The following is a 72089-nucleotide window of genomic DNA, read 5'->3' as shown; positions in this document are numbered from 1 at the left end:
CCCGCCATGAATGTAAGTCTGCTTCACGCACCTCTGATGGTGCACCCCGTGATTACGCTCGTTCTTCGAGTGGGATCAATACCTCTTACACTGATTGTCCCTCTACGAGTACTGATCGGGCTCCTTGTGATGCTCGTCCCGCGGTTTCTGCGCATCCAGTTTTCCGTCGGAAGTTGCAGCAGTCTCCCAATGCTCCGCAGGGTATTTCTTTGGACTGTTTAGAAGACTTTACTCAACAGGAAATTAGTGATATTTTGCAGCGATTTCGGCAGCGAGCTGGTGAGTCCTTGCTCACATGGATGGTGCGCCTTTATGAACTGGGCGCTGCTGGTATTATGTTGGATACTGGCGATTGTTTAAAGTTCTGTTCCTTGAGTTTGGATTCTACTGTGCAGGATCATTTTCGTAACTATAATGGTGGTGGTCAGATTTCTTTACTCCAATTGGCGACTGAGGGTTGTAATCAAAAATATCCTACTGAATCTGACTGGCCTGTGAATGACAAGCCGTGGTATACTTTGCGTGATGCTGCTCAACGTCTCAAAGAGGAGGTGATGAAAACGGCAATTTTTCTGGGTACTGCTGACAGATTGCTTGATGGTTTGTTGACATCTTCTGTGCGGAACCGTATCATTCGATCTTCCCCTGTTGCCTATAAGCAGGTCATGATGACTTTATTGATTAATCAGACTGGTAACGTGTTATCTACGGTTTTGGAATCGGTGCGCCAACTCGGTGAGTTGGGTGAGTGGTTTAAACCTGAACGTCAGTCCCGGCCTGACACTCGTACTCCTGGTGAAAATAAACTTACTAGACGTGATATTTTTTCTGGTCTTCTGGCTGATGGTGTGCGGAGGGAGGACATTGATGGTGAGACTACCGCTCATTTGTGGGAGTTGTTCGCAAACGTGGCTTGGATCGAAAGGAGGGTGCCCGGCGTGTTCGGACCACTGAGTGTGATCGTGCTGGTTCTGACGGTAGCGGTGATGACGACCGCCGTGGGCGCTCTGTTCGTCGTGATGATCGACGTTCTGTACGTGATGTGTCCCCCCGTCGAGAGAGAGACAGGGAGAGAGAGGGGGAAAGAGAAAGGGGGAGAACTGACTATGTTTACAGCAGACGTAGAGATGATAGGGATCAATCCCCTGAGTTGAGGAGGAGAGAGGATCGTCACAGTTTGGTCGATCGTAACTCGCAGTACAATGCAGAGGATACGAATCCGTTCCGTACTGGGAATGGATATGAACAGGAGGTACCGATACCTAAGAAGCGTGAGAGTCTTTATCCTGATTTATCCTGGTACACAGAATGCAGTAAGAATGATTAGGAAATAGGTCAAGCTCCGGTACACAGATGGGCTCACAGAGATAATAGACCCTATGTAGATATTAACATTTATTGGAGACATCGTAATATCCAAAGGGCCCGAGCATTGGTAGATACAGGAGCGGAGGCCACTCTTATTCATGGAAAATCGAAGAAGTTTACAGGTCAGCCTTTTACTATTACCGGATTAGGTGGAAAAGAAACCCCTGCAGTTCAAACTTTGCTTGAAATGAGAATAGGTAGAATTCCTAGAAAAGAGTATTCTGTACTAGTAGTGCCACTCCTAGAATTCATAATTGGGATTGATATTTTGAAAGGAATGACTTTGCATCTAGATGACAGATGTTACCAATTTGGAACAACGCATTATATATCGTCCAGACCTATACGGGTTGGTCGTTTAAGAATGCCCCCCATACAAGTTCCCCAGGCGACAAAAGTGGTTTGTCAGAAGCAGTATCGTATTCCAGGTGGTCATGAGGAGATTAGTACCACTATTCAGGAGTTGGTGGATGCAGGAGTCATAACCCCAGTTACTTCTGCTTGGAATAATCCTGTTTGGCCGGTGCGTAAGAGTGATAACTCTTGGCGCATGACCGTTGATTATCGAGAATTGAACAGACACACACCCTCTTTGACTGTTGCAGTACCGGATGTTATTACACTAATTGAGAGAATCCAAAAGCATCCAGGTACGTGGTATGCGTCCATTGATATTGCTAATGCTTTCTTTTCAATTTCGATTGCCCCAGAGTGTCAGGAACAATTCAGTTTTACGTGGAACGGGCGTCAGATGACGTTTAGAAGTCTTCCCCAGGGCTATGTGCATAGTCCTACGATATGTCACCGGCTGGTGGCAGAGCATTTGGCTGAGGTACCGGTTCATCCCCAAATTCAGATATGTCATTATATTGATGATGTTTTGATCCAAGGCGAAACACAAGAGGAAGTTCAGACCCAATTAGACAGAGTCATTGAGTGCCTGCGTGAGAAAGGTTGGGAAATCAACCCAGATAAATTGCAAGGTCCGTCCCAGGCTGTAAAATTTTTGGGTATTAATTGGCATGAAGGGCACCGTGAAGTGATCCCTCAGGTTAAACAGAAGATTCTTGATTTTGCAGTTCCTAGAAATAGGAAAGAAGCCCAGAGCTTCATTGGTCTGTTTGGCTTTTGGCGCCAGCATATTCCTCATTTGAGTCAAATATTGGCCCCCTTGTACCGGGTCACGCGTAAAAAGAATGCATTTGAATGGGATAAACCACAGCAAGATGCGTTTAGTCTGGCAAAAGAGGCAATTCAACATGCTCTGGATTTATGGCCTGTACGTGATGGTGACGTGGATTTGAATGTGTCTGTACAGGGCCTTTATGCAAATTGGAGTTTGTGGCAGAAACAAGGCAGGAGTAAAGTACCGTTAGGTTTTTGGACCAAAAAGTTACCTGATGCTGGTGAGCGTTACACACCCTTTGAGAAACAGTTACTTGCTTGTTATTGGGCTCTGGTGGATACCGAGCAATTGACTTTGGAACATGATATAGTTCTGCGTCCGGAAATTCCTATCATGCAGTGGGTTCTGAGTTCGCCGAAAACTCACCGAATTGGACACGCTCAAGAGGCGAGTGTGATTAAATGGAAATGGTACATACAAGACAGGGCACGTGTGGGCCCGAAAGGAGTTGCTTCTTTACATGAGCAGGTGGCGCGAGCGCCATCGACTGAGACTGAGAGTGAATGTTCCGTACCTTTAGCACAGGAGTCTCCTGTCAAGTGGGGTAAGCCTTTTGATGATTTGTCCGCAGCGGAAAGAAACCATGTTTGGTTCACTGATGGTTCAGCGAGGTTTATAGGGATGACACGGCACTGGAAGGCGGTGTCCTATAATCCGATTACACAGAAATTGTTGAGCACAACTGGTGAGGGTAAAAGCAGCCAATTTGCCGAGCTTTACGCTGTTTACCAAGTTTTGAAACAAGAGTTACCTGGTACATGTCATATTTTCACCGATTCTTGGTCTACTGCCAATGGACTGGCTGTTTGGTTGCCAACTTGGCATTCCCATAATTGGAAGTTACACTCCAAAGAATTATGGGGAAAAGAGTTATGGCAAGAGATTTGGGAGATGCTCCCACAGAGTACTGTTACAATCTTCCATGTGGATGCTCACACCCCGATAGATTCTCTTGACAAATTTTTTCATAACATTGCAGATGAGAAGTCTAAAATTGCTGAGGCAGTGGTGGACAGGCAAGATTCTGATATTGCGGGATTGGCGAAATGGGCACACCAGAAGGCAGGACATTTTGGAGAGAAGGCCACTAGCAGGTGGGCTGCTGATCGAGGAATTTATATTCCCCTAGATCTAATTAAAAATGTTATTTTACACTGCCCCGTTTGTCAGCATATCAGACAGCGTAAGGTGCCCCAAATTGTTAAAGGTCATTTACATCGCTGAAAACTGCCCGCTCAAATTTGGCAGATTGATTACATTGGTCCACTTCCCATGAGTAGGAATTGTCAATATGTTTGCACTATTGTTGATACATACAGTGGCCTGCTGGTAGCCCTTCCCTGTAAGCAAGCTACCCAATTGAATACCATTAAAACATTAGAATTGATTACGATGTACTATGGTGTGCCATTCCAAATTCAATCTGATAATGCATCCCATTTTCGTGGAAGATTGGTACAGGAATTCTGTGCGGAAAATAATATTGAATGGATATTCCATATACCCTACTACCCACAGGCCTCGGGCCTGGTGGAGAGATTGAATGGCCTGCTAAAGGACCAGCTGCGTAAGTTAACAGATGACAAGTATAAAAATTGGCGAGACTTTTTGCCCCAAGCACTATTGATTTTGAATAATCGTCCTTTTTTAAATGCTGAATCTCCACTTATGCGTTTGTTTCCCCCGAATGTTGAGGCTATGCCTAATGAAATCAGAGAAACTGTGATGTATTGGGAAATTACTCCCGGAGCTTTGGCTCCATGTAGAGCGACCCCAGGGTCGGCAGGTTTAGACTTGCATGCTATGGATGACATTGTTATAAAAAGTAGAGATCGAGTCATCATAGAGACAGGTGTTGGTATTCAGATACCACCTGGAAATTTCGGATTGATCGCCCCTAGATCGGGGCTGGCTGTAAAAGGCATTCAGGTGCTTGGAGGAATTATCGACAGTGATTATCAGGGAGAGATTAAGGTGCTCCTGCTGAATAGCAGTGAGGTTGACTTACTGATACATCGCACTGACCGAGTGGCTCAATTACTCATAATGCCTGTTTTCAGTGGTGCATTAATGAAAGGCACTGCTCCAACGTTGCTAACTGTACGAGGCCAGAAAGGTTTTGGCTCCACGGATAATCCTGGGGCCAGAGTTTGGGTGCAGTCGCCTAAGAATCCCCCTGAACAAGCAGAGGTCATTGCCACCGGTCAGGACAATACCATTTTGGTTATGAGACCAGGGAAAGATAGCTGGGAAGCGGTCCCGGCTGATAAATGTTATTTACGAGAATGATTAATGCCTGTATTTGGTTCTCTTTCAGATCATTCTTTGGATTGTTGCTGCAGGATGTGTCGGAGCCGGACTGTTTTCGGACTGGTACGACGAGAAAGGAGGGATCCTATCAACCCGGGATGAACTGGGAACCCGAGTGTTGCGTTCCTTCGCTGCGTGGGATTCATCATCGAACTTTTGGACAGCTCTAGCCAAGAGGGTGACTGACGCCCCTCACTTCTGTTTGACACCGATGAGATCTGTACATGACATTCTGGCGACCTGTCTGGTTGCTGTCCCCGCCTCATTGGAAACTTTAATTCATATTTTTAATGTTTCGAAGGCCCGTCCCAATATTCTCCTGGGTGATTTTGCTACCCATGTATATTGCCCCCTATGTATTGAACTGCCGAACGAGCAAACCCCCATCCAGTCCCAAATACTTACTTATAATATCACACAAGGTGATTTGTGCTTCTTTCTTACGTGTAATCCTAGTGCAATCTCTGAATGTCTGCGCCTAAAACTAAAAGGCGCCACTTCATTTACCGCTCATGAACGGACTTTGTGCTTTCAAAGGACACCGACCACATGTGTTTCAGTTCAGAACAATATGACTTGTAATAGTTTGGTAGTTACCCCCAGTCACTATCGCACGATGTTACTACCTGCCGGATGGCTTTTCTCATGTGGTAATACTTCCTGGCCATATGTCCCTGCAAACATCTCCGGAGGCCCTTGTGCCATTACGAGACTTAGTTTGCTGATGTTCGCATCACATCCGAATGCCAACTCTCGTGTGCTTCGAGATACTGTAATGTTACAGGAGGATTGTGACCCATCTTTGCATTTATATTCCAAGTCTGAATACCTTAGCTTAGCTGTTTCAATTATTGGTGTTCCTGCTTTGGCAGTTTATAATGCCAAATCTATTGGGAAAATGGCTTGCTGGATGGTGAAATCTATTAATCATACTTCTACAATCTTGTCTGACATGCTATTAGACGCCCAGGGTGAACGTAGGGCCATTTTGCAAAATAGAGCAGCCATTGATTATCTTTTGCTTAAACATGGACATGATTGCTCCGACTTTGAAGGTCTCTGTTGTTTTAACTTGTCTGACCATACACAATCCATTCGTGCACACATCGACAAGTTGCGTGATTTAACAGAAGAAGTTAGAAAACACATTGACCAGGGCTGGTTTGACTGGCTCTTTAATTGGTTACCCGATATACACATGCTACGCCAAACATTAGGTGGTATTTTGATTGCTGTTGCTGTTTTGATTTCTATCTGTTGCTTTATTCAGTGTATTCCTTCACTACTTCAATTCTGCACACTTGGTACTAGACATAGATCAGTTAGCTTTGTTTCATATTATTCTTCCACAGATGTTAGCTCCATTTAATGAATGTATAATAGACTGAAGTCAAGGGTGAAATGTACTGCTCGATTTTCCCGGCCTTTCTTGTGTTAAAGAGGGACCAATATGACTTCAGTCTCTTTCCATTCAAGTTTAAGGGTTAGAGTAGTGTATAGAGCCTATTTATTAGGCACTTCAACATGATCCTGTGTTCTTCCCCATAGATCAGGGCTTGCACACATAGCCTAGGGGATAGATTCGTTAGTATTAGGGGTAACCTGTCCTGTAGTGAGGGTATTTCATGGAGCCGTGCTTCAGGCCGGCCCTTATCGAAGGATTGTATTTTTCTTCATGCCGAAGACACTACATCAGGCCGGCCGGCTGGGAACGTGTCCTTGGCACGGGGAGGTACAAGAATTTGGTGGGCGGCAGGTTACGGGCTGGAATTTTCCATGAGGAAATGCACATCTATATTAGTAAAAGTTTGAGGCAGATACTGGCACTTGCTTTTAGTCCATAGGCGGCACCTGGCCGTTAGCAGTAAAGCTACTACTTATTCCAGGGAAGACAGATGACAAACTTGAAGGTGGAGAAAAACCGAGAAATAGATATTCCAAAGAGAAGAGAGTAGCCGATGAGGAAGAGGTCCCAGTGACTCGGAGAGGGAGACGGGAGTAAACCCGTGATTGCGGAGGTGTGACTTCCAGGCGAAGCCGAGGCGCAGACGAGAAGGGAACCTAGATGACCATTGAGTGCAGGCTACATACGACCAAGGTGATGTCAACCCCTTACTATTAGAGTGTACAACTTAATCTTTCACTTTTCTTTGCAGGTTATGTGATATGTATTATGTTCCGTGAGTGTGCATGTAATAACTAAATAAAGTATTCAGTTTGTAGTAAAGCAATATGTGCTACGTGTTCTTGTGTAAGAGGGTAACCTATTCTTCTAGTCAGCTGTGACCTGACATGAACAGATGTTAATCCTGATCAGGTAGGTGGTAACTGAATAAGGGAGAAAGGAGCCCCTCGAACTGGGGAACAGGTTGTGCTCAACTAGCCGTCTTTGTGTGATCTGATACATAGTAACACTGATTCCCTTGTTGTTAATTCCCTTGTTGTATGTCGTGGTAATGATAGGATGAACTCGTGCTAAGGCTGCCGTCTGGGCAGGAAGTCCTGGGTCCGTTTGGGACCGCGAGGCTGTGGCTGCCGTCTGGGCAGGAAGTCCTGGGTCCGTTTGGGACCGCGAGGCTGTGGCTGCCGTCTGGGCAGGAAGTCCTGGGTCCGTTTGGGACCGCGAGGCTGTGACTGCCGTCTGGGCAGGAAGTCCTGGGTCCGTTTGGGACCGCGAGGCTGTGGCTGCCGTCTGGGCAGGAAGTCCTGGGTCCGTTCGGGACCGCGAGGCTGTGGCTGCCGTCTGGGCAGGAAGTCCTGGGTCCGTTTGGGACCGCGAGGCTGTAAGGTCTTGGTATATATGTATGTAATAGGAATTCTCTGTCCTTAGGTGGTATATATATGTGGTTATTTAGGCGTAAATAGGCCCTAGGGAGGGGGTAACGTTCTGGTTTGGGTTAGAGAGGCTCTGTTGAGCGGGTTCCGAAAACCCAAGCAGAACAGGCGCGTTTTAAGAGGTAGTTTTAATGCCCTGCCCTATTATATACTAGGGGCTTACAGAGGAGGTCATGCTGATCACAGGGGGACCCCAACGCATAGTGTTCCCTAGTGTATGTGGGTGTTTTCACTGTATTCTGAGTGTCTTTTAACATAGCACTGGCTCTAGGACTGGTTAGTCAGACTCAGTTACCACCAGTATCTGTCTGAAAAAGTTGAGGGTACAGGATGATTTTGCAACAAGGCTTCTTTCTGCTCTTCTGTTTGTTCTTTCTGCACGTTATCCTTCTTCCTGCACTTTTCTTCGTCTTTGAGGACTTCTGTTGCTTCTTTCTGCATTTCTTTTTTTTTTTCTGTGTGTTTTTTCTTCTTTCTTCACATGTCCTATCTCTGTAGGCATAGTTACAAATTAGCATTTAAAAAACCTTTGAAATTCACTGAAAAAACCATAGGTTTCAGGCACGTTATAGTTAGGAATTAGCATTTAAAAAACCTTATAAATTTACTGAAAAAACCATAGGTTTCAGGGGCGTTATAGTTAGCTGGACTTTTCACTCGTACAAAACCATTGAAATTCCCCCGTTATAGTTAGTTCAGCTAACTATAACTCGCACGCCCACAATGCACTGCTGATGACGTCACATATTACATCACTCATGACATGGTCAGTGACATCACTCATGACATCACTGATGACATCTCAAATGACATCACTGATGACATCATCCTTGCTGATAGAGTGGCAGACCTCCTCTGCCCCTAATATACCCTTTGATACACACATTCAAAAATAGAAACTAAAATTTTCAAAACAATGGACATACCAATATCAGTTACAACAACCTATACAGTAATTCTAAGATCCACATACACATCCACTCAATCACCAACAGTCCTATACAGTCACTCATACATGTACTCACTCATCATATGTACTCATACACCTATACATCCTGTTACACAATGCCACTCATCCATAGAGTTACTCACACACATAGTCACTCATGCTAATAAAGAATCAAACATCCATTTACTTGCATATACAGTTATACACACACCACCACACTTACTTCTACAGAAACTTACACATACTTAGTCTTTTAAAAAATCACTTATAGAAACACATACTTATTCATACAGGAACTCTTTCAATCTCTCATTCTCACATATACTCACTTATATACACCAATAGTCACATATACTAGTTTAAAACATATGTAGTTACTCATAAAGATACTATTGAGACAGTCATTCACTCACTAACACACCCATGCACACACTCATCCGCCCATACAGTCCTGCACACATGCTGTCTTCAACACAAACAGTGAGTCACACATTCATGCACCTATGCACTACGTAATACCCCCCACCGAACCATACAGACACTCAGACACTCATACTGATACTCAAAAAACCAACTAATAACCTATATAGACACTCATGTAGCTACTCACCAACCCATGCAGCCACTTATACACAAAGTGAGAGACTGATACAGATATTTACATATTTAAACATTACTCACTAAGCAATGTATTCACTAAGATACACTTAATCAGTCAGTTATACAATCACTTTTTCAAAAACAAATCATCCATTTAGACACTTATATACCCATTTATTCTTCCATCGATCTTGAGATATACATATATAAAACATATGTAATTTTCAGAAAAACACACATTCACTGGATGATGTCATCAGTGATGTCATCAGTGATGTCATTTGAGATGTCATCAGTAATGTCATGAGTGATGTCACTGACCATGTCATGAGTGATGTAATATGTGACGTCATCAGCAGTGCATTGTGGGCGCGCGAGTTATAGTTAGCTGAACTAACTATAACGGGGGAATTTCAATGGTTTTGTACGAGTGAAAAGTCCAGCTAACTATAACGCCCCTGAAACCTATGGTTTTTTCAGTGAATTTATGAGGTTTTTTAAATGCTAATTCCTAACTATAACGTGCCTGAAACCTATGGTTTTTTCAGTGAATATATATATATATATATATATATATATATCACTCAGGTCAGGCATGTGCCTTTTGCATATTTGGTGTCAATCTGTTCAGTAGTTCCTGAGAAAATTGCAGTTAAAGGTACATGAATTTCTATATGCGCGCACCGTGCGGGCACCGTGCGCGCACCGTGCGCGTACCAAATGTCCGCGAGCGTAGTTATAATTGGTGGTTAGATGTCAGTCAACATTCCAATCGGTCAAAATCAGGAAGTGTCGGACGCCATTTTGTGTGTGACAGTGAAAAAGAAAGGTGGAGAACGTGAAAAGGGGGCAGGGTAGAGAGGTCCTGACCCCCTAGCCTTTGTCAGGGGGTCCCTGAAGGACCCCGAAGGGTGAAAAAAACATTTTATTTTTTTTCAAAAAATCGCGGGGTGCGCGCACGGTGTGCGCATGGTGAAAAACCCTTAAAAAAACAAAAACATTTAAACTGTTTAAAAGTTTATAGAAGATATTAACTATGCTGTTCAACTTTATCCAAATTCAAAATAAAAGAGCTGAGCCATTCCATATTAAAGGATACAGTCAATCTATAACTATATACATAGGTAGTTTATTGTAAAATAAATATATAAAAAATATAAAAATACATAAATAAATTAGCATTTAAAAAACCTTACAAATTCACTAAAAAAAACATAGGTTTCACACACGTTATAGTTAGGAATTAGCATTTAAAAAACCTTGCAAATTCACTGAAAAAACCATAGGTTTCACACATGTTATAGTTAGCTGGACATTTCACTCGTACAAAACCATTGAAATTCCCCCGTTATAGTTAGTTCAGCTAACTATAACTCGCGCGACCTCAATCCACTGCTGATGACGTCACATATTACATCACCCAGAATGATAACCCAATTCAGCAGAGGGGCGTGGGCACTACGGAGTATAATGAAGAGACATTGGAATCTCCTAGTAGCAGACCCCATAATAGGCAAACAAGTGGGAGCCGGGCCACAACTCACATATAAAAGAGCAAGATCACTGCAGGATCGCTTAGTACATAGCTATCCCTTGGAAGAGACAGGTACACAATGGCTAAGAGCTTCTAATGGGTTCACCACATGCGGAAAATGCAAAGCATGTCACAATGGAAAGAACTGCAAAGACTATATTGCAGGCCCTAATGAAGTCAAAATCATTAAACAAACCATCAACTGTAACATCGAATTTGCTGTCTACGTATTGGAGTGCCCCTGTGGCCTCCGTTACGTAGGCAGCACTAAGGTTTGCCTCAAATGGAGAATATTACAGCATTTACGTGCCATCACTAACCGTGATCATAATTATCCTATGGCACAACATTATGCAGAATGCCACCAAAGCAACAATAGCAGCCTGAGATTTTTTGGGATTGATGAAATTCCAAAGCATATACTTGGGGGTGATCATGAAAGACGCCTTAGAGTTTTGGAGTCCAGATATATCATCGAGTTGGACTGCAGGGTCCCCAAAGGGTTAAACGGTGGGAAGGAGTTAGCCACACACATAGGCCAATAGTATCCTTAAAAAAAGCTGACCCTCGTAAACTATCTATTCAGATTTTACTATAGTTCATGTAAGGAGTAGTTGGATAGTAAGGGTAATCACAATTTTTAATAGGGAAACTGAAGGATAGGGAACGATGCCATGCAACATGATTCCCAATTAGGAATCCGAAGTAGGCATTAGCCACAATTGTGGAGCCGTACGTTACAACTCAATTGAGTTGCTTTGCAGGATGTCCCCCGTCCATCTTTCCGATTTATCACATGAACACAGGTGTCTGGACACACACTCACGCACTCACGGAATTAGTCCCATTCACATACAGCACACTTGGCACCATTATTCCATACTTCCATTACCAGTAGAAGATCGTGAGATACATATCCGAAAATAATATGGGTAATGACATACTAATAAAGAATATAAGACCCTCTCTCCTGCCGTAGGAAATACAGTTGGTGGGAGCAGGTGGACACTGAAACAATGCTCCGACCATTGTTACAAATATGCCGAGATTATGAATTTCGGTGTGCACGTTGTGCATTAACAATGTGTGATATATGTGGCATTGTATTGGCAACATAGGCATTGGAATACACATGATGCGCATGCTATGCATGGAATAGCATGAATAAAGCATTGGTTGATTGAAATACAAAAAATACGGGGGAGATGACGTGAGCGCAATATTCGTGGATAGTAACTCTTCTATGACCATTGGCGGTTGGGCTGGAGACAATGGGACATTACAAATAACAAACTCACCGAAACTTAGTTGATCAATCAATTATTGAAGCATAAAGTAATGGTTGTCAAAATGAATTTATTATGGTTCATGTTATGCACACATATATGTATAAAATTATTTGAAATGCATTGTGATGTACCTCGGTGACCGTCGTAGCATTTTTTCTATGTCCATCAGCCACTGGGTCTATTTCTAAGGGTAATGGAAGTAGAGGAAGTGACTTGACAAAGGCAAACGCCGAAACGCATCGTCCTTAAAGTTTTGCTGCACAATAAACCTGTTGTGCCGCTTCCTGGTGTGCCGCCTCTTGATTTTTACCATCTGGGTATGGATTAAGAAAAGTGACCGTAAAGGAAGTGGTTGCTGCTACCACTGGCTGGCACCGACGTCGTTGGAGGAGAGACCGCTCAAGTAGCAATTTGGCGAAGATACACATATATATATTCACTGAAAAAAACATAGGTTTCAGGCCTGATATAGTTAGGAATTAGCATTTAAAAAACCTTAGAAATTCACTGAAAAAACAATGGGTTTTAGGGGTGTTATAGTTAGCTGGAGATTTCACTCGAACAAAACCATTGAAATTCCTCTGATAAAGTTAGTTGTGCTAACTACATCTCGCGCGCCTGCAATCCACTGCTGATGATGTCACATATTACCTCATTCATGACATGGTCAGTGACATCACTGATAACATCTCAAATGACATCACTGATGACATCACTGATGACTTCATCCAGAGAATGTGGTTTGGTTAGTTATTTAAATATATATGATTTATATAGCAATTTGCATTGAAGAATGAGTGGATATAGAAATATAAATCTGGATGGAGGATTTAGTAGCAGTGCGATTGACTGTTTACTTGACTAATTTATAGTGTCTCACTAAATATATTGGATAGTGACTAAACTGTGTGAATATCTGTATCACTTAGTCAGTTGTTGTGTAAACTGCTGCACTAGTTGGTTACTAGTTACGTGAAAGCCTATATTATTTATTGATTAGTTAACTGATTATTTGTATGGGAGAGTGAATGAGTGTGTGGTTCGGTGGGGGGTGTGTGACTGCCCAAAGATGTGTGAATAGTTGATTCAGTAGGTATATGAAGTTAAAACTACATGTTATAACAGTTGTTTCGGTGAGTGAATATCTTTATGGGTGTGTCGATGAGCAAATATATGTCTCAATGGTACATGTCCAACAAACTGGAAAAATAAAATCCAGTGTATGTGTCAGTTGTTGTATATAAATAAGTATACATAAGACACAGTGATTGTATGAGTGACTGTATGGATAACTGTATAGTTGTAATAGTGATTTTAAAACACACTAAGTATGAACTATTATCTATATGAATAGATGAAGTGGTGTTTTTATAAGTGTATAGCTAAGTAAAAGTAAGTATGATCCATTGTTTGCATAAGTGATTAGGATGACTTCATAAGTGATTAGGATGTTTGCTGGTGTGTAATGCCGATATAGGTGTATAAGTATATTTGATAGTGTTCTATTGATCATTGACAGCATGTATGAGTGAATCTATAGGTAAGTGATTAGATGTGTGTATAGATCTAGGAATCACTGAGTGGGTGTTTAGAAACTTGTATTGGTGTGCCAATGGTTTTTAATCTGGCACTATCTATTTTACAGTGAGTGATGAAAGGTGTATGATGAGGTGTATCTGATTGTCACGTGGATGATGTCATCAGTGATGTCATCAGTGATGTCATTTGAGATTTCATCAGTGATGGAGATATGTACTATAGGTGTGTTACGTGCACAGCTTATATGTTTGTGATCATATTTTATCAGGTTTTTGTAGAGGTAAGTCCGTGCTCCTAGGGTGTCACTTCTCTGAACAAGGAGTGCGGGGATTTAGTATGATTGGTTGCAAGCCCTTAAACATTAGGGCGTGTCCCCTGGGCACTGGTATATCGATGTTGGATTGTTGTTATTCAATTGGATTCAATAAAGTTTCTTCAAAAGTTTTTTGTGGTTTATATTTCTTTAATCACGAAATTCATATATCATTTCGATGATGCATCGTATAATACGAGTTTACAATTCCCAATGCATTTCGGCGTGATGCCTTCTTCCAGGGAATATCTAAAAGTAAATGAATGAGGCGTTTGTAATACTGTATCACCTTTTATCACTAAAGAAAAGTATTGCAGGCGTTCATTAGCGTTAATGGTGGTTAGTCTTTCTGTGCGTCTCAGTGGTGATTCATGTGGGGCGGTATTTAGTGGCTGTTAGTGTCGTAGTCTTAAAACTAGGTCCAAGATAATGTGACTATGGAGTTCAACAAAGGTGCTGCAAAAGAGAAATTTTGTGCGTGGATTTAAAAAGCTATGGGTGAGTGTTTAAAGAAACGAAGTGCAATCATTTATGCTAATGCGGGCGTGCGTCATAGTGGTGGTACAATCGAAAGTGTCTCCCATTATTTCGCATGTGACATAAAGTAACGCTTGCTCTCTAAAGTTACTTACTTTCGAGTTAGGAAGGTTTCTAGCGCATGCTGTGAACAGCCGTGCCGGGTGCCTCCCTCAGTGTGTGAACGCTGAGTCGAGTGTGGGTTAATGAGAGGTTGTGTGATAAAGATAGAGATCAACCCCATTTGACAGTCTGCAATGTAAAACATTCATCTGTGTAAGATAATTAATACACTTGTTAACTGTTCATGCAATCAGAGATAACATGTAAATTCCATCCGGTCATTCATCCCATTTGGTTTTATGGAATTAAGTGTGCGAATCCAGTGATTTTCACGTTGTAATAAAGTTTTGTGATTGTCTCTGCCTTCCGTTTTAGCAATGATTTCCAGGATGTTGAATTTGAGTTGGCTTATATGATGTCCAGCTTCTAGGAAATGGCTTGCCACTGTGGATTTGAGGTTCTGAGTCCTGATGTTGCTTTTGTGTTCATTTATACGTGTTTTAATTTTTCTTTCTGTTTGTACCACGTATATTTTTCAACATGGGCATTTTAGTTGATATATAGTATTGGCTGTGTCGCATGTGGCTGTTACTTTAAGTTTGATGGTGTAACCTTTCATCGGATGTGTGATGTATGAACCAGGAATGATATTGTTGCAATTGTTGCAATTCCAACATGCTAAAGTTCCTTTATGTTGGATTTGTTCGGTCTGATCTGTGGGGGTTTTTTATAATCTCTCCCAAATTTTTGGCTCTGGTGTATGCGAAAGTTGGTTCCTGTTCAAAGATTTTATTAAAATCTGGTTCCACTTTCAATATGGGCCAATGTCTTTTAATAATTTTTTTGAAGCATTTGCTCATGGTAGAAAACTTGGAGACTATAGTAGTACGGTTATCTGAGGGTTTCCTTGAGGTTGACAAGGCAGTGGACCTGCTGATGGTGTTGCCTCTGTTTTCTGCTTCTTGTAGAATGTTTTCTGGATATCCTCTTGTGCGAAAGCGTTTCAGCATTTCGTTAATGCGTGTTGTCCTGATGTTGGGGTCTGATACTATTCTTGTTATTCTGAGTATTTGCGTGAAAGGCATATTGTTTTTTAAGGAGCTGAGGTGAAAGCTGTCGTAGGACAGCATGTTGTTTTTGTCCGTAGGTTTTCTGAACCACTCTGCAAACATGCGTCCTGCTGCGTTACTGCTTGGGGGATGAAGTCCACTTTAGTCCTGAGGCTCGTTTACAGAGTGGTGTAAAAAGGGGCATGGCCGTGTACCACCTCTCAGCAATCCCACTGTGTGGGGCTTACTGGAAGTCCCTGGTGGCCTAGTTTGCCCCCAGGGACCCTCAGTAGTGACGAGAACTTTGTACCCCAACACAGAGCGTGCCAGGAGGAGCGTTTGCAGAGTTGTGCAGGGCAGGGGTGGGGCCCCCGGAAGTTGCTGGTTTCTTTTTTTTATGCTTTATTTATTTTATAGGTGGGGCCACTTGGCCCCCCTTCCCAGGGCCACTTTTGGCCCCGGGGACCCCATCCCCCGGGGTATACCCAACCTTTTTTTTATTTTGGAGGGGGCCCGGGTGACCCCCCTCCTGATGCCAATCTGGGGCCTGGAGACCCCATCCCCTGGGGCCCGGTCTTCTTTTTTAATTTTTTGTTATTAAATTAAAAAAGGGAGGGGGCTGCGTGGCCCTCCTGCCGGGCCATTTTTGGCTCTGGGGGACTCCAGTCCCCATGGCTTGGACATTCCTTTTTTCTTTCTTTAAAAGGGAGAGGGGCTGCACGCCCCCCCGGGCCATTTTCGGCCCCAGGGATCCCATACCCAGCGGCTAGGCCATTGCTTTTTTAAAAAATAAATTGAGGGAGCAAAGTGGCTCCCTCTTCGACCACTTCTGTTCCCCCTGGGCATGGCCTCATGTTGGGAACCGGGGGGAGACCCAGTGCCCCGCGGTCCCAGCCGGCTCCGTGCCTTTTGCGGGAGCCGGCATTGCTTTTGGACAACGGGAGCTGCTGACATGCAGCTACCTTTGTCTAAAAGCAATCTTCCAGGAAGCAAAGCAATGTCTGCCATCGCAACCAGCGATGTCCCGGGCGTGGGCACCCCAGGACATTGCAGGAGCCAGCCATGGTGGGTGGTGGTCCCCAGGGCCATCTAGGGCTCCAGGAGGGGGGCCACGTAGCCCCCTCCCAACTGTTTAATGCCCCGGGGAGGTGGTGATCCCCAGGGCTGGTGGTCCACAACTAACCCCCGCATTTTAATCAAGAGTGCCCTGGGGAGATGGTGGTTTTCGGGGCAGTGTAGCTCCAGGGAGGTGGCATTCCCAGGGCTGCAGGGGGGCCACGTGGCCCCCACATTTAAATCATATGGCCCCAGGGAGGTGGTGGTCCCTGGGACTTGGGGGGGGCCCGCAAGGCTCTCTGACCTAAATAAGTTATAACCCAGGGAAGGTGGTGGTCCACAGGCTTTTGGGGGCCCGTGAGGCCCCCTGCCCTAAAATAACTTAATGCCCCAGGGAGGTGGCGGTCCCTGGGGAAGCGTAGGGGATGCAGGAGCCTCCATGCATTTTCTTTTAAAAGCCCCGGGTAGGTGGCGGTCCCCGGGGCTGTGGGGGCTTCTGCAGGCCCCTGCTACATAATTAGGTATTGCCCCGGGACATGGCCCACCCAGAGGCTTATAGAAAACGAATCACGGGAGCCTGTGCTTCATTTTTTTGGGCAGGATTCACGAACCCAACGTGAATTCTGCTGATTTATTATTTTTTTAATGCTTTTTTGGGCCCTGGGCGTCCTTGTGGGACCCATTGACCAGGCCTAGGGGGTCAGGGTGTTTCTACCCTGCCTCCTTTTCTGGATTTTTATCTTTTTTTTACTGTTTTCTCGTGACTTGGTTTTACCGAGTCACAAGATGGCTGCCAACACTTTTTGGTTTGGAGTGTTGGCAGCCTATCAGAAAGAAGCTCATTCTCTTTTAGCGTCGTTTGATGAATCTTCACAACATATTCCAAACTAATGGTTCCCTCTGGTCAGCTCCTGTCTTGAAAGTTTCGAGGTGATTCGTCAAGCGGGAGCCAAGATAAAAGGGTGCCCCAAAACACGTTTTCCCCATGTTAATTTCCATAGGAACTTAAGACATGGCTTCGGCCCAAACTGCTGAACAGAATTACACCGAATTTGCCATAAAGGTAGCATTTGGTTCAGGAAGTGACCTTTTCTTCAAATGGTATGATTCCGTTCAGTAGTTCCTGTGACATTCAAAAAATAAAAATATCGATATCTGAAGGCCAAGGAGGATTCGCAACCCCTACCGAGCTCTATTCTGATTGGCTACCAACACTCCAAACCAGAATGTGTTGGCAGTCATTTTGTGACGCTGTAACCGAGTTACAAGGAAAAAGTGAAAGAAATGTTTTAAATGAAGGAAAGAGGGAAGAGTAGAAACATCCTGACCCTCTATGTCTGGTCATGTGGTCAGAGGAAGGAGTGCTGGGTGCTCAAATCCCACTGAGAAAATAAAAAAAATGAAGTGCAGTCCCCCATGCTTCGTTTTAATGAGCCCCCGGGTGGGCCAGGTCCCGGGGGTATGTGACAATATTTATGCCGGGCTATGTAAATGTTGGGAAGGGGACGCATGGCCCCCTCCTAGAGCCCTAGATGGTCCTGGAGACCGCCACCCCTCGGGGCCTGCTCCAGCAATGTCCTGGGGTGCCCATCGCCTGGGACATTGTAGTTTGCAATGACAGGCGGGAGTCATTGCAAACTTGTGTTTCGCTTCATGGAAACGAGAGCAGAAAACCTGCTCTCACTTCCATGATGTGAAGCAGATTGCTTTCGGACAAGAGGAGCTGCATGTTAGCTGGTCCCCTTGTCCAAAAGCAATGCTGGCTCACACAGAAGGCGGGAGCCAGCTGGAACCATGGGGAATTGGGGCTGACCCGTGGTCCCCAATGTAAGGTCAGGCCCCAGGGGATGGGGTCCCCAGTGCCAGAAATGGCCCAGGGAAGGGGTGCCACGCAGCCTCCCTCCCATATTTTTGTATTTTAACACAGAGGCCCAGTCCTGGGGGATAGGGTCCCCAAGGCCAATAATGGCCTCAGGAGGGAGGCCATGCGGTCCCCCTCTTTATAATTAATATTGTATTTTTTCTAAAATAGATGGCATGCCCCAATAGATGGGGTCCCAGGGCCCCAAAGTGGCCAAGAGAAGGGGAGCCACGAGGGCTTTTTTGCTTATTTATTTATTTATTTTAATAAAAAAAAGAGGTAATGTCACGGGCGATTTTTGAATAGTGGAACTGGGGTGAGTTTTTTTTTCTTTTGAGTTTGGAGTTGCGATCCCAACGCAGCTCTCAGCATGCCCCCCCATAACGTTGCGTCTGATTTGTGGTTCCTCATTAAATAAATAATTTAGTAGTATATAATTTAGATGGTAATGTTGCATTTGTGAAGTTATTAAAAAAAAGGAGTGTGATTGATGTTAATGAGAAGATTAAAATTGATAGAGTTAGTATAAATATATAAAATTTAAAATTAAAAGTTAAACTTGTAAAGTGTATTGTGTTGTAGTACATTAAATTCATGCTTTTGCAAATTTGCGATGGGTGTGCGAATCCACAAAAAATTAAAAAAGAGTATGTATGTGTTAAAACATATAGATCCTCTATTGTGTTATAGGGTGGCTCTAAAAAGAGCCCTTGTTTTGATTAGGGTTTTTTTGTAGCTACATGTAAGTGCCGATGCAGGTTGTTGACAAAGACTCTGTTTCCTTGATCTGTGAAGCGCACTCCACCACTTCTGTATATGTCTTCCATATCAAAACGTATATTGTTGTTATAGATGGAGCCCATCCTATGGTCTCTGCGGTAAGTAGAAACAGGTTTATTGACATTCTTCCTAGCTTTCTCAATGTTTGGACAGAATTGATTTGACCACTTCCATCTCTTTCTTTGGCATATATTAGCGTATACAAAGACAGTTTGATGGAATAGCAACATAAATTGTGCAGGGGTGTCCTTCATTAGCATTTCCAGACCTACCCCAGTGAATGAGCCTAGGTCATTGCCACCACAGTGCACAATCATAAGGTCAGGGGGTTGGAGATGCGAAAAGGTTTTAACCGAAGGCATCAATTGGTGCAACTTTAATCCTCTCTGTGCAATCCATTTAATGTCCACATTTTGTAAAGCTAGGTCTTTGTCAATACCTCTGTGTTCAGCATACCTTTTGCACCAGAAAACATAGCTGTGTTCAACAATCCACATTGTAAGCATCTTGAAGGGATGTTACGAAAGTAATTAAAAGATGTCTGTAGCTGAGGTAGTCAGTTGGTAGAATGAGAGGTAGCTAAAATGGTGGGCAAGATGATGTAGTTTAAAAAGTGTGAGATAAATGATTGGCTGTTTCTGAACATTGTACACTCAAAAATAGGGTGCAAGTTATTTTGTTTAAGAAGCAAGTTTCTTATTGGTTATTTAACAATGTTTGAAAGGTACAGTAGATTGAATAAGGTTATTTTTGGCAACCGTCAACCAGACCTGCTGTTTCTATTTGTAATCTTGTGTGGGAACTTGAAAATATGGTGAACTTGTGACCTGCCTGTTCAGTTGAATGTTGCAAAACCTGTTACTATGGAAACTGGGATTAAGCAGTATAGGGGAAGGGTTGAATCTTTACTGTGGTTTTACAATATGGAATTGAAATTTATATATAAGTAATATGTTATTAAAGTACGATTTCCCAAGTCAGTATTGTGTTTAGAAGTGGTGTGATCTTAAAAAATAGTGCTATTATTATTAGTAATAAATTATTGAACTCCTGTGGGGATTCGCGGCTCCATCGTGATGGTGCACGGTGGAGTCGCGACTCTAGAAAATTCCAGAATCAGTTTGGGCACTTTTCGAAGTCAGTTGATAAGGGTTAATATGTCTAACGAAGAGAAATATGTTTTACAATTTGAAAAAATGTAGGAAGCAATGTGATTTGTCACTTATATTTATTTCTGTTGAGAAAGAGAGGGAAAGTTTCCCCCTACTGGTTGTACCTTGTTGAGAGTGGTGCATTACATTGATTGCGTGCATAAGAAAATCTTTTATGAGTTTCTGATATTTCATATTCTACAAAACAATTTGGAAGGTGAGTTATATATTTGTGAGGTGTATTATGTACTAGCTATATTTTTAAACTTTTAAAATTATTCAAGAACTGTGATGTTTGAAATATATTATTAAATGTAGAGATGTGTATTGTAGTTTGTTTTATTGTATTTAAATGATGTTTGAAATAGATTCTGTATTGTAATATGTGTATATTGGAAGATGGATTAGTGATTATGGTAGTTTGTTTTAGTGTGTAGAAATGTACATTTGAATTATACCACATAATTGTAGGTGTCGCTTTCAAATTGGAAGTGCAGTCAGTCAAGTTTTAAGGTGTGCATGGACTTGTGTCTGAAGTATGTCTACTTGTATATCTATTTGCATATGTCTTACACATTTGAAGGTGCATGATGTATAACAAAGAGGTGTTGTCGCTTTTTATGTGGTAGGCTCAATACTGTGAGTAGTAGTAGAAATGTGAAGATGTAGTACAAAAGTGTGGTTTAGAAGATGTTGTCATAAGGGATTATTGATTAGGCTACTTTTTATATGTCTCTAGAAAGGTACAGTTGAAATATGCCGCACAGTTTTTGGTGTTTGCTTGAAATTGGAAATTTGTTCTGTGAATTTTTGAGGTTTGCATATGTATCTAAAGATGCGAGATGTATAAAACACATGTATGCATCTATTTGTATATTTCTGTTATATATGATGGTGCTAGAAAAAGGTACAGACATATGCATGTATGCTTTCAGGAATATGGTGAGACTTATAGCAGAGACATGTGAAGGGTTCCTGGTTTGTATTTGGCTAGGTGTAACATTATAAGTAGTTGTAGAATGGTAAAGCAGCAGCACAAAAGTGAGGTTTAAGATATGTTTGTAGAGATATTATTTATTAGAGTAATTTGTATGAGTAAATGTAAAGTGCAGTCTGTCAAGTTTTAAGTTTAAGGTCTGCATGGTCTTGTGATTGCTGTATGTCTGTACTTGCACATGTGTTCTCATGTCTCATGTCTACTATGCATGGGAATATACAGGTATACATCTATTTGTATGTTTAGATATGAAGATGATTTGAAAAGGTAGAGACATATGCATGCATGGACAATATGGAGAGACTTACAGTTGAGTCATGTAATAGACTGCTGTTTTATATTTGGCCAACACCCATGCAGTTAGAAAAACTTCCAAGCACTACCCATGCAGTCTTCTAATCCTCTAGGTATTACATATGTACTGCTGCAATCACCCAGGCACTACCCTTGCACTCATGCAATCACCCAGGTACTACTTATGCACTCATGCAATCACTTAGGTATTACCCATGCACTCCTTCAATCACCCAACCACTACCCATGCTCTTATAGAATCACCCAGTCACTTCCTACGTACTCTTGTAATTCCCCAGATATTACCCCTGCAGTCACGCAATCACCCAGGCATTACCTATGTACTCCTTTAATCCCCCAGATGTTACCACTGCACTCATGCAATCACCAATGCATTAACTATACACTGCTTTAATCACCCAGACGCTACCCTTGAACTCTTTCAACCATGTAGGCACTACCCTTGTACTTATGTAATCACTCAGCCAGTACTCATGCACTTATGAAATCACTCAGGCACTACATTTGCCCTCATCCAATCACTCAGACACTACTATTGCACACATCCTTTCCCTCAAACACTACCATGTACTTATCTATGCACTAAGGCACTGCCGATGCACTCTTCCAATCACCCAGGCACTACCCCCTGCACTCATGCAATAAGCCAGGTACTACCCATACACTCATGCAATCACTCAGGCTTATACATTCCCTCAAACACTATCCACACACTCATCCAATTACTCAGGCAATACTGCTGCATTCATTCATTCACTCAGACAGTACTTAGTCACTCATACAATGACTCAGTCATCACCCCTGCAGTCATTCATAGAACACATACAAGTGTGTCTATTATTAACCAATTAGGCAGTTCTAAAAAGAACCATTTTTTTTCTTCCTTTTTTTGATTTGAATTTTTTAGTTGTTTTAATACTTTTTCTTAATTTTTTGGGGGGGTTAGTTTTTAAACAAAAGATTGAAAAAAACAAGGAAATGAACTAAAAAATCTTTTCAAAAAATCTTTTCAAAAGATTTTGCAATTAGAAAGTCACAAAATCGCCTGAGACAGAGCCTTCTGCGGGGACTCTAAGCCCCAGAAACCCTTGACACGCGCCAGGAGGCGGAGGCGCTGACGATGCTCCTGAGCACCTAGGGGGCCTATTTCACCACTCACTGCACCTGCTTCGCGGGAGCCGCTTTGCCTGAGACAGCCCGCTGCGAGGACTCTAAGCCCCAGAAACCCTTGACACACGTGCCCGGAGGCGCTGACGCTGTTCCTTTGCGCCCAGGGGGCCTATTTCACCACTCACGGCACCCGCTTTGCGGGAGATGCTTTGCCTGAGACACAGCCTGCTGCGGGGACTCTAAGCCCCAGAAACCCTTGACACTCGCGCCCAGAGGCGGAGGCGCTGACGCTATCCCTGAGCGCCCAGGGGGCCTATTTCACCACTCGCGGCACCCGCTTTGCGGGACGCGTGCGGGTCAAGGGCGGGCCCATCTGTGCCCATCAGGGACCGACAGAGGCAGGGCTGGGCCAGCCCCCTATGTCCTCATAGCGGACACAAAGTTGGACTAAGGACTACCACTTTTAGAAGTAAGCCTGTAAGATTCTGTCTTAATTCCTATTGGGTTTTTACTGTAAACATTAATAATGCCAAAAAGGAAGAAGAGTCAATCAGCCAGTGCAGTAAATGTAGAGCCAAAGATAGCCGGTCAAACATCATTGCTGTCTTATCTGTCTTATCTCACTGGGGCTATGGGGGCCATCGAAAAGCAAATTAATACGGTGGAGGAGTCCTTATCAAAAGGAAGGTGGGGCACAGCAAGGGAGGAGGGAGGTCTTAGTTTTAATGACTCAACTCCCCTAAACGTGAACAACACTGCACAGGGTCCCGAAATGCCTCTATACAAGAGATTTCGGGTCACATAGTTCAAAGCGACCTGAGTGACCTTGTGGAGGACATACAACCGCCCCTGAAGCGCAGTAAAAATCCCGGTAGCCCGAAGGGTACACCACTGCAGAAAACCGGAGGAGAAAAAAGAGTGCCCGAGGCAAGAAAAGGATTACTCTGGGTAAACTGTCCTCTCAAAAAAAACCTGCACGCAAAAATACTGCTAGGAAAACTTACCATGCATGGTCAGATGCAGGGTCAAACATTGGCATTGGAAAAAATTTCAAAAAGTATAGATGCATTGCATAGCTATATGGCTGGCGCACTTGGAAAATTGACAGAGAGAGTGGTTAACCTGGAGGGGTACTTAATGGGAAAAACTTGCACAAACAACGAGGGTGCATCGATACATGCACAGATAAGGACTCACTCAAATGGGTCGACTAGTGCGACCCACATAGTTACCCCAAACCCAGAAACCAGGGTCACTACCAGTGGATCCCCAAATCATGGACCTAGCGTAGATACGATAGAGCCACATGATATTACTGGGATAAACAGGCTGGTGGGGGAGAAGAATAGGCTCAAAAATGGATCAGGGACAGTCCCCTTGGAATCAAGGCGAACCCTGGAGCCTCAAGAACATACTCACCTTGATTTGCCACTGGCAGCCACACCATATGTGGTAATCGTGGCCAATGCCCCGGCACTGAAGACATCAGAATTGGAAACATCTATAGAACTTCGTAATAAGTCTCTCCATTGGCTGGGAAGGCATAGTGGCCTTACCGATGTGCTATTTAAAAATGTCAAAATGGTAAGGTGGGTTGCATGGGTGGGTAAAGAAAGAAAAGAGCTCCAAGGAGATTTTATAGTCCTGACGTTTAGTGACCCTAGGTTAGTGCATGCCATTTTAAATAGGATAGGGAATGTTTCCGTTATCTATGACGCAATCAATGTATTGCCATTAGGAGTCTTTTACCCACCCGATCGGTGTCTATATAGGCCAGACGGAAAACAATCTGTTTTGGGCCCCTTGGGCAGAAAATTCACAAGGGACTCGCATTTGGGATATACAGTAGGAGGGAACGTCCCACTTTGTAATCGCTTTGAACCACTAACAGGAATGGAAGATCTAGATTAACCCATCCTACACTCAGGGAGGGAGGTGGTCCAAAGGAAAATGGGTATGATTCCCCAAATGCTAAGATACGTAGACACTGAGGGACTTGATTCTAACATCCAGCGTAAGAAGGTATCAGACCAACCATTGCCCAAAGATAACTACAGGGAGGTCGGGACAGATGTGTAGTCCCAGCAAAAACTCTAAGCAACACCAGCAAGGGTCCAATTGAACATACTACATTATGTACACAAAGGGTAAATGTGGGAGAATCGACTAAGCCAAATATTAGCAGAACATGTAGAATATTAATCTGGAACATCGCAGGGTTATCGGCTAAAGTAAGAGACCCTCAGTGGATAACTTGTATAGATGAATATACTGTAATTTGCCTCCAAGAAACAAGGGCAACTGAGGAGATGCATATAAATGGCTTTCAAACTTTTAATACCCCAGCAAGTACTAGTGAACACGGTCGTAATAAAGGAGGCCTATGTACATATGTCTCCAATGCAGCAGGGGTTACAAATGTGAAAATCACAGATGTCAGTAAGTTCTACTTGATCCTGACAATGAACATAGGTGGGCATAAGGATGCAGTTTTAATGAATTTTTATAACAACATTCCTAAAACACTGATAATGAATGTCCTCACTAACCTATGCAAATCCTTGAAAAATCTTGAGGGAAAAATGTCGGGGGACATGTTCAATATTTGGGTGGGCGATTTTAATTGTCCTTTGTGTCAATACAGTGAACAGGGTATCTGTGGTTTGGGGAAGGACAATGAAGATACACCCTCACATTTCTCACACACAAGCCTAGGACATTTGTTAAATGACATAAACTTTCAATTTGACCTAGGTTATGCAAATGAATTGTGTTCACCTTCCATGCCGTTTCAACTGACCTTTAACGGGAGGGGATGTAACTCAATCATTGATTTTGCCCTAATTTCTAAGAGATACTCCTGCAACGTACTTACTTGTAAGACTCTCAACATCTTAATGAGTGACCACTACCCGATATGCTTAGATCGCTCCATAAGAGGGCTGGCGAGTAGAACTGATAGGAATTTACTATATAATTCTGATATCCATCTTGCCAGCACAAATGGGTATACTCTAAATTGGGCAAAATAGGATCCTGTGGTATTCCTCCAACGTCTGATTAATAACACTTCAGGGGAAATAGAGATATGCCTCTCACAGGATAGGGATGACAAAGAAACATTTAATACCTTCCTCAAGATATCAGCTGAGGCCCGAAAACTACTAATGCGAGGAAAACGACACGGCCAGCAGTCCTTACAGGGCTGGTTCAATAGGAATTTACTATATAATTCTGATATCCATCTTGCCAGCACAAATGGGTATACTCTAAATTGGGCAAAATAGGATCCTGTGGTATTCCTCCAACGTCTGATTAATAACACTTCAGAGGAAATAGAGATATGCCTCTCATAGGATAGGGATGACAAAGAAACATTTAATACCTTCCTCAAGATATCAGCTGAGGCCCGAAAACTACTAATGCGAGGAAAACGACACGGCCAGCAGTCCTTACAGGGCTGGTTCAATAAAGAATGCAAGAAGGCCCATACCCACTTAAAACATGCCCTGCATAACAAACCAAGTTCTAAGGATAGAATAAGGCAGGCAAGAACCTAGTATCGATTAGTGTTAAATAATCGCAGGGCACAATTAAAAAGGGACGCATGGGAGGCTCTACACAAGGCCTGCATAAAGAAAGATAACACTGTTTTTTGGAAAGCGGTTAACGCTCCTTTTTTTAATAATAGAGAGATCGACACTATAGACATGGCCATAAGTGGAAACAAGTGGATAGAATTCTTTTCAGGTCTCTACACTGATTGGACCATAGATGATAACACGTCAGTGACAGCAGTGCCGGGATCAGAATATAACACTGATTATGGACCGTTCCCCCCTAGAGATCAATATTTCCCTTTAGAAGGTAACTAGAGCCATAAATGAGAGTGCCTCAAGGAAAGAACCAGGGCCGGATGGCATCCTGGTGGACGCCTATAAATCTAATATAGGGCTATGGGCCCCACATTTAATGAACTTACAAATTAGTTGTAATCGCCATAGGCTGATCCCCACATGGGCTGATGCGACTGTAATACCTATATTTAAAAAGGGGAACAGAAATGAACCTAGTTGTTACCGCCCGATTTCTTTATTGGATGCTTTTATGAAAATAACGGGAAGGGTCATTTTAAACAATCTCCAGACCTGGGCTGAAGAGACAGGAGTCCTATCAATCTTCCAATATGGCTTTCGCTCAGGCTTAGGCACCATTGAACAGGGACTTAACTTGTCACTGATTATAGATAAATACACAAAAGCCCAGAAGGGCAAACTGTTCCTAACGTTCATGGACTTTGCGCCTTCGATTGCGTTAAACATGACAAGTTGTGGAACACTCTTAATGATCTAAAGGTTGATCCATCATTGTTGATGTTTGTAAAGGAACTATACAGAGGGGCAGGTGCGAGGGTACGATACGGGAAACGGGAAATGCTCAGCTAAGTTCCGTATAAAAAGAGGGGTGAGGCATGGGTGCATCCTTGCCCCCCTGCTTTTCTCGCTGTACATAAATAGCCTAGGACAGCACTTGAGCGAGCATCAACATGATTAGCCAACCATTAGGGATACCCCGTGCCTATTTTATTATACGCGGATGACGCTGTTATAATGTCACGGACACAGCTGGGATTACAAAGGTCTGTCTCTAACTTTGTTGACTATATGACAGGGGCTTAAAGGTAAACATTGCTAAGACATTTACAATGAGTTGAGGGACTAAAACAAGAAAGACAAGTGACATCTTTATCGATAATAAAAAAATTGAAAGCACAGATAGATTTTCTTATCTAGGAATAGCTTTTGACAGAAAGGGATCCTGGAAAGCGGCCATGAATGCTAGGAAGCTGACCCTCTCAAGAGCCATAAGAGCAGTTACTAACTTTTCAAAGAAACTAGGTGGAAGACCCGTCCCAGAGTTGCTGGCCATTTATAAATCCAAATGTATTTCAACAAGGACATATGGGGCTGGCATATGGGGTATTGAATGTATAGACCAAATTCAATGCTGCGAAAATACCTTCATGCGCTATTTGTTGGCGGTTCCTAGTTCTACCGCCACTTTTAGCTGCCACAGGGAACTTTGTCTCTCATATATCTCTGAAATTATAAAGATCAATCCCCTCCTTTTATGGCACAAGGTATGGGCGTCCACGGAGATAGTTTTTAACAGAGATGTAATCATGGATTGCCTCAAGTTGGATAGGGTGGGGAATATGCCATGGATTAGCTATATAAAAAGTATGGCACATGACATAGGCCACCCGGAATACTTTGATAAACCTAGTAGCTTGGAAACTGTATCTAGAAAATCTCTAAAGGCCCACTGCCTGAACCACCTAGAGAGCAAACGCTGGCTCATCGAGAGAGAGAAGAAATCGGTCACGGAAAATCACTTGATGACCACATGCATAGGCCTACAACCCTACCTGGCACTAGTACAGAGCAGCTCTTCTCGTATGCTTCTGGCCCATTTTCGCTGTGGGTCTTTTTTTAGATTGGTCACATTTCCTGAAATAAATGATTGGACACAACATTCACCTATATGTCCATGTGACGATATCTCTATATAAACAACTATGCACTGCACTTTATTTTGTAAATACTATGTCGTACCGAGGAAAAAGTTTTTTTTTTTTAAATTTATTTATAATTTTTATTCAGCAAAAGCAGATTTCATTATTATTACATGAAAACAACAACAAAAAAAAAACAGATCCCTTTACAATACAAATACAAAACTGAGACAAATTCATTACAATTTTTGAATATAACCTTCAATCAAAGCCAAACAGTAATTGGTGCCCATAGTTGCTCACCAAATAACTTTCTTCTATGGCCTTTCAATTTATATAGAGCCATTTCCATATTATACAAAGCTAGAATACTAGCCCTCAATTCAAAAAATAGGGGTGGGTCCTGGCTCAGCCACTGCGAAGTTATACAGAGACGCATCACAGCCATACATAGAAATAAAAAACCCTTTTGTGGTGCTAGCCGTTTGTTAGTTATTATATCAAATTCGATGCCAAACAATACCAATCCCGCGTTAAGGACCACCGGTATTGCCAAAGAGAAATTCAAAAAATGTTGTAAATCACGCAGGAAGGGGGCTAAAGATGGACATAAAAAAAACATATGTGCGGCATCAGCTGCAATCGCCCTGCACCGGGAACACCTATCCCCCCCTTCCAGTCTTCCATTTAGCTATTTTAGCGGGAGTATAATATAAATCGAAAATCGCCATATAGCACTGACTCTTGAAACTCCCAGTCAACAGTATTGAATTAGCCATTTCCAGAGCTTCCTGTAAATCTATATTCGAAGCCCCAAGCAGGTTTTCCCATTTTTCTTCCTTTATTAGAAGGTCATCTTGCTGCCCCCGACTAGCTTCTTGATACATTAGCGCCAGCTTACCCCTGCGCCTTATTACTTCGAGAATGGGTATTCCCTCAAGTGAGCAGGTGCCCTTTATAATAGCTTTGTCTAGAAAGCTCCGCAACTGTAAATATTTTAAAAAGTCACCCTTATCAAGAGCGAATTTCTCCCTTAGCGAGACATACGTCCTAATTTGGCTATACTCACATAGATCCCCAATAGTCCTAATACCGGCAGCACGCCACTTTCGCGCGACGGAATCCTGAAAAACAGTAGAAAAGGTCCCTAATAGGCCGATCGGAGTATAACAATTAAAATCCCTTATCTTAAACAATACTTGTATCTTTTTCCATACAGAAAACGCAGCCATCAAAGTTTTAAACCTGGTTTTCTTATAGTAACTCGGTTCTATAATCCTAACAAATAGATATCGAGCTTCTGATCCCATAATTGATTCATAAATGGGAGGAAAAGTGACCGGGTCCCATGCAGCCCTTTCTCCAAAAATCAAGACCCCAATATGCTGTAGAAGTGATATATAATAATAAAGACGGAAATTAGGGATAGACCACCCCCCACGACTTCTAGATAAATAGAGCCATCTCAGGGCTCTTCTCACCCTTTTGTAGCTCCATATAAACCGGGAGCACATCCTTTCTATTCTCAAAAGTAAGAGTTAGGAAACCATAACGGAATAGCTCGAAATAAATACAAAAATTTTGGAAAGATTAGCATTTTAATAACATTGCTTCTTCCATAAACTGACAAGTGCAGGTGGTCTAGTTTCTCCAAGGTTTTGTTGGAAGCTATAACAATAGATTCAGCGTTTAGCGCAGGAACGTCCCCTACTTTCGCAGAGAGTTGAATGCCCAGATATACAGCCTCATCAACTATTTTATCATCAGATGGGCATCCCCTGGCTGAATGTAAAATCTGGGTTTTTGCTAAATTTAATTTATAACCTGAGACCCCAGCAAATTCCTTAGTCAGAATCTCAATTCTATTTAAAGCACTAACCACATCGCTTGTGAGGACTGCTAAGTCGTCAGCGTAGGCTAATACTTTAATATCATATTGCTGGGGTTTAACTGAAGCAATTAATGCATCGTGTTCCAATTTGAAAATTAGCGGCTCTATATATAGAGCAAAAAGAAAGGGAGAGCAAGGGCAGCCCTGTCTAGTGCCCCTGAACACTCTGAGCTCCTCAGATTCCTCCCCTGAAACCCGTACTGTGGCAGCTGGTTTCCGATATAGAGCCTGGATAGCGTCAGAAAATCAGGAGGGAAACCCTTCCATACAAGAACCGACCACAAAAAATCCCAGGAGACCCTGTCGAATGCCTTCTCGGCATCCAACAGGGCCACCCCCATCTGGGAATCCGTTGCCTGTGCCCAGTCTAATAGAGATATAACACGCCTTATATGGTCAGTAGTACCCCGACCAGCAAAAAGCTGTGCTGGCGTACTGAAACTATTGAGGTAATGACTCTAGCAATTCTCCTAGCAAGTAGTTTGGAATATATCTTGCTGTCTGAATTTATTAGAGCTATAGGTCGATATGACCCTAGCTGAAGCCCATCCTTCCCCTTCTTCTTAAAAACCACAATCATCGTTTTAGACCATGAGTCCGGAGGGGAGCCTTCAAAAGCGTGCATAAATAGATACATTAACTCTACCCTCAGCTCCACCCTAAACATAATATAAAACTCGAGCGGGATTTTGTCAGGACCCATCGCTTTCCCACGCGGAAGCGAGAGAAGAGCCGCCTCCACTTCTTCCCATGTAATCGCCTCCGACAAAATATCTCTCTGTACAGCTGTTAATAAAGAGGACACAATCCCTGCTAAACAACTATCCACCTTATCTGTTTTTTCATCAGAGTATAGATCCTCATAATAGGCTTGGAAGGCTTTCCAAACCCCTTGGGGAGATTCCTGAATTATTCCCTGATTATCTTTAATTTTAGTAATTTTGTTTTGTACCTCTTTTTGACGGAGTCGGTTAGCAAGAACTCTGCCAGTCTGCTCCCCATACTCATAGCACTGCCTTTTATGGAGCTGAAATTTAGCAGCAGCCTCATCAGCAAACTGCTGATAAACTACAGATTTTTTAATAGCGAGCTTTCTCAACACCTGATTCACATCCACTCCTTCTTTTACTTTTTTGCCCAATTCACATTCCACAGTACTAAGATCCAAGATGCGCTTTTGCATGACTTTCTTCAAATTTTTACACTTTTGTGCAACGTAGCTCAGAGTCTCACCCCTGAGTCCCACCTTAAAAGCGTCCCATACCACCCCTCCTGCAGCAGAGTTCCTGTTTATTTGAAAAAAGCAGGATATCCAATCCCTAATCCGATTACAGTACTCCAAGTCTAAAAGCAATTTCCTATCAAAGGTCCACTCAGAATTGCGGGGGATAAACATGTCAAACTCAACCTCTAAAATTAAAGGGTTGTGATCAGAAATAAACCTTGGGAGAGTGCATATAGACACCTTACCCAACAGAGAATAAGAGACATGAAAATAATCCAGTCGGACCAGCTTTTTGTGAGGAACTGAAAAAAACGTATAACCTGGCTGACCAGCATTAAGCCTGCACCAGACCTCACAGAGTCCATGATCCAAAATCAGTCTACGCACACTTTTATAGACTCGCGGCTTCCTGCCATAACATGCCTGCCTACCAATAACATTAAAATCCCCATCAAAATGTATATTAAGGTCCCCACAAATTATAAGAGGTTGGGGCCAGAGGGACAATTCCAGATTGAACTTGTCAAAACATTCAGAGTCATCCAGATTAGGACCATATACGGTACATATTGTAAAAATCTTATTATTGAAGATAACTTCTGAAATTGCCCACCTTCCCCACTTATCCTCCTTAGATTTCCTGAGCGTTACTACCCCCTTTTTACATAAAATAGCAACACCCCTAGAATTAACTGACTGACGTGAATATGCAACCAGATCCATGCCCAATGATTTAAGCCAGCCCCTATTTGACCATGAAATATGTGTCTCTTGCAAACAGAGAAGATCCCAGGACAGTGCCTGGATTACCTTGGCCAAAACTCGCCGCTTATTAGGATTATTCAAGCCACATATATTAAGAGTGCAAACTACAAATTTACTCATTTATATAAATACATTTTTTATTCCATATACGCCACCACCGCTCCTTGAAAGCTATCCCCCTCTTACCATTCTCATTCTTCACAAAATTAAGGCCACAAGAAGATAATAGAATGCAGGGATTTAGTTTCAGATTAAGACTATGAGCAAAAACATAATAAAATAAAGAGATCGCCCCATACCAGCATAAATAGAAATCATGCAGTGCCGAATTTTTTACCCTCAACTTCCCCCTTAACCTCCCCCCAATACAACCAACCCCTACCCCAAACAACCCCCCCTCCCCCACACAAACCCACCCTGCCAACCCCATAAGGCAATGGAACCATTGTCCCTTGTGATGCAGTCGGGCACCCAGGCCCCCCCACTCCTCATCTCAAACATTAATATTAAACCTGCTTGTCATATCGTAAATGACATATCGTAATTCAGGCATAAAGCAAACAAGTATAAACAGAGAAAGAAGACAAAGCTCAAAAATCCAACATGACCAGTCTAACCACCCTGGTCAGGCTTTTTAAAGTTTGTAGGTCTGCAAAAATTCTTTGGCAGACAGTTCATCAAAAAACATCTGTGTCCGTCCTTTGGCTATAATCTTCAGCTTAGCCAGGTTCTGTAGAAAAACCTGTACTCCTTTTGCCTGGAACTGTGGAATCAACTGCCGCAGCCTCCAGCGAAGGTCAACAGTAGATTGACACAAAATCAGGTCTGACAAAAAAACCACAGTCCTTTGCATAGGCCTTCTTATTGGGTCGTGCCAGGTCATAGAGAGCCTCAGGGGCCAAAAAATTATTTATTGAGATAAGAATTGCCCGAGGGAGAGATGTAGTCTGAGCTGCCTTCTTTCTCTGTTTAGCTGGAAAACGGTGAGCCCTCTGTACCTCTGTCAGCCAGCCCCAGTGTGAGAGCTCAGGAAAAGCCTCGCCCAGCAGCTCGACTACAAACTTGCGTGGGTCCGTACCTTCTTTTCCTTCAGGAACCCCCAAAATTCTGAGGTTATTGCGCCTTGAGCGATTCTCTAAGTCGGATAGTTTCCCTGCAAGTCATCCCGATGAGCTTTCAGAGAGACTGTAATTTCTTTCTGTACGATAAGATCGTCCTCCAGAGCAGAGATTCGGTTTTCAGCCTCATTAATTCTATTAGCCATATCCGCACGTCTTAACCACCCTCCGTATTGAATTCTGTAATTTCTTGGATGCATTCTGTGTGCGTATACTCTCGGCCTGTGTTTCTGCCCTATGTGCCACAGTCAGATTGTGAATTGTTGCCAACGTTATCTCTCCATTGTCGCTCCTGGGAGCACCAGCAGATGCGGTTGGTTGAGATACTGAGGGGGACAGCGATCTTTAGGGCTATGTCAATGTTCACTTTGAAAGTGCATTGTTGAGGCAAGATGGCGGCCACGCTGATGGCCGGTTGAGCGGGCTGCTCCTCTCCTCAGCATTGGGATGTTCCTTGGCCTGCTTAGGTGAAAAATGAAGGGAAAACTTTTCTGATGCTGTGGCGGATTTAGTCTCTACCTGACCCTCCTTCTCGGCGGCTTCATCTGCCTTGCAAACGCTGTTGCTGTTCTTGGGTGCTCGGCGGAGTTATGGCGTCTAAAGCGGTGCCCCGACTAGCGAGACAAAGAGCGGCCGCACTCCCGACCCGCACTCCGGTTAAGACGCGCCTCGATGCTGCCGCATTGAATACCAAAACACCGCATGCAACCGTAGGGGCCCAGTGTGATAATCGGCTGTCCTCAGCATCAGCATTGGAGGCTTCGGACCGGGCTTTGGTGGATGCCGGTCTAGGGGGTACGAAATTGACGACTCAGGCTATTCCGGCAATGTTCAAACAAAGAGCCAACAAAAAGAAATGCCAGGACGAGTCTTCAACTCGGGCGATTCAGGGTAGCAGCGCTCTGCTGGTTCAGGAGAGTACTGATGGTACAATTTCTTTGGTGAGCACGGAAGGCAAAATAATTGGGGAGACAGAAGAAGCTGGTAAGACTCTGATTTTACCTCATTCTGAGGCATTGATGAGCGCTGAGTCTGTGCCTGTGCCTATGTATCAATCCAAGGGCATTCTGGGAGCTGAAGTCATGTCTGAGATTTTAAATGAACAGCCTGCTGCCAATGTTATATATGACTCTGCTACAACATCCTTGTCTGAGGGAGCGAAGGATAGCGCACTTATTGTATCTGCGGTGGTTGAACATTTAGAGCTTGGTGAGTTACCGGAGTTACTGGATAAAGTATCTAATACTGATGATTTCTTCTCCCTGTCTGATCATTCTTCAGTTGAGAGTCTTGAAAAGTATTCTGTGGTACGAACTCGGAGGAAGGAGTAGCAGGGGCGAGTCCAGCTGGTTCAGACACATCACTCTCATGGGACTATCAGAGCTCACCAAATACACTGGTCCCCTCAGTATATCAACCAACCGAGGAAAAAGTTTTTAATGCCTATTCTCAGAAGATGGGACCTAAGACAATGCAGAACAGCCTTTTTAAGATTACAAATGTGGGAAAATTATTATACCATTATGGCCATTTCTTCGGTCTTCAAGGCTGTTATCAGGTTCTGGAATACTAAGTGACGCTATCGTGCAAATCAGTGACCCTGCATCCCTACGTGCATATATATGGATTTTATTATGTCTTCTTTTTATATTATGCATCTCCATTATGAATATATGGATTGCATTGCTCATTTCCCTGTATGTTGTAATATAATTATGAAAAATAATTTTTTCTTTTTAACTGTTTTTTAATATTGTGCTTTTATGATTTTATTGAAACAAAAATCGAATAAAGCTCACTTGAATGAATAAAAAACAAAGAGGATTCTTTGCAGCAACAACAACAATTGCAACAGATTGCTCACCTGCACGAAGAAGTTTCTTGTACTTTATTCAGTGCTATTCCAGTCCTGCAAACTCTGGAACAATTAGTGTAGTTTGTGTGGATGCAGTGGATCCCACAGAAGTACTAAGTCTTCTTTTGTGTGACTCTTGCATTTGGCGCCGATGTTGTTCTCGCGCAAGACGGTTTGGGTGCAAGGTCTGAAGGTGTTTCATCATAGATAAAGTCCCGCAAGAATACTTTTTCCTGATCCACGAGATAAAACTTTCTCACACACAGTGCAGGTGACTTTGCGTGCATTCACCTTCTTCTCTCCTGCTGATATAGAGAAGAAAGCCCACACAATACTCTCTTTCCTTTTCTTAATGGGTTCTTCCTGCTCCTCTTCATCTGCAGGAATATCCTGTGGTGGATTTTGAGATGCCATTTCCTCTCTTGGGAAAAAAACACCCCAAAAATCTAATGAAGAGGCACAGAAAACACAAGAGGTGTTTCTTGAAAAGATGCTTCTGGAAGAATGAAAAAATTGGGTGAGGTCCTTCAGGTACTAGAATAAAAAGCTTCTTAACCAATTAAATACTTTCTTTTGAAGTCACATGGGATCCGTGGACCCGGTGCGCAACCAGCAAGCACCCAATGCGATTCCTGAAAAATATATTTGTACAATAATACATCTTTATTCCAGTTACTAATATACGATATTTTCACAATTATGTTTAATAATCTCTTGCTATAATATACATATGAAAGTTATATGCATCTACTTTTAAAAATTAAACATTTATGGTGGAGTCACGCACCTGGTGTGACAACCGGAAATACGTATATGACGTTGGGTGGGGCAGAGAACTGAACACCCTTCGAATACCCAACGCGCATCGTACATGACTAAACCAATAAGGCGGCAAAATTCTTGGGTTCGCGCACCCACCGTAACTGGTACACGATCAGTATGCAAATACACTTTTTTAGAAAAGAGAAAACATCACAATATTTATATAAGAGTTTAAAAGTTTAGAAAAATAATTTTTTGGACATCACCATTAGAAATTAAATGTAAAATATATTTGAAATTCACTGAAAAAAACATAGGTTTCAGGGATGTTATAGTTAGAAATTAGCATTTAAAAAAACCTTTGAAAATTACTGAAAAAACATAGGTTGCAGGGATGTTATAGATAGTAATTAGCATTAAAAAAAACGTATAAATTCACTGAAAAAAACATAGGTTTCAGTCACGTTATAGTTAGAAATTAGCATGTAAAAAGCCTTTAAAATTCACTGAAAAAACCATAGGTTTCAAGGACGTTATAGTTAGAAATGAGCATTTAAAAAACCTTAGAAATTCACAGAAAAAAACCATATGTTTCAGGGACGTTATAGTTAGTTGGATATTTCACTCATACAAAGCCGGAGAAATTTGTCCGCCATAGTTAGTTGAGCTAACTATAACTCGCCCCCTGCAATGCACTGCTGATGAAGTCACATATTACATCAATCATGACATGGTCAGTGACATCACTGATAACATCTCAAATGACATCACTGATGACATCATCCACGCGATAATCTGATGCACCTCCTCACACCCTAATTTAACCTTTGATACACCCACTCTAAATTACAGTCTACCATTCTCAAAACCATAGACACACCAACACCAATAACTACATACCCATTCACTGATTCTTAGATCTACACACACATCCACTCACTCACCCATACAGTCACTCATACATGCAGTCATTCATCAATACAGCCACTATCATATGCACTCATACACCTCTACAGACAGTTACACACCGCCACTCACCTATAGACTTACAAACACAGCTACTCAGTCATGCAAAGAATCAATCACAGTCATATTTACTCGCCTATACAGTTATACACACAACACCTCACTTATTATACAAATACTAACATATACTTACTCTCTTATACAATCACTGACACAAGCACACACTCATCCATACAGCCACTCTCACAATCACTCACTCTCACATATAGTCATTTTTATAGTCCAATACACACATATTCTGTCTTCCATTCACTCACCAACATACCCCTGCACACACTCATCTACCCATACACCCTTCACAGATGCACTGTTGAACCCATACACCCAGTGAATCACTCACTCACACATCTATGCACAGTCACACACCCCCAACCACCCACAAAGACACTCAGGCACACATACAGATACTCAGACAACCAATGAATAACCCATATAGACACTCATGTAGCTACTCACCAAGCAATGCAGCCACTTACACACCAAGTGACAGACTGATACAGACATTCACAGTTTAGTCACTAGCCCTTGCATTCAGTAAGACACATTTAATAATTCACTTATACAGTCAGTCACGCACCTACTAAATCATCCATTCAGACACTCATACACCCACTCATTCTTCAATACACCTAGGCCTATATATGTATATTACATATTTAAACATTACAGAAACACACAGTCACTGGATGATGTCATCAGTGATGTCATCAGTGATGTCACTGACCATGTCATGATTGAAGTAATGTATGATATCATCAGCAGTGCATTGCAGGGGCGTGAGTTATAGTTAGGTCAACTAACTATAACGGCCAAACTTCTCTGGTTTTGTACGAGTGAAATGTCCAACTAACTATAACGTCCCTGAAACCTGTGGATATATAAAAAATATATATAAATATATATATTAAAAAAATTGAACCGCACACGGCGTCTTTATTGGATTGATGTTTAGGACCCGCTCTCGAGAGGTCCCTTGCGACGATGCAGCTCTCGGTAAGGAGTGGCATATATATATATATATTCACAGAAAAAACCATAGGTTTCAGGCACGTTATAGTTAGGAATTAGCATTTAAAAAACCTCAGAAATTCACTGAAAAAACCATAGGTTTCAGGGGTTTTATAGTTAGCTGGACTTTTCACTTGTACAAAACCATTGAAATTCCCCCATTATAGTTAGTTCAGCTAACTATAACTCGCGCGCCCGCAATGCACTGCTGATGACGTCACATATTACATCACTCATGACATGGTCAGTGACATCACTCATGACATCACTGATGACATCTCAAATGACATCACTGATGGCATCATCCTTGTGATAGAGTGGCAGACCTCCTCTCACCCTAATATAACCTTTGATACACGCATTCAAAAATAGAGACTAAAATTTTCAAAACAATGGACATACCAATACCAATTACAACAACCTCTTCAGTAATTCTAAGATCCACATACACATCCACTCATTCACCAACAGTCCTATACAGTCACTCATACATGTACTCACTCATCATATGTACTCATACACCTATACATCCTGTTACACAATGCCACTCATCCATAGAGTTACTGACACACATAGTCACTCATGCTAATAAAGAATCAAACATACATTTACTTGCATATACAGTTATACACACACCACCACACTTACTTCTACGGAAACTTACACATACTTAGTCTTTTAAACAATCACTTATAGAAACACATACTTATTCATACAGGAACTCTTTCAATCTCTCACTCTCACATATACTCACTTATATACACCAATAGTCACATATACTAGTTTAAAACATATGTAGTTACTCATAAAGACACTATTGAGACAGTCATTCACTCACTAACACACTCATACACACACTCATCCATCCATACAGTCCTGCACACATGCTGCCTTCAACACATACAAACAGTGAGTCACTCATTCATGCACCTATGCACTACGTAATACCCCCCACCGAACCATGCAGACACTCAGACTGATACTCAAACAACCAACTAATAACCTATATAGATACCCATGTAGCTACTCACCAACCCATGCAGCCACTTATACACAAAGTGAGAGACTGATACAGATATTTACATATTTAAACATTACTCACTAAGCCATGTATTCACTATGATACACTTAATCAGTCAGTTACACAATCAAATTTTTCAAAAACAAATCATCCATTTAGACACTTATATACCCATTTATTCTTCCATCGACCTTGAGATATACATATATAAAACATATTTAATTTTCAGAAAAACACACATTCACTGGATGATGTCATCAGTGATGTCATTTGAGATGTCATCAGTGATGTTATGAGTGATGTCACTGCCCATGTCATGAGTGATGTAATATGTGACGTCATCAGCAGTGCATTGCGGGCGCGCGAGTTATAGTTAGCTGAACTAACTATAACGGGGAATTTCAATGGTTTTGTACAAGTGAAAAGTCCAGCTAACTATAACACCCCTGAAACCTATGGTTTTTTCAGTGAATATATATATATATATATATTCACAGAAAAAACCATAGGTTTCAGGCACGTTATAGTTAGGAATTAGCATTTAAAAAACCTCAGAAATTCACTGAAAAAACCATAGGTTTCAGGGGTGTTATAGTTAGCTGGACTTTTCACTTGTACAAAACCATTGAAATTCCCCCGTTATAGTTAGTTCAGCTAACTATAACTCGCGCGCCCGCAATGCACTGCTGATGACGTCACATATTACATCACTCATGACATGGTCAGTGACATCACTCATGACATCACTGATGACAGCTCAAATGACATCACTGATGACATCATCCAGTGAATGTGTATTTTTCTGAAAATTAAATATGTTTTATATATGTATATCTCAAGGTCGATGGAAGAATAAATGGGTATATAAGTGTCTAAATGGATGATTTGTTTTTGAAAAATTGATTGTGTAACTGACTGATTAAGTGTATCATAGTGAATACATGGCTTAGTGAGTAATGTTTAAATATGTAAATATCTGTATCAGTCTCTCACTTTGTGTATAAGTGGCTGCATGGGTTGGTGAGTAGCTACATGGGTGTCTATATAGGTTATTAGTTGGTTTTTTGAGTATCAGTCTGAGTGTCTGCATGGTTCGGTGGGGGGTATTACGTAGTGCATAGGTGCATGAATGAGTGACTCACTGTTTGTATGTGTTGAACACAGCATGTGTGCAGGACTGTATGGGTGGATGAGTGTGTGTATGGGTGTGTTAGTGAGTGAATGACTGTCTCAATAGTGTCTTTATGAGTAACTACATATGTTTTAAACTAGTATATGTGACTATTGGTGTATATATGTGAGTATATGTGAGAGTGAGAGATTGAAAGAGTTCCTGTATGAATAAGTATGTGTTTCTATAAGTGATTGTTTAAAAGACTAAGTATGTGTAAGTTTCCGTAGAAGTAAGTATGGTGGTGTGTGTATAACTGTATATGCAAGTAAATGTATGTTTGATTCTTTATTAGCATGAGTGACTATGTGTGTGAGTAACTCTATGGATGAGTGGCATTGTGTAACAGGATGTATAGGTGTATGAGTACATATGATGAGTGAGTACATGTATGAGTGACTGTATAGGACTGTTGGTGAATGAGTGGATGTGTATGTAGATCTTAGAATTACTGAAGAGGTTGTTGTAACTGGTATTGGTATGTCCATTATTTTGAAAATTTTAGTCTCTATTTTTGAATGTGTGTATCAAAGGTTATATTAGGGTGAGAGGAGGTCTGCCACTCTATCACAAGGATGATGTCATCAGTGATGTCATTTGAGATGTCATCAGTGATGTCATGAGTGATGTCACTGACCATGTCATGAGTGATGTAATATGTGACGTCATCAGCAGTGCATTGCGGGCGCGCGAGTTATAGTTAGCTGAACTAACTATAACGGGGGAATTTCAATGGTTTTGTACAAGTGAAAAGTCCAGCTAACTATAACACCCCTGAAACCTATGGTTTTTTCAGTGAATTTCTGAGGTTTTTTAAATGCTAATTCCTAACTATAACGTGCCTGAAACCTATGGTTTTTTCTGTGAATTTCAAAGGTTTTTTAAATGCTAATTTCTAACTATGCCTACAGAGATAGGACATGTGAAGAAAGAAGAAAAAATGCACAGAAAGAAACAAAAGAAGTGCAGAAAGAAGCAACAGAAGTCCTCAAATACGAAGATAAGTGCAGGAAGAAGGATAACGTGCAGAAAGAACAAAAAGAAGAGCAGAAAGAAGCCTTGTTGCAAAATCATCCTGTACCCTCAACTTTTTCAGACGGATACTGGTGGTAACTGAGTCTTACTAACCAGTCCTAGAGCCAGTGCTATGTTAAAAGACACTTAGAATACAGTGAAAACACCTACATACACTAGGGAACATTATGCGTTGGGGTCCCCCTGTGATTAGCATGACCTCCTCTGTAAGCCCCTAGTATATAATAGGGCATGGAGATTAAAACTACCTCTTAAAACAGGCCACAGGGCGTTTTTGCACACGTTAACTCAGGCCCCGTCCCCTCCATTCACCACTGTGTAAACACGCCCTGTGTCCATTTTTAGTTGGGAGATTAAGTTCATTTGAATCCTGAGGGTCCCTAGGGTCCAACTAGCCCACTAGGTACCTCCAGTAAGTGCCACAGAGCTGCGTTGCAGAGAGGTGTAAAAAGTGGCACGGCCTGGACCACCTCTCTGCAATGCAGCTCAGTGGCGCTTACTGGAATCACTTGGTGGGCTAGTTAGCCCCCAGGGGCCCTCAGTATTGAAGGGAAATTATATCCCCAATTTAAAACGTGCCATAGTGCGTGTTTGCACACGTCACCTCAGGCCCTGTCCCCTCCCTTCACCACTGTGTAAACGCGCCCTGTGGCTGTTCTAAGTTGAGAGATTAAGTCCCCTTGAATCCTAAGGGTCCCTAGGGTCAAACTAGACCACTAGGTACCTCCAGTAAGCGCCACAGAGCTGCGTTGCAGAGAGGTGTAAAAAGGGGCTTGGCCTCAGAAAACCTGGCTGCAGCGCAGCTCCCTGGCGCATACTGGAGATGCCTGTTGGGGGCGCATTTGCAGAGTGCTGCACGGAGGGGGCATGGCCTCCGGCACGATGCCAGTCTTTTATTTATTTTAGTTTTTTAAGAAGGGGGGCTGTTTGGTTCCCCTTCTTATTCTAATTTATTGGCCCTGATGACCCCATCCCCCAGGGCCAGTCTCCTAATTATATTTTTTTGACCCCAATCCCCAGGGCCGGCCACTGTTTTTTATTATTTTTAAAAAATATATATTTATAGACACACCTAGGACATGCTGGACAAACCGTACGTACCTATCACCATGACGATTTGCGTGATATTCATTAAAAGGCGACTATGCATGCAATGAATCCACGTGGAATGTATTTACACCACTAGTGAAGCTCTGACATGTCTGATGCCCTACCATGCCTAATCCTGGTAGACACCCTTGTCGTTTATTTATACAAACATGGGTAGCTATTGACGGGCACATTTAATACACATGCACACCAAGCCATTCAAAGGGGATTCGACAAATATTCGACCAAAACCATGCAAGAAACCCCCCTCACGGTTAATAAAACACACATCCACTGCCGGATGTGTAATACTTTTTATTTTACTCTCTGGAAAGGGGACGAACATCACTTGAGAGTCACAGCATGCTCCTGACAGAGCCCAATGCTGTGTTACACCCACCATTGCCTGCCGAGTGCCACCCACCTCTGTGTTGTATTCCACTAGCTAGTGCATATGCTATGACACTCTCTAGCCCATGTGCACTGTAACACCACCCCGTGAATATGTCATGCCATACTTGTCTTCGCTCGGGTTATATTGCCCCATCTAACGTGCCTTTCTCGATGCCTATGTTATAACGCACAGTGCTATGCCATACATATTACAATCTGGGATCCATATCTTTGTCACAGTGCATATGCAACGTTACACTCCCCAGCACATATTTTATATTACAACTTTAGAGACTAGTTAGGTTACACAACACTGCCCTGTGCATATTACACTCCAAGGCGCATATCGCATAGCACGCGCTAGTGCCTGTGCTATCTCGCGCTCTCCAATGAATCTGTCATTGCGCACAATGTATTGCATATTATATTTCACGCCCGGTTCATCTTATATCACACTTTTTGGTGCATAGTTTATACCATACACTATATCTAGTTTTCATTTTCAATCGTGCTCTCAGGACTATGTTCTATATAACACTGTGTTCACCTACCCTTTTCACGGGCATTACATTTTGCGATAGGGGGTGGAGGGTCAGGGGGTGTTTCTGCCAAGTGAGCCCGGAGTCACAGTCACAAACGTCCTCTTCTTCCTGAATAAAAGTGAGATTATGCTGCATACTTGTTCATATTTTAAGTAGTTCGCACAGACACAATGTTTTAAAAACAATAAAGTTCCTAATACCCGCCTTCTCTGAACAGTTAGCTTGCTGCCCCATCCCCTTCCTCCCTATCCTCTGTTGTGTGAATCCATGGACTAGCCTCCTCCCTCCTGCCATGCATGGTCTGATGTGCTGCCACTGCCCTCAATTTAGTATGATGTACCAGTCCACTCCTCCTGCCCTCCATTGCCCAATTCTATGCCCCATCATTGACCTCCTGCTTAAACTCTGTGCTTAGCTTGCTGCCCCTATTCTCCTTCCCCCTGCCCTCCGATGTCTTTGTGCATGCCCCTGCTCCATCCTTTTTGCCCACCATGTCCCATGGACCTGCCACTCCTATCTACTCTGAGTGTTCTGTTGAGCTGCCACTCCCCTCCCACCTGCCTAGCATTGTCAGATGACTGTAACCTGTCCCTGCCACCTCCACCCTGCCTGTCCACATGCCATGCCCCTATCCTCTTCCTCCTGTCCTACATGGTCCATTGTACTGCCACACCCTTCTGCCCTCCCTGGTCTGTTGTGCTGCAACTGCTCCTCCTGCCTGCCCCGTGTGGTCTGTTGTGAGGTCCCTTCCCCTGAACTTTCTTGTCTGTGCACAGGTCCTGACCCTCCCTTCTATCCTCCATCGTCCTTTGTGCATGCCCCTCCACCCTCCTTCTTGCCCATCATAGCCATTGTGCTGCCACTAACCCTCCCACTTGCCATGCATGGTCTTCTGTGCTGCCATGGCCCCTCCCACCTTCCCTGTGTGGTCAGTTAGCTGCCCCTGACCCCCTCCCACCTTCCCTCCATGGTCTGTGTGTATGCCATCTCAGTCTCACTGTTGCTCTTCATGGTGTGTCTTGCTTCTAGTGCCCGTCCTGCCTGACCTCCATGGCTATCTTGCTGCTCCTGCCCTGCCCCCTTGCCCCCAGCCCTACTCCCTCCCTCCTGGCTTGTCTGTTCCATTGTAATGCCCCTGATCCGTCCCTCCTGCCCTTTATGGTCTGTTATGCTGCAGCTTTCTCTCCTGTCTGTCCATTATGGTCAGCTAGCTACCATTGCCTCTTGCCCCTCTGTTCTCTGTTGTCCATGTGCATGGTCCTGTCCCCTCCCTCTTGCTTTCTATGGATTGTTGTGCTGCACTCCCGTCCTGCATGTCCTGTGTGGTGTATTGTGCTGCTGCAAACCCTGATGCCTGCCCTGCAGGGTCAGTTTGGTGCACCTCTCCATGTCCCTCCTGTCCTCTGTTATCCAAGTCCATGTCCCTATCCCATTTCCTTCCATGATCCAATGTACCATACTTGCGAACATTTTGAACTTGGTAAGAGGGAGATTTTGAAAAAAAACTGGGGTATTGATTTTCCCCTTTGAGTTACATTGAAAAAGAGGATATTGTAGACAGGAGACAGATCAAATAAAGCCCATTTGAGCTTAAAAATATTGGACGTTTCCTGGCTGAATCGGGTCTGTTGGCATGTATGGTTGTACTACCATTGCCTCTTCCTTCTGCCCACAATGGTCTATTACATTGCCACAGCCTTGAAGGAGGGTAGATTTTGTATCACAGGGGGCCCCTGGCCCGTTCTGTCCACACCTGAAGTATGAGACCCTTGTCCTTGCCCTGCCAGCTGCATTTGTAGGCCGTATTAAATTGACCAGCGGGTCCTGTGTTGCTATATAATTATCCTGAGACATCCTTACCACTCAGCCAGCATAAAACCCCTGTGTAGGCCCTTCTGTTCAATATGTAGGCCTCTTTGTTAAATTGACCATAGCTCTGCAATTTTAGTGTATAGCAGTCTGAAGGCAGGTCTGCGAGGCCTTCTGATCCAAACTAGTAGCCCCCACCCTACCCGAGTGCTCCGTGCTCGGTATCAAAGTTCAACATCCCCCTGAAGCTGTCGACATACAGTAGGCTGCATCCTGGACTGGTACTTGCTTCCTGGGCAGGTTTCCCGCTTTTAAGGAAGTGGCAACCGCAGAGCGTCAAGTTAGGAGAACTGAGGAGATTTTATACATGAATATATTGAATTCCCGTACAATACCCATTATTTTCTGCTTGCTCTATGGAACTTACGATAAGCGATTGGCCTGAGAGAATGACCTTTTCACCCAGTCCATTGTCAGCATTAAGTGGGTAAATGACGAAATGTCTGGTAAAATCTGCAGACGAAGCTTTTGGGTAGCATACGTAGGTAGATGTAGCGTGCAAAGGAGCCCACAAAATGATATAAAAAGGGAGCACCCACAGATATCGACGGACTACCTCGCGGTCTGTATGTAGGTTAACAGGCAGTGCAGGTTTTCCCCAAGAGCTGGGAGCTCTTGTCTTCCTTTGCTTAAAATGTCTTGCTCTGCTTTGCTTGAAGTATCTTATTCTATTTTACCTATATGAAATGTCATGTTATGTTTAACCATTGTTCTCTTTACTTTTGCATTTAAAAGATTTTGTATTGTAATTGCAGGAATGCTTGCTCTAAGAGTAAACGTGAGTGTTCCTAGGTAACATTTTCCTTGGTGTAACTTGTTTCCCATGATGCATTTATAGATGTGTTTTCTCTCTCTCTCTGTCAGTACATTAATTGAGATGCAGAGAATATTATGACAGCTGTATGATTATCTGGATTCTGTATTTTGTACTTTATGTCTCTATTCTGCGGTTTCTTTGAAGTTGCATCTTCTCATTAAACTGCCATTGTATTCTGCCTCCAATTCCATGTCTCATATGTCTGTTTTCTTCATTTTTGGAGCAAGCATTCCTAGGCACCCCGGCTCAAATTAAGGTGCCCCTTTTGTCCCTGACTCACTCTCCTGCTCAGTTCTGTGGTGGCTCCCGGGGATCTGGGGACCGCCCCTAGCTTCCTTGACCCGTAATAGATCTTCCCTCCAACAGCCTCTCTTGCAAGTCCTGTATTGTTGGTTTGTTGCCCCTGCCCCCCTTTCCACTGCCCTCCATAGTCTGTTGTGCTTCCACGGCCCTTCCTGCCTGCTCAGTGTGGTTAAATTGTTGCCTTTGCACCCTCCTACCTGCCTTCAATTTTCAGAGTCCGTGCCCCTGGCCTCTGCCTCTCAACAGTATCCTAATGAACAACTAGATTGCTAACATTCTATATTTATTACAAAAGTGTGGAACGCCTGACATCATCTTGATGTAATCAAAACTGTAATACCTAGAGCATTTCCTTTAGAAATTACATATATGAGAGGGTCTTATTGGCATCAAAATTATGGTTAGTGCTCTAAAAGACTAAATTAAGGACATATTTTCTGAGTTTTCAAATAGCGACAAAGCACTTTTAAATTATTTGTTATCTTTATGTTTTTTTATCCAGTTGACCACTTGATTAAATGTTGCACTTAGGGGAGAGGATGTGGTGTTACTTCCAGAACTGCAGACTTTGCAACTGGGGAACCAGGTTGAAGTTTCTGCTTCAGCTCGACATTCTGTGATTCTGGTCAAATCACTTAGACTCCCCATGTCTACAACCAAAATGAATTTGTTCTTGTGTGATGTAACCAATGCTCATGTAAAGCACTCCAATACCTGACAAGTCTGCACTATATAACACTGCAAAAACACAAAATAATAAGTGTTTTGCACAGTTCTGTCATTGGGCTATATTTGGGCTACATCTGGGTGATTTTGGGCTACATTTGGGCTCTTTTGTCTCCGGTGGCCATCTTGGGAGATTTATTTGTTATGAAGTTTCCTAATTTCCTCATGTACTGCAGTCTCCTCAGTAGGAAATGCTTTCAGTTTTTTACTTTGATTCCATCATGAAGGTATTCAGATATGTCACACATTTGCCATAAATTCTGAATGTTAGCACTCTAGTTGCTCATTAGATCACTGTAGTAAAACTACTGCACCATGGAAGTCTGCTCCTGGTATTAAAAGTGCATGTTTCAGTCTGCATGTCAGAATTTTTTAATGAAATAGAAGAGGATTTGAGAAGTCACTCAAAATGTGCCCTCATTTTCTTTCTTCAGCATTAATCATAATTTCTATGGCAAAATGAACCTCCTCATTGTGTTCCTTTTTAAATTAAATGTTTTAAGTGTTACCAGTTTATTCCAATCAAGATGGCTTCAGGTGTGCCATACTTTTGTCATAATGAAGACAGTAAGCGCTCTAGTTGTTTTTAAGAACATTCTGGGACATTCTGTCATTGGGCTATACTTGGGCTACATCTGGGTGATATTTGGGCTACATTTGGGCTCTTTTGTCTCTGGTGGCCATCTTGGAAGACTTATTTGTTATGAAGTTTCCTAATTTCCTCATTTACTGCAGTCTCCTCAGTAGGAAATACTTTCAGTTTTTTACTTTGATTCCATCAAGAAGGCATTCAGATGTGTCACACATTTGCCATAAATTCAGAATGTTAGCACTCTTTTTGCTCATTAGATCACTGTAGTAAAGCTACTGCTCACCAGGGAAAACTGCTGCTGGTATTGAAAGTGCATGTTTCAGTCTGCATGTCAGAATTTTTTAATGAAATAGAAGAGGATTTGAGAAGTCACTCAAAATGTGCCCTAATTTTTCTTTCTGCAGCACTAATCATACTTTTTATGGAAAAATGAACCCCCTCATTTTGTTCCTTTTTAAATTAAATGTTTTAAGAGTTACCACTTTAATCCAAGCAAGATGGCTTCAGGTGTGCCATACGTTTATCATAAGTAGGACTGTTAGCGCTCTAGTAGTTCTTTGGAACACTCTGGGAAGCTGCAGTAGAACACAAAGGAATCAACTGACAGTCTCTGCCCTTGTTGGATGTACATGTTTTACTGAGAATGTCAGACTTCATTCTCACATGACTGAGAACGATAATGTGAATTTACAGAAAATAAGCTCTCAGTTTAGCCTATAGATCACCTTCCAAACCTCTGTGGTAAAAGCATGAGAAAATATTTTTCTCTCAATCATGATATCCCAGCAGAAGGCTTTTTCACATGGTGAAATCACCTTAGAACATACCACAATTCCTAAAATGAGTATGGTACCATCAACAAATGATTTATAATGTAACTAAAGTCTTAAAACCTTCTATTAACTGCAATGCTTTTTAATGAGGTGCTATCATGTATATTGGTCCCAAGATGGCTGCCAACACTTCTTGGATGTCGTGCTGACAGCCAATCAGATCTCAGGATGAGATGTGTGGTTAGGCTCCGCCCACATATATATATGCTTTTAAATGCTATTTTCTCAGGAAATACTGAACAGATTTACACCAGACCTGCAAAAGGCACTTCCTTGACCTTATGGCTACCTCTCTGCCAAATTTCAAGTAATTCTGTTCAGCCGTTCGGGCTGTAGCTGTGTCTAAAGGTCCTATGGAAAAATGCATGGGGAAAACGCGTTTTGGGACCCCCCTTTTTTCTCGGCCCCTGCTTGACGAATCCCCCCGAGACTTTCAGGGTAGGAGCGGAGCGTAGCGCCCCACCTATTTTGAAAATTTCGCGAGGATTCGTCGACCGGCGCCAAAGTTATTCCAAATAGAATGTTGCGGATTTCCTATGGAAACAGGGTCCTAACTATAACTACCTACTGGCGACCGCCAGTAGGTAATATACATATATATATATATATATATATATATATATATATATATATATATATATATATATATATATTCACTGAAAAAACCATAGGTTTCACACATGTTATAGTTAGCTGGACATTTCACTCGTAAAAAACCAATGAAATTCCCCCGTTATAGTTAGTTAGTTCAGATAACTATAACTCGCGCACCCGCAATCCACTGCTGATGACGTCACATATTACATTACTCATGACATGGTCAGTGGCATCACTCATGACATCACTGATGACATCATCCTTGTGATAGAGTGGCGGTCGCGCAATTTATAGTTATCTGAACTAACTAACTATAACGGGGGAATTTCATTGGTTTTTTACGAGTGAAATGTCCAGCTAACTATAACATGTGTGAAACCTATGGCTTTTTCAGTGAATTTTCATTTTAAATGCTAATTCCTAACTATAACGTGTGTGAAACCTATGGTTTTTTCAGTGAATTTCAAAGGTTTTTTAAATGCTAATTTTTGAATTTTTTATTATATTTTTTAATATATTACTTTTACAACAAGTTACCTATGTATACATTTATAGATTATCTGTATCCTTTAATTTGGTGTGGCTCATTTTTTTTTACTTTGAATTTGGATAAAGTTCAACAGCATAGTTAATATCTTCTATTAACTTATGTACACTTTAATTCAATCTGTTTTTTTTTTCTAAAATGTTTAGGGTGCGCGCACTGAGCGCGCACCTAGTATGCATGCGTACGTTTGTCATGTACGCATGCGTACGTTATCTACGTACGCATACATACGTTTTAGAGCGCGCTCGCAGCGCGCACCTAGTACGCATGCGTATGTTTTTTGTGTACGCATGCGTACGTTATCTACGTACGCATACGTACGTTGTAGTACGCGCTCGCAGCGCGCACCCAGTACGCATTCATACGTACGAGGTGTGCGCATGCGTACGTTCTCCATGTACGCATGCGTGCGTCGTACGTGCTCCGCGCGCTACACTCGCGCATACGCGCGGAGTACGCGTGCTGACGTTCGCGCATGCGCGCGTGCTGCGCGCTACGTACGCGCATAATACTTATGCGCTTGCGCGCGTACACGTTCGCGCATGCGTTATTGCACCGTGCGTGCTCTGAGCTTGCTCCGTGCGCGCACCTCGAGTTATGTCATTAATAAAACAACACTTTTAATTGGTTTTCAGTACTTTCAGTTTCAGATTGTTTCAACACCACACCCAATCCCCTCATGGCAAGTCATGTGATCAAGAAACGTCACTTTTCATTGGTTCAAAGTACTTTCAGTTCCAGATTCTTCCAAAACCACACCCACTCCCCTCATTATTAGTTCTGATTCCCTGGGAGAAGGAGCTACTCTGTTTTTGTGAGACAATGGCAGAGCAGCAGCAATCTTCTGAGAGTGAACAGGACACTCTTGAGAGACAGAGGCAGAGGAAGCAGAAAGACTCCTTCATATGGCAGTATTTCACTTTTCCAGAAGGCCAAAAGAAGGTGAATGCACCAAAAGTCACCTGCACACTTTGTCAGCGGACCTTATCACGTGGGAATGCTAATAAGAAGTACTCTTTTAGTATTCACACAATGTTGAGGCACGTTGAAAAAGTTCATCCTGCAACTTTTCGTCGAGCTTCTGGGGCAAACCCTCCACCTGCTCAGCCGATGACATCTGCAGCAGCTCAGCCGAGCACATCTTCTGCGATGGTGCCTTCACCTTCTTCCACACCTCTGGAATACGTCCTTGTTTTGCGAGGATGTGTACACGGTGCATGGATTGCGGTGCTCTTATTTCTATGGGTGAGAGCAGTGTTGATCTCATTCAGAGAAGATTTGAGCAGCACTCTTGCACTAGGCCATAGTTTTTTGTTTAGTTTTTTCGTTTTTCTCTTCCTCTGTCCCTACATTAACTCAAGGTCTCTTTTTAGAGCCACCTTAAATCTAAACACTTTAACTTGATTTTTTTTTCGATTTTTTTTAAGGCTTTTTTTCGGGTGCGCGCAGAGTGCGCACACCCCGCGATGTTTTTTAAAAAAATGTAAATCTTTTTTTTTGGCCCTTCGTGGTCCTACTGTGACCCCCTGACAATAGCTAGGGGGTCAAGAACTCTGCCCCCTATTCACGTTCTCCACCTTTCCTTTTCAGTGCGACAGACAAAATGGCGGCCGACACTTCCTGATTTCGACCAATTCGAATGTTTACTGACATCTAACCAACCAATCAGAATTACGCTCGCGCACGGCAGGGTGCACGCACAGGGCTTGCACAGTGCACGCACGCTGCGTGTGTATAGATATTGATATGCTTTTAAATGCTATTTTCTCAGGAAATACTGAACAGATTTACACCAGACCTGCAAAAGGCACTTCCTTGACCTTATGGCTACCTCTCTGCCAAATTTCAAGTAATTCTGTTCAGCCGTTCGGGCTGTAGCTGCGACTAAAGGTCCTATGGAAAAATGCATGGGAAAAACGCGTTTTGGGACCCCCCTTTTTTCTCAGCCCCCGCTTGACGAATCCCCCCGAGACTTTCAGGGTAGGAGCGGAGCGTAGCGCCCCACCTATTTTGAAAATTTCGCGAGGATTCGTCAACCGGCGCCAAAGTTATTCCAAATAGAATGTTGCGGATTTCCTATGGAAACAGGGTCCTAACTATAACTATCTACTGGCGACCGCCAGTAGATAATATATATATATATATATATATATATATATATATATATACATATATATATATATATATAATATATATTTTATTCAACAATAGTGCCCAGGTGCTTGGAGGAGCACTCAACGGTTCACCTACCATCCGGTAATTATGATCAGCCTGCCACAATATTCCGTATGCTTGCCTGACGTGTTTCGAGGTGAAAAGCTCTTTCTCAAAGGCTAGTTGCTGTAACAGATGGCGCTGTGAAAGCTTCTTTTATTTTCAATGCTTCCATTGGTTGTTGGCCCCCACTTGGCCTCGCTTGGTGTAGTACTTGCGCTGCTGCATTCTGGGACATATAGTCCCTCAAACATTTAGCTATTTACCCTAAGTGGGTCCTAGACACCAATATTAATAATTTGAAGCTTATTTATTTCCTTTAGTAGGATTGGTGCAAGTTGATTTACATATGGCTCGCCATGTTGACAGGTTGCGGAGTAGTTCCCAACCCCAGCCTCTCCTTCATCACAAGATGGTGCTCCACCCACGGCAGGATTGCCGTGTACAAATTTGATCCAGCAAAAGTGCCCAGGTGCTTGAAGGAGCACTTAACGATTCGTCTACCATCCAGTAATTATGATCAGCCTGCCACAATATTCTGTTTGCTTGCCTGACGCGTTTTGAGGTAAAAACCTCTTTCTCAAAGGCTAGTTGCTGTAACAGATGTATATATATATTGTTTTCGTATTAACTGAAAAGCTTTATATACTATACTTTCCATCTGTTGCTTTTTCTTATAAGCTGCTGATCTTCTTTTATATTGTTGTAAATTCATTAATACATTTCCAATTACTCTTTTTCTAAACATTCTTCTTCTTATAGCCTTATACTGATTCTGCCTTCTTATCAGATGTTTTGTTTTTCTACAATTTGAAGTTCTTTCAACATGACTAATTCTCTTTTGTTTCTGATTTGTTGTTAAACTTTTTATTTATTTTTAGGACATTTTCCACAGTGTTCAATCTTCATAATAGTGTTTTAAGAAACTGTCAAGTTCTCTTACCAGAAGATTTTTTTTCTGTATAATATTGTGTGTATCATCTAATTTATTCTTTTCATGTTTCTTTAAGTAGTACTGTTTTTTGTGCTCTTCTTTTTTCATGTTTTCTTGCCATCTTTAAGTTTTTTCATTAAGCAAAGTAAACATCTAAAAAACAAATAACAGTTTTAATACTATGTTACATAAATTAATAATGTTAAATTAATTAGATAATAATATTCATAATAATCACTAACCAGTTATATAAATTACATTGCCATCGTCTCCATTAGCAATAAATATGTAGGATATCTAACTATGCACATTAGAAACGCTGTAAATGGTTTAAAGTCTGGCAGAAAAAGTTTATAAATTGGTATACCCTATCATTTTCTACATCAATGTCTTTCTACTTATTATACAGGATAGACAGGTATGAACCTGTGTAATCAACTGCTTACATCAGCCCTGTCCAGCAAACACATCTACGTTTGTGGTACTGAAATGTGAAATACTTCTGTTAATATTTTCCCAGTAGTGTGATAGACTGTATACTTTTAACTTAGCATCCTCAGCTGCACCATACGTCAAACTAAATGCAGAGTTAGCGACATACCTAACACATGGTAGCACTCACACATTCAAATATCACACAGTATACGTTTAGTCTAAAGCACACACTTCACTATGTACGACATACTTGCAGTGTGCCATTGCAGAGACTTATATGGAGTAGGATACAGGTAAATACATCTAGCAACATGTTTTAAAGCTCAGTTGTCTCTAACATTTTCATTAGAAAGGCGGGAGCTCTCAATGCCAGGCCTAAGCCAAAATGAAAGGCTAACTGCCATCAAGCCACTCTCTTGAGTGTCAGCGTCTATCTAGAGATCTCTATAAGTGTGTCAGTGCCTTTTTAGAGGTACAAAATACGTTAAAACAACTGTATACTTGCTAGACTACCCTTGTTTCACATTGCAAGCTTTCTAAATGTGCGTTAGAAGCTCAATTAGTCACTTTCTGCTCATTACACAGGGCAGCCAAGCATGAAAGTGTGTGTTCAAGTGATTTTATGATCCCAGCCTAGCTAAGAGATCTCTGCTTCTGGGACTGAATGCTGAAGGATCTCTGACAAGATTTGTGCAGGGGTAGAATAGGCTGTAAAGTTTTTAAGTTAGTCTCAGTTCAGTTTTGCAGAGACTTATATAGACTAGGAAAGAGATTAATACATCTATGCACATGCTTCACACCTCAAGTTTGTCTACCAGTTTCACTAAAGTCACAATGCCAGGCCTAAGCCAAAATAAAAGGCCAACTCCTGTCATACCACTCTGATGAATGTCAGCATGTTTCTAAAGACCGCAATGAGTGTAGCAGTGTCTTACAAGAGGCAACATGATAGATTCAAACAACCTTGTGCGTACTATACTACCCGTGTTAGACACCATATGCTTTCTAAATGTCTGTACAAGAATCTGCTTGAATCACTTTCTGCTCATTACACAGCTGTGCTGGGAATGAAAATGTGTGCTAAAGTGTTATCATGATGCCTGCCTAGGTAAGGGATCTGTACTTCTGCGACTAAATGATTTAGCAGCTCTGACAAGATTTTTGCGGCGGTATGATAAACTGCATAGTTTGTAAGTTGGGGTCATCAGCTGCACAACATGTGTTAGACTACACATAAAAATACAGACATATCTAAGATATGGTAGTAGTTAGACATTCAAACTTGACAGAGTAAGCTTTCAATTTAAAACACTCACTTCACTCTCTACAATCTACTTGAAATGTACCTTTGCAGAGACTTATATGGACTGGGATACAGGTTAATACATCTGCCAACATATTTTGAACCTCACTTTTCTCTGCCACTTTCATTACAGAGTCAGAGCTCACAATGCGAGGCCAAATGAAAGGCCAACTCCTGTCATGCCACTCTTGTGAGTTTCAGCATTTTACTACACACCTCAATAAGTATTGCAGTGCCTTTTAGGGGTTACATGACACATGTAAAAAAGCCTGTAGATATTAGACTGCCTCTCTTTCACACCACATCCTCTCAACAGGTTTGTAAACAAGCTGCATAGATTAATTTCTGCTCATTGTACACAGCAGGCGGCTATGCAACGGTGTACTCGACTCCTTCTTTGAGGCCTGCCTAGCTAACAGATCTGTGCTTCTAGGACTGAATGCTGAAGTAGCTCTCACAAGATTTGTGCAGGAGTATGAAAGACTGCATAGTTTTTTAGGTGAGGGTCATCAGCTGTACCACACATGTCAGACTAAAAGTAGAAGTACAGACATATCTGACACATGAGAGCACTCACACATTCAATCTTGACAGAGTAAGCTATCAGGTTAAAGCACCCACCTCACTATCTACGCCTACTTGAAGTGTAAATTTGCAGAGACTTATATGAGCTAGGATACAGGTTTACGCATTTTCCAACATGCTTTAAACCTCACTTTTCTCGACCACTTTCTTTAGGGCGTCAGACCTAACAATGGCAGGCCTAAACCAAACTTAAACATTAACTCTTGTCATGCCACTCTTGTGTGTCTCAGCATCTTTCTAAAGATCTTAATGAATGTGTGTGTGCCTTTTAGAGGCAAGTTGACATATGTAAAGAACCTTATAGGTGAAACACTATCTCAGTTTTACACCGAATGCTTTCTTAGTGTCTGTACAAAAGGCTACATGAATCCCTTTCGACTCATTACAGAGAACAGCCAGGTATGAGTGTGTGTGTTCAACTGATTTTGTGATGCCTACATAGAGAACAGATTTGTGCTTGTGGGACTGATTGCTGAAGTAGCTCTCACAAGATTTGTGCAGGCGTATAATACGCTATATAGTTTTAAAGTTAGGCTGATCAGCTGCACCACACACATTTCAGACTACATGTTAAAGTGAAGACATACCTAAGACATGGTACAGGTCAGATATTCAAACTTTAGAGAGTATGCGTTCAGTTTAAAGCCCACACCTCACCATCTACGGCCTACTTGAAGTGTACCTTTGCAGAGAGTCATAGTGACTAGGACAGAGGTTAATACATTTGGAAACATGTATTAAACCTCACATTTCTCTACCAGTTTCATTAGAGAGACAGAAGTCCCAATGCCAGGCCTAAGCCATACTGAGAGGCTGACTCTTGGTATGCCACGCTTGTGAATGTCAGCATGTTTGTAGAAACTCCAATGACTGTGTCACTGCCTTTCTAGAGGCAAGATAATACATTCAAGAACATGTATATGAAGTATACTACCTCTGTGTGATACCACATGCTTTCTAAATGTCTGTACAAGAAGCTACATGAATAATTCTCTGCTCATTACACAGCAGAGGTGGTTATGAAGGTGTGTGCTCAAGTGTTATAATGATGCCCGCCTAGCTAACAGATCTGTGCTTCTGTGACTAAATGCTGAAATAGCTGTGACAAGGTTTGTGCAGGGATATAATAGTTTGTACAGTTTTTAATTTAGACTGATCACCTGGACCACACGTATCAGACTACACGTAGAAGTGCAGATATACCTGAGACATGGTAGCAGTTAGACATTCAAAGTTGACACAGTACACTTTCAATTTAAAGCACTAACGTCACTATCTACAGCCTACTTAAAATATATATTTGCAGAGACTTATGTGGACTGGCATAGAGGTTAATACATCTACCAAGATGTTTTAAACTTCATTTTTCTCTATCACTTTCTTGACAGAGTCAAAACTCACAATCCCAGGCCTACACCAAAATGAAAGGCCAACTCCTGTCATGCCACTCTTGTGAGTCTCAGCATCTTTCTAAACACTTCAACAACTGTGTATCGGCCTTTTAGAGGTTATTGATATGCAAATAACCCTTTATACATTAGAGTACCCCTGTTTCACAACACATACTCTCTAAATGTTTGTAAAAGAAGCTCCATGGATCACTTTCTGCTCCTTATACATGGCAAGCTTGTATGCAACTGAGGGGTATATGTACAAGATTTGCCACTAACTACTGTTAGCGTTAGTTAGCGGCAATTTTTCTACCGTCTTGTACCACTGAAAACTATCACCATGGTACCGACGTATTTACAATACGTCGCTACGTGGCAATAGTGTCTCATTGTGGCGGGATTTGTTGATGTTAACCTTTGTGTTACAGCGATAAAAATCTTGCCGCAAACGTGAAAAGTGTGGCATCCAGAAACTGCACGCTAATCAGCACGACGCCACTTTTTTCACGCTTTGCATGAAAATTAACTACAAAACACCTGCAAAGTTCCCAAAACACTCCAAAAAATTAGCTGCAGAATCATGGAGCAAGCTGGACCCAATAATGAAGGAGAGAACAACACCCCCTAACACCTCAAACAGCCAGGAGGACCAGCCAGAGACCCAGAGAAAGAGGAAAAGGAAAATCAGGTTTTGCCAGCAGGAAAATGATGGCAGAGGTGACAGACAAACAACACCAGCTGTTTGTCAGCTCCACTGTGTTTGTCATCTCCACCATGTCATTGGGGATCAAAAATGCAATATGGCAGTCCATCATAGCCAAGGTGAATGCTGTTGCAGAGGTCAAGAGGACAGTGACCGAGTGCAAGAAGTGCTGGCATGGTGCTAAGCACAAGACCAAGCAGAAACTGTCCAACAATCGCCAGGCATCACTGCAGACCGGAGGTGGGAGTCAAGCACCACAGGAGGAACTGGATGCCTTGGAGGAACAGGTGTCCCCTGTCATCTGTGAGGAGTCTGGGGGGACAGGGTGGTGGGGACCAATGTAACTCATGCCCAAAATAATATCTCTCAATGCACACCCACACTGACTGCAGATCTCTTCCCAGATACTATGGTTACTGGGGGTATAGCCACATGTCACCTTAGTCATTGAATATATTGAAAGACACATATTGGTGGTGCCACAGACTTGGAAATCTGAACATAGCAAAAATAATGTACATCAGACTATAAAATAAGGGCAACATGAACAAACAAAGAGGCATATTGACTGAAGAGGTGGCATAGTGTCACATTGGCCTCCTTGCCGCAACACCCCGCTCCTACAAATTGGCTACACAGGGCTGCATTTCATTGACAACAATATGATGCTGCGCCGTGAACAAGACTAATCTGAGGCAAAAGTGAGCAGGTCACCACCAATGGCGGCACACATGCACCATTGTGCAGGGGTGTCTGAGTTGATTTGTAGATTGTACATGTGCATGATGGGGGAGCATTCTGCACATACACATTCGTGCAGGTGTCCCTTCCTGTACATAAATGTTCTGTAAAAACAATGTCATTTTGTGACTTTCATGTGACAAAAAGACATTTTAGGCTTGTTTATGTGCAGAAAGGGACACCTTCCTACACATAAACAGTCATCCCCTGCACGCAGACACCTTTTAACTATGGTGCAAGGGTGCCTGTGTTGGTGCTACACTGCTAAGTATAGCACCAATACATGTGGGAAACGCAAGGCTGCACCATATTGTTGTATATATGGTGCAGCATTGTGTTTCTGAAGTGGCGGAGTGAGGTGTTAATCAATGACGGCTAACACCTCACTCCTGGTACATGTGCCCTGAAGTGTCTACTAACAATACGTGATAAATATATACACTGAAGAACTACCAATAGTTAATGTGGTGGAAAATGTGTGAAAATATCTGTGTCGTGGCGTGACACATGTAAAGTCAGTTCACTTAACATGTCACATATTCAAAATGATTCCATCAAGCAGAAGGAAGAGGAATGGTGCAGGAATGCATAGCTCAGAAGTGTATAATGGTTCAAAGACGTGCCCAGGTTAGCTGTAACGCACATCACTACAGCCCTCGCACAACACTTGCCAGTTAGGTCACAGTGTTGTTCAAAATATACAAGGCTGTGCAGAAAAATGTAAAGAGGTGTCAGGATGACTTGTGAAGAATGATAAGCATACATCCCCTGCAGCCCCATGTGGAAAGTGGAGCTGTTGTGGAGACTGGTGTAATAACAGATGTCACAAAGTATCCGAACACCATACCCACAGCATTCAAACAATGTGGTGCAGAGCACAAAGCCCACAGTGCACCCTGTGTAAATCTGTCATAGCAAAATAATCATATATGGTTATGTGATTAGACCAATCCAAAACTCTTTTACCAAATAAACTTTGTTCCTCAAAACATCAAGAAGTTTGTTAAAAACACATTTCAAATTAGGTTTGTTGGTAGCCTGTCCCTTGAAGATGCTTTTGGTAGCCTGTCCCTTGAAGATGCTTTTAATGTCCACAATTGTAGACATTAAAATTGATTGTGGTAGGGATGCATCTGTCATGATCCACTACCAATTCAACAGGACAGGTCTACACAGCAAAAAATAATGGGAGCACAAAGCCTTAACCATTGGCAATTTATTTGTGACAAAACACTCTTAAAAACACAACTAATTATTCTTACTAACCTAACTTGTACTACCATAAAAGTACACTAAACTAACTAGCTTTCCTAAGACTATACATATAACAACATATCTTAAACATCAAACATCAATCCACCACCCCCATTATGGCACATCTGTGATGGCACAAAGATACCTTATCCTAGACATCAACTAACTAGACGTACATACTAAACAAATATATATTTTGTGTATGTTTTTTTACTAACAAGCCTAAGTCACATCAACCCCCCCACCCAAAGGAAACAGAAACTTAAACAAAAGCACTATAAAGATAAAATCATATAAATAAAAAGCGAACTAAACCCAACAATACATTATCCCTACACTATATCACGCTTAACACTAACTAACTACTAAATATATTAGCAGGATGATAACTAGGAGAGGATAAACGTGGGACTGGACAGGGTGGGAAACTAAACAACCATTGTCCATCAATAGGGGAGCCCCAAGGCCCCCTTTATGTCCATGAGGTGGCCCTTAACGTCATCCTGGTACCGTTCAAGTCGGGCAACTCTAACGTTCAAATTGAACATCAACCTCCTCTCCCTCTTTGTGAGGACAGACCTTTCCTGGTGTTCTGGAGCTCTTGAGGATGTCCCTGGTTGTGCACTTTGTGAGTGGTGAAGACTTATGCATAAAGATGTGGCTGCCGCATGAGGAGCAGCTCCTTTTGAGCAGCTGATCTTTTCCTTTCTGTGGGCAGATTAGTTCCTGATGGGCCAGGGATTTGCTGGGTCTGGCTCTGGTGTGTTGATAATGCAGGCAGGGTTGTGTGTTTTTTTTACCAGCATTCATTGTACTCTCTGTAATGGACTTCCACCTGCCTGCAGCCCTTTCCTCCCGGTACCTCTTGGCCATTGCCTTGTACCCCTTAGCCACACAAATGATGTGCTGATAATGTTCCTTTGGAAGGAAGAACTGACTCGGCTCCTCCGGGGATATGTTATATGAAAAAATAAAATGATAATTGTCATGTTTCCTGACTCCAAGGATATGATGGCATAAAGGAAAATTGCCACACCTATGAATAATGATCCATGGCTTATGAGACATCATCAAAAAGAACATGCAACTAGACACATAACCTGATAAATCATGAACACATCTTAGCCGGATCCTGAATTAGATGTTCATGACAACATGATTATTCCTGTGCTTTGACAAGGCAGGTATAGAGTGCAGTGACAACACTTCTCGGGTTTCTGTTTGCAATTTGGCCTTGCAAATTAACAACAATTGAGACCAACAGGGGGAGTACACTAAGTATGAAGTATAACATAGCAGGCCATGACAACCAACATGCGTTTCCCTTGCGACAGCGCTCTCTCTTTCAGAATCGCCACCTGCACTGCAGTCAAAACTTTTTCGACAGTGGAGGAGCGCATTTCAGCCGCAGTGTACAGGTGTGACTTGTAAGCAATAGGGACTGTGTCTCCCTCATTGAACGTTAAGTACGTGAAACCCACTGCACCAGGCACAATTCTTATTACCAGGTTTATGTGGTTATCTCGCGTCAATAAGTATTTAGAAGCAAGAAGATCAGCCTGCAAAGATTGCAGTATAGCTGAATGTTCTGGCAGCCAGCTCAATTTGGAAAAAGTAGGTTGTACCAAGGCATATAGCGGCTTGATACGCTGGGCATAATTGGAAATGTAAGTATGCCCGAAATTCAAAAAACCTAGCAAAGATTGTAGTTTTTTCAGAGTTGTTGGAGTGCGCAAACTTGCGCACTTTTCCAGGAAGTGAGGTGCTAAACCTCAACCTTTGTTGTTGAGTTTGTAGCCCAAAAACAACACTGTACACTCCCCAATGTGTGATTTTGCAAAGCTACATTTGTAACCGAAGTCCGAAAACATAACAATGATGTGGTCAACGTGACACAGATGCGGCCATAATTCGTCGTCTGTGAGATAGATATCATCAACATACGAGTACACAACAGGGTCAATGCTCTCCAACAGAGAGACTACACGTGCGGCAAAGACACCTGGACTGTTTTTGTAGCCCATGGCTAATCTTTTAAACTGTTTCTGTTCGCCGCCTGAATTAAAGGCTGTCCATTGTCTACTAATAGAGGACAGGTTATGGCTATAAAAGCCATTGGAGATGTCAAGTGTGGTCTTAAACCTTTTTCCACGAGACTATCAGCGAGGGCAGCACTGTGGGTATTCTGTACCGCGCACGTTCGACAATGAGAGTTTAAATGTCGATAATCCAAAACTTGGCGGTACGACCCATCAGGTTTGGTTACAGTAAAAAGAGGATTATTCATGGGTGACACACATGTTTCATTTACACCTTGATATTCCAATTGTTCAAGGATTTCTGCAACGTGAGATCTGGCTTCGTGGCGCATGGGATATTGGGGTTGTGGCTGTGGCAAATACCGTAACGGAATCTCATGGCTCAGTGATAATTTATCCCACCCGACCTGAGTACGGTACAACGCCAGAGCAAGCACCTGTGCCCACTCTTCTGCAAAGTTCTGAGCTTGCTCTTTCGACACAGTGTGCGCGAAAGATGGGAGGATTACCTCCTCCCCTCGAGGAGCGGCCACAACGAAAGCTTGGGGCCAGTCCGCCTCTGCTAGCAAAATGTCATATGTAGAGGTCAGATTTTCCCAAAAACTCCCTTTTATGGTACGTTGTATGTCACCTTCTATTAAAAGGACTATGTCATATAGTCTGTCAGGGGGAGGCCCTCTAGTGTCAGCAGTTTCTACAGTGATAAATGTGTTAGTTGCTGTCACCTTCAGATATGGACGAAGTGCTTGCCGCACTATTGTAACCTCCGCTGCGCTGTCTAGCAGCGTTAGTGTCCATGTCAGGTTCTGAAGCTAAGTTCTCACTATCTTTGGCATACCTGTTAGTGCAGCAACCTTCTTTTTCTGAAACGGGAGTTGTTGACGTGCAAACTCTTCCTGCTTGCCTTTACCGTCAGCCATGCGGGGCTGCTCACGTCCTTGTGGGGCACCCCGACCTTTGCCACGTTCTCCTCCACCGGACTGTGAGACCGATGTTTCCTGTGAAGAATGAGGAGAACGTTGTTCAGGAACCTGAAATCTATCAGGAGACCTAATTCTAGTGCGATCTCGCAATTCATAAGTGCGTTCAGCAGTCACTTGTAGCGGTGACGCTGGACGAGATCCTTGTTTCTGTTGCTGCTTCCCCTGTTTCTTAGTTTTGCAATTTTGTTTAGGAAAAGTTGGACGGTCGTCTCTAGGAGACGTAACCGTCTGAGTTTACTGTTGCGCTGCTGTTTTAGCAAAAGGCTTTTCGCCCAAACTATTGCGGCCAATGGTCTTATAAGCCTCCGGAATAATTTTCGGTAACTGCTGGAGTTTATTGACGTCGGCGATAAGGCACAGCTCATTCGACACTTGAAAGTTAACCGCATCTCCCTTGACGTTAGCAAGGATGAGATCAGCAACTACGTCAAACACGCCAATAAGCCTCATTCCTAACTCGGCCGCCACCTCCGGACCGTGCTGATCCTGAACACGCTTGATCACAGAGGGCAGTACAGTCATAGACGGTGTGCCGAATCACTTCGAGTAGACTGCTGCAAACACTTTACCCCAGTTCTCACAATCAGTTACCTCTGGGACCAAGTCTTTCTGCAAACTAATGGTTAGGATCCTGTGTTTTTCCACAGGAGGATAATTCGGAAATACCGCTTCCAGCTGCTCAAATTTCTCAGCAAGCCAATAAGGCATATTGTCCTTATTCTGGGGGCGCTTGCCCATTTCCGAATTAACCATGACGGGACTAATAGTAATCCCGGCCGGTCCAGCTGGTTGCGTCGCAACCCCAGGTACCCCCACCTGGACATTGCGAGAGACGTATTGCACTAATGCCCTAAGCACCGCACTCAAGGTGGTGTGGAGTTGACATAAGTCATCCAGCAGGGCTAGCAAATATCGTGGATGTGGTGTGAACCTGGCCAAGACTGCCCAAGTGGCCCCTGGAATAGACAAGGGACCCAAACAAACCGGTGTAATGGTGTGGGGGAGGGCACCATTGAACCAAATATGATGCTGCCAAGCAGAAATAGGAATCTCTTGCATCCTATATGGCATGTAATTAGCTGGAACAGCCATAGGAGTGTATGCGTGAAACGCCTTATCGTCCGCATTTACCTCCAGAAAAGTAACCCAAGAGTAAAACAGCTCATAGGGAAATGATGCATCGGCACTCACTACAAAGATAATAGACATTCCATCGTCTGGCACCCCAAACTGCGTCAAATGACGCCGGAGAGGTGCGCGACTATGCGCTGCAATAGCAACTTCAGCCATAAGGACGCAGAGAAGAAAAAACAATCTATATTAAAGTGTAGCACAAAAAGGGTAGAATTTAAAATGAAACCTTTTAAATTGTCAATTGAGAGAACCTATATATTAACTATTTAGGTAGGTTTAAACTGTCACTCCCGTCAACCGGGAACAAGAGTGAGGGTGTTGTGGACAAATATAAGCACTACTAAGGCGTCTCAATCATAAGACCAAAACGTTAGGTGCGCCATGTTGTGGGGATTCTGCTCATGCACAGATCAATGCACAGGAAACCAGGACCTCAGTGAAATGTGGTGGACCAAAAAACTTACCTCAGTACCCAGAACCCCTATCCAACTAGAATCAGTGTCTCATTCGTTCTCCGTATCATCTCAAAGCTACCAATGTTTAGACAACCCAGGACAAGCGACTTAGAGTACTCTCAGGAATGGTGGGAATCTTAAACACCTTTTCGTTATTATTCTCATATCATTCCACAACAAGAGTAATCAGAGACACGGAAAAGTTTAAAATGTTTATTTTTAACTACGTGCTCTAAGGTGCAGTACTTTGGCTAACATAAGCAGACAAATGATTAGAAATAAAACCATCAGCATTGTTTCAATTCCATAAAAAATGAAGGGAGAAATCATAATAAAAATGATAGTGGAAAACAGGTCCTATAATACCTTGTGAACCACCCTCCCTTCGCTAGTCAACTAGTTTTATAAACTAAATAGAAGGTCTCTAGGCAGACCCTCCAGGATTTCGCGATTTCGCGATTTCGCGGCTTGCCGCGAAATCGGCACTTTTGTAAAAATGCCGCGATTTTTACAAAAGTGCCCGCGAAATCGGCACTTTTGTAAAAATGCCGCAATTTTTACAAAAGTGCCTGCGAAATCGGCAATGTACAACCCCCTGTGAGGCCAACACAGAAAATGACTGCTGCAGCATACATAGTGAAGACGCATTAAAATGTATTCACTATGAATGCTTCTGCAGCCATCTTCTCTGTTTACTGCTGGCCTCGTCAAACTCACACATGGCATTCACAGTTGACTATTAAAGGGCAATTTAGTAAGCTTCCTTTTCTGTCTTGCCACTGAAGTCTTTTTCTACGTCCTTTTCCACCGCGGCCGTTACACTACACACTGAGACAGACACACAGACAAACAGAGGCGCACAAACACAGAGACACGCATACAGGCACAGATAGACACACATAGATAGAGTCACAAACACAAACAGACCCACACACAGAGACAGAGATACAGGGACACACTAAAACAGACACACAATGATAGATAGACAGGAACAGACACGAAGAGAGACACCCAAAGACAGAGACACACACACAGAGACAGACATACATAGACACACATACAGAGACACACACACAGACAGAGATACCAATGAAATACACACAGACACACATACAACACACAAAGGCACATACGGAGTCAGAGCGCATACATTAAGAAGGAGTGCACACAATGAGACAGAAACACACACAGACCAAGAAACACATCCAAAGACCCACACACTAAGTCGTACATACAGAGATGTAGAGACAGAAATGAACACACAGAGACACACACAGAAACAGATGCCCAGTTGGAGACGTACAGACAGAGACGTACAGACACTGAGGTACAGACAGAGACGCACAGACAGAGGTGCACAAACAGAAACGCACTGACAAATGCAGAGTGGAGCTGCAGGGGCTCTTAGAAGGGGTGAAACAACAGCGAGGCCGCATTAACATGCAAATGATCTTTTAAAGACCTGTGAACTGCTCGGGTGCATCTGTGTGTGTGTCCGGGAAGCTGTCTGGGCTGCCGCACACGACGGGGGGGGGCTGAAGCCCTTTGCGTCCAATGGGTGTTGCGCGCCTGCCCACAGGGATATCGAAAACAACTCCCCATTAAACTCTTCTCCCCTCAATCAGATCACCTGCTGTCCATACACTTCTGTGCGGTGGAGGCAGCATCTGATATACTCAAGACATCTGATGGCCCAGCAAACCGGGAGCGTTTTCTACTCTGCAGGATCCTGATCCAATATAAGTAAAGGACCTGATCCAAGCGGCCTTGAAGGCATGTAAAGCACAAGGGCAAAGAGCAACTCTGTGTGGTGCAGACCTGTGGGCTATCGTCAGCGCCTCTGACCTATCGCGAGACCCTGATTAATCCCATTTAAAATATTAGGAGTGCCCCCGTGACTACTCATTTCCCGTTTCCTTGACATGATGTTAAAATTATAATCTTAATTTATTTATATAACATTAATTTAGAGGTTGACTTTTAAGTGCCATATTTATTTAGGTCTAGCATGTGTCCAGCCGCCCTCAGACTTTCAGGCGAGAAAAGGGTTAAGGATGTGCCAAACACCGGTCCCGCAATGTGTCAAAAGGTGTGATAACTGCTACCAACCTTTACTAAAGCAAATGGAGAATTGCATTTCCAAAGGATAACAGCCTTCACCTGTGGGCTGCTTCATCTGTTCCATATTCCAGGTTCCCTATTCAAAGTGGAATACTCAGCTAAAAGAGTTTCCATTGACTTACGGCTGAAAATGAATGATTATGAGTAAAATAAAGTGCCGCAAAAATGCCGCTAAATTTCCATAATTGTGCCGCTAAATTTCCATATTTGTGCCGCTAAATTTGCGAATCCATGCCGCTATATCCTGGGGGGTCTGTCTAGGTTTGAATGGAGAACCCCATACCTCAAAGATCGGCTTAGGTGAATCACATCACAGGATCAGCTCTGCTCTCTCTGTCTGGAAAGGTTTTCTCCAAGTGCCTGAATCATACATGCAAATGCAATATTAAAGGCACCCGAGTTTCAGATATTTTGCAGCTGTGTGCTTGTTGTGTCTAGAGCGTGAGCGGATCAACCTGAATTCAACAGCATACATTGTTATTTGACCTTGACAGCTTCTGCACACAGTGTTCAGACTAAGGTCGCGGTGCACGTCTAGGGATGTGAACAACAGACCGTTCTCATGTGAAGAAAAAGCAAGCAAGCAGTTTTACTTGTAATAACAGCTACCTGTAGTTTTGTGTGCAAAAGCAGCAAAGCGGCAAGATGGCGTTTAACTTCTAAAGCGCTTATGCTAACATAGCAATGTGTGCACATAAAACCCTGTCTCCACTACACTTGTTGATGCTTCATCAAGTCAGTCAGCCGTCTGTGACTCATACTCATGGGGGGATATGTACAAGGAAGTGGCGGGGAGATGTGTTATCCTTCCTGGCTTAACGCCTCTCTCCGACACTTCTGAAATGCAAGGCTGCACCATATTTACAAGATTGTGGTGCAGCCTTGCCTTTCACCCTGCGATGGTGCTAAGTTGAGCAACCAGGGTACACCATAGTGCGAGGGTGTCTGTGTGCAGTGAAGTATTGTTCATGTGTAGGAAGGTATCCCAAAATGCACATAAACAATTATAAAATGCCATTCTGTCACTTTCATGTGTGCTGCTTCATGCAGCACACATGAAAGTGACAAAATGGCATTTTATTTAAAGTTTGTTTAAGTACAGGAAGGGACACCTTCATGTACATAAACAAACCATGGCAATTTGCTTTTTCCATGTATACTGCACAAGGCAGCACACATGGAAAAAGACTAATATGAGGAGATACAATGCATTAAGTGGCTTAACGCTGACATGTAAATTAAGCACAGCCCCCATTGCCATCACTGATTTGAAAAAAAGTGACGTTGTGGGGGCCGTAGGGGCTTGCACATATGCCCCATTGTCTCGTTGTGACACAGTTGATGCCATGGGGGGAAATACCATATGGTGATGGTAGTACATTCAAGTATATTTCCAATAAGGTTGTATGAGGGTATTTGTCAATAGTTCGTGTCTGAATGCCACATCACTTTGCATAATGATGATCAACAACAGATGTGACATGTTCAGTGCAACAAACTTATCATCATATACAACTGTCTCCAATTGAAATTTTATTTAATCCTACCTACCTCAACAAGGCCAGTAAGAAGGGAATGTGCTGGCGATGGAGGACTGGTGGAAGTCGCGGAGGAGTTCAGCCGCAGCAATATAGTCAGCGGCGGTGCTCGTGCTGAATGATGGCGCAGCCCTCCTCCTCCCACCCTGAGCAGCTGCAGAGATGGGCCGTGAGGAGCGGGGTGCTCCAGGTATACCAGCACAACCAGTCCCAACAGTGTGACAGGAAGAGGCAGAGCAGGAGCGGACTCCTCAGCAGCACTGAGCATGTCGAAGGCGGACTGGACTCTACTCCCCCATCCCGATCACCAGTTAGGGGGTAGATAGAATATTCATGCCTCGTGACCAGAGGAGCGATTCTGGAGCAAGAAGTGGCCCTCTCAGATTCTACCCAGACACAGTATCAGTCGATAACAGGTGTTCGCTGATCCTTGGGTCAGGAGAGCAGGCCATTCCAGTGAGAAGGTACAGGGGTGAGGCAACAGACTGCGGGCACGCCGGTGGTGACAGGAAAGGTGAGTTGCTCCAGATGGTAGGACAGAGACTACTCAGAGGAAAGAACAGGCTACTGGAGCAGACTCCCCCACCTGTTTTTTTGTTTCTTCTCCTGGGGACGCGGATCCACGTCCTTAGAAGGGGGCACAGGCGGGAGAGGGCCAGACCTGGTGATCAGTGACACTACAAGGGGGCCACCAAAAGAGAATGGGGAGACCCAAGCAACTCTAAGGCCGCGTCGGACACAAATAGAAGGCGTTGGGCGGACTTCGAATCGAGTCAGACAGTGGCCGCTGCACAGTCTCTCCCCGCATTCGATGTCAAGACTGCAAGCAAGATCTGATCACACGAACCACGGGTTTTGTACACACCTACTATCCACACCCTGAGCATTGGGGCATGAGGAATAGCTGAAATAAAGCCAACACGACAGCGGGAGCTCCCTAGCAGAGCAGCGAGAAGGATACCCATTGAAGCATGATAAGATAACTAATGACACAGAGATCAGAGGATGGGAAAACAAACAAAGTGAAAGGACAAAAAGGAGGCACAGACGGATAGTCCACCAGATGGGAGTGAAATGCACTCCTCACCGACAGATACCAACGAGAACCCGACCCTACAGGACATACTACAGACCATCTATGCTTCCAGCGAGAGGCTGGAGGACAAAATAGACTAGAAAGGAGAGGATTTGGGCTTCCTGCTGGACGACCATAAGAGGCTAGCTGAAAGAGTGGCAACAACTGAGCGCCAAATCACTGAAAGCGGCCCGGCACTTGCAGAAATGAAAATGCAGCTTAAGGTGTTAGAGTTGAAGGTGAAAGTATTAGAACTCAGGGCGGAGAATCCCGAAAACTGCTCACAGAGGAATCATTTCAGGGTGACTGGCCTACCTGAGAAAATAGAAGGAGCAGATATGGTGGGGTATCTGGAGGGAGGGCTCCGCACGGTAGTGGAGTCAGAGGGTCTTTCAGCATTCTACGTCCTGGAGAGGGTGCACCGCGTCCCGGTGGGACGGCCTGCCCCGGGGGCACCACTGAGTCCGGTGATAGCGAGGTTACTACACTATTGTAATAGAAACCAAATCCTGGTGCAGGCCCGAAGTCAGGGAGAAATCAAAGTCAACAATGTGGTGGTGAGGATTTTTCCAGACTTCTCCAAAGAGGTACAACAACAGAGGAGCTCATTCCAGAGTGTCAAAGCAAATCTCCAACAACTTGACTATGAATATGCAATGCAATACCTGGCTAAGCTGAGGGTATCCACCTCTGAGGGAACTGAGCTCTTTACTTCACCACAGGAAGAATGGAACTGGCTGGAGCAGTACCGGGGTGTGTCGCCACCAAGAGACTAAAGACATCGATGACTGTGAGTGATATCCAACAGGCAGTGTGAGTGATTGTGTGTGCTGGAAGGACGGCTTAAAAACTGTTTAAAACGCCGTGAGGCACTTCGTTTGTTCTACCTGCTCGTCGCTTGTTTGGGCTCTGGCCTCAAGCTAATTTTAAAAATTCAAATTGTACTTTTTATTAAAGACTGCTACTGTTGCTCCACTTACCCGCACTGTAAAACTTTCTCTCACACGCTGCTTTAGCGTGAAGATCACCTGCACTCATCTGTGTAGCGCCATTTTGGGTGAGGGAAACTGCTCTCTTGCCATTTTTGGCGGACATCTTGGGCAGCGCTCTTCAGGCGTCTGGCGGCGGTGGGCGCCATCTTGGGAGTGGCGGGGTTAGCGCTCTAGTCGCGCCGGACTCCCACCCTCCTCATCTTATATAATGTGTGTCATGGCCAGACGGCGCAGCGGGCTGGCGCAGCGGGCGCGCCGGGCGCGCGCCGAAGCCGCGCCAAAGCCATGCCCGTCTGCGCCCGTCCGAGCCTTGACCGAGCCCAGGGCCACCCCCCCTACATCTTTAGAGTCTTCAAGGTTAGTGTACACAGCAAATGACCTCATTAACTTCAACAACACCCTATGCAAGACGCATGATCCACTGATATGTATTTTTGCGGATCCTATCGGAGGGCCGTTTCTTTGTACTCTCTGCAAAAAAACAACCCGGAAATACCGACACCTCAGAAACCAATACAAGCGGCACTTGTAAATGCTCGCTCGCTTCCATGCCATAAAATTGACATACTAGAACTGCTTAACACCTATGCTATCGACCTTCTGTTTCTTACTGAAACCTGGGGAGACGATGCATCAGGACCAGATTTTAAAGCTGCCATGCCAGAAGATTACTGTGTCCTTAGGCAGGATCGCACCTCAGCGCATAAAGGTGGAGGGATCGCAATAATATATCGCAACAGCCTCAGCGTTAAAGCTATCAATTTAAAACATACGAGCTGTGAGGCACTTGCCTTCACTGTGACGCTTACCACCAATCAAACATTCACAGGTATCCTTCTGTACAGACCCCCAGGCTCTCGTACGACATTTCTTTCACAACTCCATGAATTGAGTGAGTTAGCTGTGGAACACAAATACTTCACCGTATTGGGTGACTTTAATTTCCATCTCGAATCCCTGATTGATAAAGACACTGACCAGCTCATCAATGACCTTCTCTCTGTGGAACTTAAACTATTGACAACGGTTCCAACACACAAGGCAGGACATACGCTTGATGGTATTTTTACCAATAATCCACACATTACCGTTAACAAAACACTACCTCTAACATGGTCTGATCACTCCGCCATTCTATTCGATATCAAAATTAAAACAATAACTCTCAAAAGTACACCTCAGAACTCTTATCAAACCACCAGAGACTGGAAAGATTTAGACTATACTCAGCTTGCACAGATTCTTACTGATGCCTTCATGGATATAGACACCGAAACTGATCCAAATATTGCAGCCACTAGATATACTTCTATTCTGGAAGGGGCATTCTCTACATTAGCTCCATCCAGAACATCCAAACACAACAGGAAGACCCCTTCGGCCCCTTGGTTTACTGAACAACTTAGACTACAACGACAACACTGTCGTAACCTAGAGCGCCATTGGCGCAAACATTATAATTCATCAGATAAAATAACATACAAAGCTGCACTCCATAATTATAAGCAGAAAATAGCCACAGAGAAAAATATCTATTATACCACCCAAATAGACCAGGCCAAATGTAGTATGAAGAAACTGTTCGAAGTAGTAAACCATCTTGCTGAACCGTCCAATCCACCCACCGAAACATCTCAAACTCTCTGTAACACATTAGCTGACTTCTTTTCTGAAAAGGTCACTTCTATTTTTAAGGATTTCACCCCAAATTCCAACATTATTGAATCATTTAACACACAAACAAACTTGAATTCAACAGCTCTAATGGAATTCACTAAGATACATTCACAACACATCCATAAACTAATTCTGTCAATTAAATCTGGTTCCCCATTGGACCCCTGTCACCCCTCCATACTCAACACTATTCCAGACATTATTACTTTACCATTGACATACATCTGTAACATCATGTTCTCAACAGGTTCATATCCAACCATCTGGAAAAACACTATAATTAAACCACTTCTTAAAAGACCATCGCTTGATCCTTTACTACCTTCCAGCTACCGTCCTATCGCGTCTTTGCCGTTCCCAGCTAAAATCTTTGAATCTGTCATGAACAAACAACTGTCTGATTACATCCAAAGCAACGACCTTTTAGACGACACTCAGTTCGGTTTCCAACAAGGCCATGGAACAGAAACTGCCTTGATTAAGGCTGCAGATGAAATAAGAACCACGATGGATAACGGAGGACAGGCTGTCCTGATTTTGCTGGACTTATCGGCGGCTTTCGACACGGTCGATCACTCTACTCTGATCGGCCGTGTCGAGGCCATCGGTATTAAACACAAAGCCAGAGATCTTATCACATCTTTCCTGGCTGACCGCAAGCAGGCAGTTAAGTTAGGTACTTTCACCTCCCCCACTTTCAGCCATCCTTGTGGAGTTCAACAGGGTTCCTCGCTAAGTCCGACCCTTTTCAACATCTATGTTTCGGACTTAGCGAGGGTAATAAAAGCTTATAACATCAACCTAACAACATATGCCGACGATACCCAGTTGGTATTATCCATACATAAAAACGGTTCCAAGATAGCAGCAAACTTCAAAGATGGCATGAGGGCTATCAGCAGTTGGATGGCTTCCAACTGTCTAAAACTTAATTCATCAAAGACAGAAGTCATGCTTTTTGGTAAGATTCAGCCTCTGTGGTCTCCCTTATGGT

The sequence above is a fragment of the Triturus cristatus genome, chromosome 5_2, assembly GCF_964204655.1.
Source record: "Triturus cristatus chromosome 5_2, aTriCri1.1, whole genome shotgun sequence".
NCBI lineage: Eukaryota > Metazoa > Chordata > Amphibia > Caudata > Salamandridae > Triturus > Triturus cristatus.
Note: the sequence above shows the minus strand (reverse complement) of the source record.